Source organism: Euphorbia lathyris, chromosome 4, assembly GCF_963576675.1.
Source record: "Euphorbia lathyris chromosome 4, ddEupLath1.1, whole genome shotgun sequence".
NCBI classification, from domain to species: Eukaryota; Viridiplantae; Streptophyta; class Magnoliopsida; order Malpighiales; family Euphorbiaceae; genus Euphorbia; species Euphorbia lathyris.
The window spans coordinates 42064497-42134975 of NC_088913.1; the positions used below are offsets into that span (position 1 = coordinate 42064497).

Below are 70479 nucleotides of genomic sequence, written 5' to 3' on the forward strand. Positions count from 1 at the left end.
TTTCTAAGGAAGCATTGAAATTAGCCAAATCCCAAATTGAATATTAAATAATATGTTTTTTTTTAATAATTTTTAAACAAAGAAACTAAGGATCTTTCTTGATTTACCTTGATGTTGCCTTTGCAGTTAGCTATACTTTTTCAAAAAAATCAGATATTCCTTCTTTTATATAAAAAAAACTACTTTTAAACATTAAACACTTAAAATTTTCCATTTTAAATATGCAAACAAAAGGTGCAAAGTAGGTAAACAAACACCCCTCAATTATTGACGAGCATAAAATTCAAGAATATTATAATTTTTGCTAATAAGAGAAGTTGACAAATAAATTATTATCCTTATTTGTTAAAAGTTGTTTTGGACTAAGTTTAGATAAAGACTTAATTAGCTTTCTAAAGCCCATCCAATGGTGAGGTGGCAATTTCTGACACGAAAACACGATTACATAGCCAACCTGACTGACACGACACGATTGACACGAAAATCATTTTTCTAGCATTTATAACATATAAAACCATATGGAATATAAATATGAGATAACACGATTTTGACACGAAACACGATAATTGCCAGGTCTCCATTGACGAAGGAGAAGCCTACATTAAGAGCCACCCCACAACAATGACAAAGGGTGAAAATTCACACTAATGAAAACTTATAAATAGGCAACATGTACTTTCCTTCCCTTCGTTACGTAAGATTTGCTCTCTTTAATCTCAACTGTTACTTTGAGTTCTTTAATTCAAAATATCGGAATGAAAGGGTTCATTTTGATCATTAAAAGTAGGTTAGTCGTTATCCCTATCTTTCTTTCTATTGCATGTTGAAAATAGAAGACTAACTTGAATAAACTTTATTTTTATTACTAAGCTATTTTTACAACTCACACGCACAAAATATTTCATCTCAACTCTTAAATGTTGTGTTTCTTACACACAAAAATCTAATGACGAAAGACATATTTATACTACTCCTAAATGAAAAAATCATGTATAGATTTTTTCATATTATTCACTCTTAACCACACATTTAAACAACTAGATAATAACCATACATTTTACCTAAGAATCTAGATTCTAAATATTAATCATACATTACATATACAAATCTAAGGTACTTTCCTCACTTGAATTATCTAGCTTTTTCTTCTCTAGAATAAACTCTTTCAAATTTTAGAAATATTCAAAGTTGGTGCTATTATTAATTTCTCTGGTCTGAAGCTTGCTAAAAATCTGGGGATCAAGAAGCTTCTTGTTGAGTCAGATAACCTTGAGGCGGTTAATATGATCTCTGGTAATAATGTTATTTGCCTAAATAACCAGAACTTAATTAAAGGCATTAGAAGGCTTGGCGACTCCTTTGAGTCTAGTTTTGCTCATATTTATAGGGAGTAAAATCGTGTTGCGGACCGTCTTGCGGTTGAAGGTCATTCAAGAGTGTTGGGGCTTTCTGTTTTTGCTTCTTCTCCGGGCTTCATCTCTTCTTTGATATTAGAGGATGCGGTGGGGGTCAGTTTTCCTAGGCTGATCCCGGGTTGAGCGGTCTTTTGTTTGTTTTTTTTCCTTTCCTTTCCTACCAAAAAAAAATTAATTAATACTCTCCCACAATACCGACTTTGAATATTGCGTAGGCTCTTTTGCAACTTCTTTTATCAATGTTGCATTCGCATACTTAGGATTTGGTTGCTTTTTTCTTGTTGACTTCTTTTGGCGACTATTTAAAAATCCTAATTCACTATGCTCTTTGGTTTTTAAGCATAAATATTACCTACGTCAGGGTCTAATGGAAGCTAAGGTGGGTTATTGTGCTAGTCATGTTTGGTGTAGCCTACTGAAAGCAAGAGATGTCATTATTAATGGAAGTTGTTGGAGAATTGGGAGGGTCGATCAATTAATATTATGCAATCCCGTTGGGTTCCTGATATTCCTTGTAATCGACCATTAATTCTTCTCAATGATCTTCATTTGGAATGAGTTTCTGGTTTGATTGATTTTGACTCTTTCTGTTGGAAAAGGGAGTTAATCAATTTTTGCTTCACTTATGATGTGGCAGAGGCTATTTTATGTGCCCCTTTTAAGTAGAATGAATATAAAAGACTCTTTATTCTGATTACATTCTCGAATGGGTGATTATTTGGTAAAATCAGGTTATGAGATTGTTGTTCGTTCGTTACAATTATCTCAATCTGTAGGTTTCTCTTCAATTGTTCACCAATTGTTCTAGAAATTTCTATGGAATGTAAAATCATTGATAAAAAATTTACATACTGTTTAGTCTGTGTCGATTTTTTTTTACCAAGTCTTCATAATCTTTCAAAAAAGGTATTGATTTATGTGCTAGATGTATATTTTGTGGTTGGAATGATAAGTCTCTAATTCATCTGTTTAAAAATTGTCCAATTACTAAGATGTACTAAAAAAACTACTAATCTATCTATAAAGGGTTATAAAGTATCTGAGACTGATTGCCATAATTGATTTTCTATGGCTTTTAGTATATTATCATGGTCGGGATTGACGTATTTTTGTGGTTTGATCTGGATGAGATGGTATGAGCGGAACCAGGTTTGTCATGGTCGACTTCGGAAAGGTCCACAACAGGTTGTGGCGTCTATGTTGTCAGCTCTGAATAGGTCTGTTGCTGTTATCTTGTGTACGGTATCGATTTTTTTTCCTAGACAAGGCGTGGCTGGGTCAATCCACTGGTCTCCATCGCTGATTCACCGGTATAAACTTAATTGAGATACAACTTACTCTTGTAGGTCTAATAAGGCACTTTTGGTTTAGTTGTTCGTGATTCTGTATGTTATGTAGCACTATCGGATGGAGGACCTTTGGGCGTGGTTATGTTTGCCTTGCATGCAGAATTATTAGCAATGTTATCATCAATTCGTATTGTTCGGGAAGCTGAGTTTAATTCAGTTCAGATTGCATCAGATTCTCTATCGGCTATCTGTCTTCTTTGTAAACAAGAAATTATTCATAACTGGATAGGTGTACTTATTAATGATATTCTTGAAGAGATACATTCATTTTCACATGTTGATTTTATTCATGAAATACGCCAATCGAATATGGTTGCATATAATCCGGGAGCATGAGCCATTTCTATTTCACATATAGAAATTTTTAATGAACATTTTCCTTTATTTATTTTATCCTGTATTCAAAATGATGAAGATTTTTTTTTGTGTTAATGCAAGTGTTTTTATATATAAAAAATATAATTTTGGACGAGGTGATCGATTATTTCTTAACTAGTGTAATATGTAAATTAATAAATTATTTATCTTATTTGTAATGATAAATAATAATTTACGAGATATAAAGTATTCTTCTGTTTCATATTACATGTCGTTTCAGAGAATTGTATAGAAATTAAGGATATTAAGGAAAAAACATTCTTGTCTCTTATTTATTCCACTATTTATTTATTCTATAACAAGTCAATTATTCTAATAGTCTTGATCACATTCATTTTATAACAGGAAAAAAAAAGACTTAACGTGTATAAAATGATATGTATAATGAAACAAAAAAAGAGGTCAAGAAAGACAGGTAATACGAAACATAGATAGTAATTATTTGAAAATCTGTAATTATTAAAAGGTGATTCTTAAATTTCACTATAAACGCTCATTTGGAAATGTGGTTTGCCCCAACCTTAGAAGTGGATAACTAATCTTTTGATTAAAAAAAAAAAACATTATTTGAAAATCTTAAAAAAACCAATATCCATTATCCAATAAACAGGACAGTCGACTGAATTTCAGAGTGTCCACTTTAACGAACAGTAGGATAAGCAGCAACACTTAAGCATTCACTCTCTGCCTTTCCCATTCTCATCTTCTTTTGCAACTTCTTCACCATTAATTCCATATGGGAAGAGACGTTATGCTTGAGAAGTGGAGCCTTTACGAAGCTTACAATGAACTCCATGGCTTGGCTCAGGAGCTTCACACTCCATTCGATGCACCCGCTTTGTTAGTCATCGGCCACCAAACCGACGGTAAGAGCGCTCTTGTTGAGGCTCTTATGGGTTTCCAGTTCAACCATGTCGGCGGCGGTACCAAGACTCGCCGCCCTATAACTCTCCACATGAAGTATGATCCTCAATGCGAATCCCCTATATGCCTTCTTGTCTCTGATGACGATCCCACCTTCGTCCAAGAGAAGTCTCTTCCCGAAATTCAGGTTCTTAATTTTGTTATTTCTCAGAATTCTGCTTGAAATTCCATGAAATTGGAAGTGTGGTTGTTGTTGTTGCTGTCTTCAAACTTAGTTTTAAACATGATCTTTGGGGATTTTTTTTAATAGGCATTCATTGAATCGGAGAATATGAGGTTGGAGCGTGAGCCATATCAATTCTCCGCTAAGGAAATTATTATACGTGTGGAGTATAAATACTGTCCTAATCTTACTATTATTGATACTCCTGGACTTATTGCTCCAGCCCCTGGTCGAAAAAATCAAGCATTACAGGTTCGAAGTTGATTTTGATGTGTTGTAAATTTATTCCAGCTTAACTCTATGGCCTGGAAATTTGTGCAGAGTCAAGCTCGTGCAGTGGAGTCCCTTGTAAGGGCCAAAATGCAGCATAAAGAGTTCATTATTCTATGTCTTGAAGATTGTAGTGACTGGAGTAATGCTACAACTCGAAGGGTAGTAATGCAAGTATGTATCTCTCTCTCTCTCTCTCTCTCTACATATATATATATATATATTTTTTTTTAATGGCACAATCCATATGATATTCTAAAGAATTTTATATTTGGATTTCTGGGATTTAAATAAGAAAGTGAGGCATATTGTTTGTTTTAACTCCTTACAGAGCTGACACTTTAAAGGGGATCATTTGCTTTTCCACTGAGGGCTGTGAGATTTGTATATGGGCTAAATAATAGATCTGAGAAATAATGTTACAGCAACCATTAATTACGGAATATTTTTCATGAAAACCTGAACTTGCATGTGCAGCAGGTGATATTAAAAACATTCTGACAAAAGGAGCTGTAAGTTGCATTAATCATACTGATAGAAACGTTACATTAGGAAAGATGTGATGCTTTAACATCTTCCAAAATTTCCAAAGCTTTATTTTTACTGTTTGTTGGACGCTGTATACAGATTGATCCAGAGCTTTCGAGGACTGTTATCATCTCAACCAAACTTGATACTAAAATACCCCAGTTTGCTCGGTCACCAGATGTTGAAGTCTTCCTTTCACCTCCCAAGCATGCACTAGATGGATTCATATTGGGAGACTCTCCCTTTTTCACATCGGTGCCTTCTGGAAGAGTTGGCGCTGGTCATGATTCTGTTTACCGTTCAAACGACGAGTTTAAGCTGGTTTGTACTTCCAACCATCTAAACTATTGTTATTGCATTTTGTTTACACAGAGAGTTATACCATCAAAATTTTCTATTACATCAACTATTTTTCCAATTTATAATCATTGGTAAGACAGCTCTGTAGTAAATCTGAAAAAGTTATTAACGATCTTCAACTGTGTTGCACCTAGTAATTAGAAACGAAGAAAACAAATATTTCAATAACAGAGATTTAATTAAGAGCACAGGAGGTCTGATGCCAGAGAAAACAGGGTCTCTCTGAAGAACCAAATCTAGTTTATAGAACCTCACAATTTGCTTTTTTTTAAGGATCTAAGGCGCAAGTGAGGTGCACAAGGCGAGAGCCTTTTGTACAGCGCCTCGCTTTCTGCATTCAAGGCTCAAGACCTTGAACCTTGAGTGAGGTGCGCCCTTAACAACTATGAGTTAAGGATCCATTTGAACCAAAAGCTTAAGCTAATAGTTAAGCACCAATAATAGCTTTTATTATAATCTGTATCAAACAGTTCAATCCCCAGGTAAAAGAAAAGGGTGAACACGGGTTTATGCCTTATAAATATGTAATTTTCTCGTCTTGTAATCTTTTTATCATCTATTAAAATCAAATTTAAGATACTTTTGTGGGTTTTTTGTTATTTCTTATTCTTGGGTATTCTTAGAATCAACAAGCTTGATTGGTCTTTGGCTAGGGGTTGTTCACATAATCGACATTGACAATTGATATTGTATCATTTTGACTTCAACCTTGGGTAAATTTTGAGAATCAACAAGGTTGGAAAGTGCTTGGGTTTGGGTATTCTTAGAATCAACCACCCTTAACAAGTTGTAACGTTTGTCTTATCAAATCTGCTGCATCACTCTGCAACCAATGTCATTACAATTTCTAATCTAATTTATCTTATTCTTGATATTCATGTCAACTATGATTCACATCATAGTTTAATGTTAAAGCGATCAAGTCAAGTGCTGACAAATAAACTTATGCATATACAAAAATTCTGCTAAACATTGTAAAGCATAATCTGAAATGCAGGTAATTGGTGAATTAGTCTAAATTTACATTTAATAGTCAAAGTTCTTTATGCAGGCCATATCCTCTAGAGAAATGGAAGATGTTGCAGCTTTGGAGGAAAAGCTAGGTCGTCGGTTATCAAATCAGGAAAGGAGTAGAATAGGTGTCAGCAAACTAAGATCCTTCTTGGAGGAATTGCTACAGAGAAGGTGAACTCTTTGCTCAGTACTCTTGGTTATCGTTTTCTCTCATTATATGTTTTCAATCATTATTCAATTGCAATGTAAGACCAAAATTGGTTGTCATGGGCATGTCAGGTATATGGACAGTGTTCCTTTGATTATTCCACTTCTTGAAAAGGAGTCCCGCAGTGCCACGAGAAAGCTTAATGAAATAATTAAGGAACTCAGGTTTGTCGTTTAAAATATGCTGTACACTACAACTTGAGGCAATAAAATGAAAACCCTATTTAGAAAAAAAGAGAAATGTTTATGAAAAGATTTCCTCAAAATCTGACCACTTGGTGGTCTAAATGACCTCATTAGGCTTCAAAATCCAACAATAATAAGTGATCTCATATCCATTCAAAATTTGGTTTGGATATGTTAGGACTAGGTGGCCTGAAAATCCTCAATCGTATTGGATATACTTTTTAGAAAAGTACAACAAAAACCATGTGGTTTTGCCGATTTACAAACACAGTCCCGTGGTTCAAAATTTTACAAACAGATACCTTGTGTTAGGCTTTAGTAGGGTATTTTCGTCTTTTCCAATTTATTCTATTTTTTATTTTTTAATTCTCTTGTATATTTAATCTCCTCCCTCCATGTGTCATTTACTCCTCTACCTTTTGTGTTTCACTTTCTCTGTCTGCATCTTTCACTTTCCTCTCCTCTCACTCTCAATCCTCTAATATCCAGTCATTAATTTTTTTAGGCTTGAGTGATTATAAGATTCCTAAATTGTTAATTCCTTTATCCATAATTCATCAGAAAAAAAAGAAAGAAATGTTGACCCTCTCTGTCCAAGAGTTCTTCCCCTTGTCATGTCATCTTACCCAATGCATTATAAAGGTCTTTTTGACTAATTGGCTTTATCTTGAATAAAATGGTGAACCAGTTTCGAAGCCTTCAAATCGTTGTCTGATATTGATTTCCTTCGGTTCCAATTTCCTAGACTGATTGTTAATTGCATTTGCAATCATTGCACTCGTAATGATATGACAGCCTTTATTCTTAAGCTTTTTCTACAGAGTTTGTCCATCTATGCAAGAACTTTCTGAAAATCTCTGCTTTCAAACCGTGGTATCTTCTTTCTCAATAATTTTGCCAATCTCATATTTCAATCAAACTGTGTTTAAGCATCAAAAAGCACAAGTCCCTCTCCGATAGGACTTATTCACCAAGTTGTTGTAAACATATCCTTTGAACTTTGAAGGCTTCGAAAACATCGGAATTCCCAAAGGAATCTGAATTTTTATCAGACATTTAATATTCTCCCATCTCTCCACCATAAGCTCACTCCCAAAATTCTTTCCAAAATTAAGAGAGCACATATTCTGTTAGCGTGGACAAACCTCTGGAAACAATTTGGAATTGTTAGTTTACCCCATGCACAGAGATGCGTGAGAATTAATAGAGAGGAAAAAGAAAATATGACAGAAAATTATAGCTACTTCCATAGAGTCTTATGTATTTTCTGTCATGTAGGAAGAAATGTTCATGTTTCACCTATCTATCTATTACCTTAATCGTCCTGTACCCTACACCCCCTACACATGTCTTTTGTGGGAGTTTGAATGAAACCTTGGATTTGCTGTGCTGTGCCCATGGGTTCTGGATTGTAAAGGGGCAAGCTGTACACTTCTTCCCTCCACATGATCGTTCCTCCTTAAAACTTTTAAGTATATGATATCTCCCCTTAGTGTAATCCCATACTCAACAGGTCAAGACATCCTCTAACAGTCTGGTAAAGCAAAATCCTCTCTGTAGTGAAACAAAGCTGCTTCCCAGAAATTTGACTAAGTAATTCAAAAATATAAAAGTAAATATAATTTTTTTATCTTCTTAATTTCTAGGAATTCAGGGAAGCTTTTCTTTTCTTCTTCTTCTTCTTCTTCTTATTATTATTATTAATTTCATTCATATTTATGTGTCAATTTGTTATTTTATTGTCTGTGACTTCATGATGTTCTTTCCCAAGTATACAGCACTTTGGATGAAGTTAAATTGAAGGAAAAGGGGAGACAATTTCATGACCTGTTCCTAACCAAGGTGCCACTCATCTTCTGCAATTTCCCCTCTTTTTTTTGTTTCATGTGATCTTTTCAATTTTTATTTGCTACAAACATCTGATTTTCTTCTATCGCTTGGTGTAACTGCTGGGCTGAAAAAGAGATCATGACATGTAGTTAGGAAATTGTTTAGTAACTCTGGGCTTAAAAAATATAGTGATACTGAATGAGGTATATTCCTATAGGATGTGAACATCTTTATCTTTGATTTGTTTTTGTTCTCTTGTTTATTTTAGTGCTGACTAAAATATGTTTTACATACTCAGTTGTCATTGCTGTTGAAAGGCACAGTTGTTGCACCTCCAGATAAATTTGGTAAATCATTTGATAATGCTTTTATATAGTGATCTTAATATATGGTAAAAGTTGTTATATTGTGATGTCACTATTTACAGAAGTGAACTTAATCTATTAAAACTTTCATTTTGTCTTTCTTTCATCTGTTATGTGCCCGCGAATAGGATCTCGTCACAGGTCTGTTCACCGAAAAATTCCTTCGAATTCCCTTATTGCTCCTGTTCTTCGTAGAACCTATTTTGAAAACTCAATAGCGATTTATGAGAGATCGCTAAAACTCCCTGTATCAATTTCTGATTTAAAATTCTCGATATCTTTATTCGATGAAAATCCCCCTTTTTTATAGAGGTACAATGATTCCTGATCAATAAGGTATCCTATCCCAACTAGGATTCTACCCAAAGTAGGATTCTAACCGATAAATACTAAAGACATTCCTAAATAATAAAACTCCTAAATAACAAAAGACTTTTAAATAATAATAAAAACAAGTAAATCTGCCTAATTAATAAAAGACTCCTAAATAATAAAGACTCTTAAGTAATAAAAATCACTAAGTAATAGAAAATAAAACCAACGATCACAACATTTCTTCCCTCTTCGAATAGAGCTTGTCCGCAAGCTCGAATTTAGGAAGGAATTCATATTTGTCATCCTCTGGTTCGTCCATCAAAAGGCAGAAGAGTTTCTTACACTTATGTCTTGGTGAGTAAAGTTCATCGCAATTAAAACACAGCCCTCGAGCCCTACGGTCTGCCATTTCAGTTTGGGACAGCCTTTTGATTGGAGGCAGAGTGTTGTTACTCATGTTTGATGTTGTTGAGGTGTTACTCGCACAAGTCTTTTGATCATTGACGTCGGTTTGAATCGAGGGTGACTTGAGCCCCTTTGGGACTACCCATGAAGAATTGGCTTGCCCCATGCTTAATCCTTGGCTGATTAACAACTTCCTCTCAAAAGCCCCGGCGAAATTCATGGCAGTAACTAGATTTGGAGGATTTTGCATCTCCACATCCATCCTTAAGGTTTCAGATAACCCAGCAGTAAAGAAGTCAACTTGTTGTTCAGCCCTCACAGACACAGCCCTCGCCAGAAGGGTTTGAAATTGTTCCTGGTACTCTTCCACGGTTCCGGTTTGTCGAAGGTTAGTTAATTCACCCAATGGATTACTGCTCAATGGTGGCCCAAAACGCAGCAAACAATAGGACTTGAACTGGGCCCAAGTGAGTCCGGACTCCTCTTGTTCGAGTCGGTAGTACCATAATTGTGCTTCTCCTGTCATGTGAAAAGCAACTAACCCTACCTTCTCTCTTTCGTCTGTATTTTGATTGCTGAAAAATTGCTCACAGCGGTACAACCAGCCTAAAGGATCCTCCTTTCCGTTGTAAGAGGGAAACTGAAGTCGGGTATATTTTGGAACTGTGTTTGAATTTCGGTGACCTGTTGTCTCTGATTCCTTGCTTCCAGTTGCAGCTCCACCCTCAGGTTCCTTTCCTTTTCCCAAAAGGTGTAACTCCAGCATACGTTGGATTCCTTTCATGCCTTCTTTTAACTCCCGCAACTCGTGGCTAAATTTTTTATCAGATTCGGTTAGCCGGCGATCCAGATCCTGAACCTTGGCCGTCCATTGCTCAAAATCACCCATGACGATAGGCTCTGATACCAATTTGTTATGTGCCCGCGAATAGGATCTCGTCACAGGTCTGTTCACCGGAAAATTCCTTCGAATTCCCTTGTTGCTCCTGTTCTTCGTAGAACCTATTTTGAAAACTCAATAGCAATTTGTAAGAGATCGCTAAAACACCCTGTATCAATTTCTGATTTAAAATTCTTGATATCTTTATTCGATGAAAATCCCCCTTTTATAGAGGTACAATGATTCCTGATCAATAAGGTATCCTATCCCAACTAGGATTCTACCCAAAGTAGGATTCTAACCGATAAATACTAAAGACATTCCTAAATAATAAAACTCCTAAATAACAAAAGACTTTTAAATAATAATAAAAACAAGTAAATCTGCCTAATTAATAAAAGACTCCTAAATAATAAAGACTCTTAAGTAATAAAAATCACTAAGTAATAGAAAATAAAACCAACGATCACAACATCATCATTGTTGGCATTGTTTAAGGTTTATCTACATGGTCAATTCGCAGAACTGTTATGTCTGTTGCAGGTGAAACTCTACTTGATGAGAGAACTAATGGAGGGGCATTTATTAGTACAGATGGTCTTCAATTTCCACCTAAGCTAATTCCTGTAAGTTACTTTGTGAATTTGGTTCTTTCTTTATTTGCATAAATTGCATTATCTGAAGCTTTCTAAGTAGTGTCTGTAGGCCGCAAAATCCTATACGGTTTCTTTGCCTCTTTTAGTAACATATGCAGAATGGATCTTATGAAAAGCAAGTTCAAAGATTTCAGAAATTTGAGTTTAAGATCTATATTTCATGCACGGGTTATTTGGGCATCATAGAGACATTTTAGTCCTTGTGGATTTGGATACATGTTTTTACTACTCAGATCTATTTCTCTACAATTTTAGGACTTTGGGCTGCATGCATATTTTGTAGTTTTGCTGGAATGGGCAAGGTTGCAGTATTTTTTCAGACCTGATTTCAGGTTATCTATTTTTGAGTTGAACTGTATTTGTAGTTTGTGAGAAAGCATTTAGTCCTTTCACTTTTTGAGTATAGATGCTAGTTAGGTTTGGAATAACACAAGTTCCTATATCTTCTATTGATCTATGACTTTGATATATGTAAACCTCTTTTAACTGTCAATGAATTGTGTAACTAACTATGTAATACACTAGGAATACATGGGATACCATGTAGATTAAGAGACTACATTGATATATTTTACTTAGGAGCAATACACATATATATACGAGTAGCTCCTGATATTACTCCTACAATCAAGGAGACATATTGACCCTACCAGCAGCCTTAGGCAGGCTATTCATTAATTACATTGACTTATTATGTAACACTCCCCCTCAAGCTGAAGCACAGATTTTAATCATGCTAAGGTTGCTACAGATACAGATAACCTAGTCTTAAAGAAACTACCTTCAAGATATTTTAGAATATAAAATATAATCTGGGAAACGCATCCCAGGAGAAATCTAACAGGAGAGACTACAGCTGAATATCAAGCTTCGTCAAACGGACAAGTAAAACTCAATTGAAGCAACATGCAAGAGACTGCCAGCAATGCCAATGCACAAAAGGATATTCACCGGAAAACTAACCGGACAGACAGGTCAGAAAGAGAGAGGTGACGGCGGCAGAAGAAGCACTGAGACTTGGAACCCTAGGTCCAAACAGTCTGCTCACAAGGGCAGACAGTGAAGCTGAAAGAAACAACCCAAAAATTCTGCACACAAGGGCAGAAATTGAAGCCAAACTAGTCTCTGATACCATGTAACAAACCATGTAATATACTAGGAATACATGAGATACCATATAGATTAAGACTACATCGATATATTTACTTAGGAGCAATACACATATATATATACAAGTAGCTTGCGAGTCGCGATATTACTCTTACAATCAAGGAGACATATTGATCCTACCAGCAGCCTTAGGCATGCTATTCATTAATTACATTGACTTATTATGTAACAAAGTGCTTGAAGCCTATCTTTTAATCTAGTTTAGGCATGTGTGATTCCGTAAAAGCGTAGACATAAAAAATCCTGGAAATAGAGTATGGTTATTTTCATTAATTCTTCATTAGGAAAAATTATTCTTTCTTGTGTACTTTGTTATGGATTAGGCTTGTTAATTTCATACGAGTATCTGGTGGCAGTAAACACAAATTATGCTTATTGGCATAAAGTTCAACCTTTTAGAAACTAACTTTTTGTATAGAATGCAGGCATGCGTCTTTATGGTGGAGCACAATATCATCGAGCCATGGCAGAATTTCGTTTTGTTGCAGGAGGAGCGAAGTGCCCTCAAATTACTCGTGAAGAAATTGTAAATGCTTGTGGGGTTGAAGATATCCATGACGGTACTAATTACTCAAGGTATTTATGAACTTTTTTGACTGAACCATGCATGTTTGATTCTAATTATTTCTAGGTTGGAAAACTTCTCTTTTCAACTTATCTAAATTCCAATCTTTTTTTGTTCTCCTGTCTTATGGATCTCAGGACGGCATGTGTTATAGCTGTTGCAAAGGCTCGAGATACATTTGAACCTTTTCTTCATCAGGTGATGTTCAACAATTTCTCTTAACTAGTAATATTATGTTACGTGGATTTTTTTAGATGCTTCACTATATAGAGGATATCTCATATCCAAATTGCAACATGCTTTCTTCCTTATTTTTTGTCATGCTTTCTTCCTTATTTTGTAAAATTTCTCTTATTTAAAAGAGGGAGATTGCATCAGTAGCATGGTTCTGCAACAAAAATTATGAAGGAAATTGGAAATTAAATATGTTATGCCTGTAGGAACTACTGTAAAATGTTGTTGATTTTCTCAGTATTATTGCATAATAAATTATTTTTTGTCACAAAAGGAATTACTTTCACAATTAAGATTTGACAGGTTCATAGTTTCAATTGATTTTCTTCATTTTGCTTTCTTACCAGAAGCTGTTAATTATTGAGTTTACATCTTATCTTTAGTGAATATTTTTTTTCCTTTTGTTTTGTAGTCCCTATGAAAATCTTGATCTGGTTTGAAAATCCTATATGCTTGGCTTCGGTTTTTTTTTCTTTGCCTCTCTTCGGATTATCTTTATGTTACGGTTGTCTTATTTTAGGTTATATTATTTAGGGTTTTTTATTATTTAAGAGTCTTTAATATTTAGGAGTCTTTCTTATTTAATTAGGTTAGTTTTCGTTTTCTTTCTGCTGGTAGTATTTGTTAGACTTTTTAATTTTGGTAGAATCCTAGTTGTGGTAGAATCCTAATTGTGGTAGGATCCTTTTGGCTAAGGATACCTTAGGTGTTTAGGAATCATTGTACCTCTTTATAAAAGGGGATTTTCTATCGATTAATTTGATCCAGAATTTTAAATTAAAAACCAATATAGGGAGTTAAGCGATCTCTTACAAATGCTACTGAGTTTCAAAATAGGTTCTATGAAGAACATGAGCAACAAGGAAAATCGAGGGAATTTTCCGGTAAAAAGACCTGTGACGAGATCCTATTCGCGGACACATAACACTTTATTAGCTATCCTGAAGCCTGTCCTTGCATTTTTCTAAATATTGTTTCCTTCATTAATATGATAAATACAAGAATTATATGTGTCGAGACAAAATATAATCATTGGGCCACAGTTTTCTAGAAATCAAGTCTATAGTAACCACATTTTGAATATTTATATACTCTTTTCATTTGGTTGAATCAACATGCTCTTTAGCCCTTAGTGTGGAAATTAGCTTGTAAACGGATTTCAAATTTAAAATCTATATGATATAAGTAACGTTGCATATATACTAATTTTTGTTAGGAATAAAATACGATTACAACAAACGAAAAAACAAAAGCAATCACACAAGAATTGTTCACCCAGTTCGCCACTCAATATGAATGATTACGTCTGGGGCACTACCAAGCCAGAATATTTCACTATAATGAAAGAGATACGGATTACAGAGAAAGAGGTTACATTTATACTGCTAAAGAAACCCTAACCGTCCGAAACCCTAATCGCCCAAAAAAAATTTTGGCCCGATGGCCCAACAGGGGCTACCGCCGCCGTACCTCCGTCCAACTCAGCAGCGAGTTGGATCGCTGCAGTTGGGCCCATCGCTTCAGTTGGGCCTATATATATTAGTCTCCAAAAAGCCCAACAATTTTATTGTTACATTCATGATGTTGTAGAATGAAGTTGCCCAACAGAGACTTATTCTGAGGGGAACATCTTATTCATTCTAGTTTTATGTAACTTGTATGCTCTATCTATGGATCGAGGCTTCTGTCAAATGAAATTTTTATGCATATACATTAAGCTTCCACAACTGCAGATTTCTTCATATTTGCTCTGTTTCAAATTTTTGGTCTTTCATCATATAAGCAGCATTGACTACAGACCTGAGAAGCTTTTCTCTTATTGGCACAGTTAGGCAATAGGCTCTTGCACATTTTGAAGAGATTACTCCCTATCTCTGTTTATCTTCTTCAGGTATGGATGTTGTCCGAAGGTTTTTGATCTTGTCTTCTGAACTGTGTGATTATATTCATGTTTAACTGATTTGTGACAGAAAGATGGTGAGTATCTGAGTGGTCATGATATGTTCCTTAGACGGGTTGGTTCTGCCTTCAACAATTTTGCAGAATCTACTGAAAGAGCATGCCGTGAGAAGTAATTGCTTGTCTCTAATCCAGTAGCTTCCTTTTTTCTTTTTTCAATCTTCTTTTCTTAAGTCAACTAACCTACAGTTCTCTCAATTTTTTTAATATGTGAAGTTGCTTTTTCTCTTTGACTCCCATTAATATATATCCATCTTAAATGTCCTGAGTGGTCTCTGTTGTTATTGATTGCATTTTTGTTATTACAGATTTTCAGACTTGAACTAATCCATGATTTAGAGGTTTCTGAACCTTCTGTATTTATGTGATTGTATATGGTGAAAATAGACTTCCACAATTAAAATTCTGTTTTCTGCAGTTATGTCTATCTTCCCTTTATTTGTCATGCTCCTTTAGGCTATTATCATATTTTCAGCTTGTGGGTCTAACAATCCTTTTTGAGGTTGTCATGACAAATTTGTCTCAATGGTCAAACTATAAAGAAACATCTGCTGTTTTTGTTTGGATTAGGAAAGCCTTAAGATCGTGTTCTCTCTTTAGAAGAACGTCAGTGCATTTTGTTTTTGATCCTGCGTGCATGCTTTGATATTCAACAAAGAATGCACAACTCTCTTATTTTCATCCTGAGACGTGTCTATTTTCTGTAGAATGAGATTGTGCCTTATCATAATTTTATTTACAACTCTCATGGATAAAAATGATTTTCTTTTTCAAATTCTCTTTGATTTCTACTGCAGATGTTTGGAGGATTTGATGAGCACCACACGTTATGTGACTTGGTCCCTCCACAATAAGGTTAGAAAGATATGGGATAGAAGGAATAATCCTTAGATTGACACTTAAGAAGCAACACAATATGGGGAAAGGACATGGGGTTTAACACTAACATGCATTCCACATAACAAAATAAACACACACACATACCAAGTGAAAGGTTCTTTGCAAATGAAGAGCAGCAGTTTTCTATGATTCCTTATTAAATTGGTCCATGTATTATTTTTCGAATATATAATTTATATGGCACCATGAGATTTCTGGTAGCTACTTCGGCTCATGAAACTGGATTTTCCGTGTCTACATAATATCTTCACACATTAATTTTAATCTATTCTTTTGGTAAATGATCAAGAAAACTGTTGCCTTTTGAACTGTTGTGGAACTTAAAACGCTGAGTTTGTAGACATTAAGTTTCATGTGGCTCTTAATATTCAAAAAAAATTCTTTGGTGTTTAGTTTGTAAGAAACTATCATCTTTCTTTGATTTCTTACTTGCAGAAAGAGTACACAATCTTGTCCAATTTTACATAGGGATGAGGTTCACATTAGGCTATACATCCTATGTGGATCATTGATTACTAGTTTTTTTTAGCATTAACATGTTTTTTTCTTGTTTTGTTTTATCGAAAATACACCATGCTTCAGCTGCTGGAATAAAAGCTTACAATTCCAGCTGTTTTTGTCTGTATAAACTTCCAATACATTCATCCGCAAACCTGTGCATGCAATCTCATTTTGGTTGGTCAATTTGACTTGCTTTCCCTCTTTTCATGTCAATCTACAGAATCGGGCTGGGTTACGCCAGTTCTTAGACTCCTTTGGTGGAGCAGAGCAGTCTGCTCTGGCAGGTAGTTCTGTATCAGCTGGTCTCAGCCAAGAGTCATCATTGGGATCTGTTGTCAGTGATAAGCATGAAAATAAGCCAAGAGCAGAAGTCAAGCTTAGTCATGTGGCCTCAGGCATCGACTCGGGCTCTTCTATTCAGACAACAGATACAAGACTTGCCGATCTTCTAGATAACACACTCTGGAACCGGAGACTTGCACCTTCATCTGAAAGGATTGTTTATGGTCTAGTGCAACAGATATTTAACGGCATAAGGGAATATTTCTTGGCCTCTGCTGAATTGAAGGTTTGAGTATCTTCCATGTTTACTTTAATTGTAAAGAATACTTGCCACTTGATATTCCCTATTAACAGTTTGCACTTGTCTTATGCAGTTCAACTGTTTTCTTTTAATGCCGGTTATAGACAAGTTGCCTGCACTTCTCCGGCAGGACCTAGAATCTGCATTTGAAGATGATTTGGATAATGTTTTTGACATTACCAATCTACGTCATGCACTAGACCAACAGAAGCGAGCAACAGAAATCGAGCTCAAAAGGGTATTTGTTTTTCTTAAATTTTTGATTCCCTGCTTTCTGTTCAATGCAAAACCATTAGTTTCTAAATAAAAGTGGTGATTGTTACGCAGATTAAGAGGCTGAAAGATAAATTTAGGTTAATATATGAACAGCTGAATATGCATCAAGTTAAGGCTCTTCCTGGTAGCGGATAATGAACTAAAAGCCAGACTGAAGAAAGGTAGGCATATGAAGTAATTCAGCATTGCCGTCTTTGGTTGTTTATTTCCTTTATTTTCATTTCAGAATCAGAATCTTGAGTGGCTATATTATAATGTATGTATGTAGTATGTATGTATGTTAATTGGCAAGGATATTGTAATATATTAGAAGCCTTATTAGTGATAGGCATGTAGTTGCATATGTTCAAACAATGTGTTGTGTTTTTGTAAGAAGCTGTGTGGATTCATCATCAGCATTCAAGGCTGTAAGAATTATTAGACATGATTCTGATGTTTCCTTCTTGTCTCCATTTGAGGCATTTCTTTTGATGGAAACGTCTGCATTCTTATTTTCACATTTTTATGTATGCTTGCTTTCTATTAAGTTTGAATCAAGTAAAGCCCTCCAACCAAAAATATGGGATGCCTCGTCATGTATTTACTTTTACAAAGCGAGCCTTTGCAAGAGGTAAAAAAATTGATACTCTTAGGCATGAATTTAGACCACGAGAATTAGAAGTAGTGCTAGACGAACTATTTGTTCAACCCGGTATGAAAGATTTCTTAGAATGGTCTTTATTTAGATGCTGGGTCAAACAGTGGTTAAACTACTATAGTGTAGGTGGTATTATGTTAAAACACTTTACAACGAGGTTACAATAGAGGAGTTCTTTTCCCCACAGTCATTGGCTTACTATGGTGTGCTGGTAAAAGCCATTCCTGTCTTAGATAAGAGTAAAAGAATTTGGCTTGTTCTAGCAAATAAAGAATTGATACTCTTTATTCCCTTTCAACTTCTTCTATTTCTTCTATTAAAAGAAATTTTACACTCTTTGCTCTTACAAAGTCTTGAATGTACGTAGTCGCTTTAAAGAAGCTTATAGCTGGCTGCTGATCTATAGGCAGGGGAAAGGTTTGGTGATTGACCCTCCTCGTGGAACACTTTCTATATCGTCAAGAAGGTGAAGAGCTTAGAGTCAGAAGGAAAGATCCCATCCTGTCTTTTAAGCAATGGTCTACATTTTTTTTATTACTCTTTCATTGCGCCTTTCACCTCCCTCGAAGTAAAAACTATTCGGTGAGACTAGATCCGCCAGAAGCCTGGGTATGACTAAGACATCCAACATTCAAGGTAAGGAGAAAACCAAATCCTGGCCAAGATCGAGAATCTTGGACTTGCTCCTCGTACCACTTACTATATTATCTTTAGAGAAAAGAGATACTCAACTCCATTCCTATTCCATCCACCTTGAGTTGAGCCCAAACTCTTCTTTTCAATCGAGCTAACCAAATATCTTCTCGGTTATTGAGCATTTGAGACAACCGGCTATACAAGAGACTCTAAGCTAGTTGCTCCGGTCTTTTGAAACAGAAAAAAAGGAGAGTTGCGACCAAGAGGATTTATATGAACTCCCATTCATCTTATGTTGATACTAACGCGAACAAGGGGATGCAGTCAAGCTCTTCTGCCTTTGAACTCGAGGGCTAATTTCCGTCCGACTTGAGGAAATCTTTGCACGTCTCTGTTACCTTTTGGGAGGTCTACGCCCCATAGAAACTGTCTACCTGAGACTGTCCATTGGCTCGTAGGTCCTGACACAATGTTAGAATTCTAGCTCTTCCATAGTGGTATCTCACTGATGGCTCGGACCCCCTGGAAGAGGGTCTTCTTCGCTTTCCACCTAAGATGCGCAGGAAAGGCCCAAAGCCAATCCCAGGAAACAGTGAAGCTTCATAGGGTCTTTCTGTCCAGGTGCAGGTAGTCCATATCTTCCCAGACATGTCTATTTCACCGAGCGGGGACGAGACGACGTGATATACTACGATCACGTATAAAAGTGATGCCCTTCGGCTCGGTAGAACCTCCTAACAGCGCCGGTTCCTTTATAAGGTCCTATCGGGATAGGTAGGCCCAAGCCTTCCCCTTCCCCTCGACCGAGTTGTAGTTCCCCGCGGTTGACAAATAGGAGTTTAGGCGGAAACTAATTTGTGCATTTTAAAATTTGTGCATTTTAACGTATATTGCCAATAAAATGAGTCTTTTGTTGGAGTAAATAATTTAACATTCTAAAATTTGATTAAATATATTATCTCACTATAAACCCTCCTGGTACTTTATATATATATACTCTAAAAGCATTTATTTTATTTGTTAAATGTGGGTGATAACACCCAAATATATAAAGTTAGACACATGTTCCATCAGATGGAAGAACACATGTCACAAGGAGAACCTTCAGATCAAGTTGAATGATGGTATATAACTAGGGTGTTGCTATTTAATATAAATTTTTTCCTTTTCATATAAATTTTTCAAAACCTCTCATTCTCACTTTCGTAATCTCTCAACTCTCTAATATCTCTCAAAATCACCTTTCGGGATGAAAATCATGTCGGGAATGAGGCCGGGCAAAGGAAAAGGACTGATTAGTGGCAAGGTACGTTTTTTTTCAAACTTCTTCTTCAAAAACACAAAAAAGTCTCCCAAATGGGAGACAAAACTTGAAATCAATTTGCCCGGAAGGCAGGCAGAAAACATAAAGCGATCAGCAAAAATGCCTCCCCAATAGGGATGCGTTTTTTCTGTCTGCCCCTTTTTAGGAGGGCCGAAATTGAAAAAAAACGCATCTACCGAGTTGGTGAAGCGTCCGATTGTTGTTTTTGCGTTAAATCTGTATTTATTTTTCATTAATTGATGTCAATTAGTGTGTAGAAATAGAATATTAGAGTAAATGATAATCGGATTAGAGTAAATAATAACGAAATTGCTTAGGGTTTAGAAACAGATTTCAATGAGAGTAAATAACAACAAACGTTATTTGATTGGTTTGTCATTTTTCAGAGTTTTGAGATAGGCGGGAGTTCCGGACAGCGGCACATGACCAGGCGTGGTGTCACTTCCTCTGTTTGGAGGGACAGAGAGGCACAGAGGCAGCAGGAGGCACATATGCAGTAGAAGCAGCCGAGGCCTATTGAGCAACCGAGACAGCACATTACAGCTGTTGAGGAGGAGCACGCAGCTCATGAGGAGCATGTGGACGATGTCGGCATTCATATGGACATGGATGAGACCGATATGCATGACTTGGGTCATGAGGAGATGGATAGGATCCCACTTCGTCAGGTGACGATGGGGTGAGGCGGCCATTTTGTTACTGGAGAGTCATGAGCTAGTAAATAATTTACATTCTTATTTTATTTTGTTATTAGTTTACCTTAGTTATTATTATAACGTTGTAATTGTTTATATGTTAGATGTGTAATATAATTTCAGGGAGCAGCAAACGCTCTAGGGATGCCGAGGACGATGCATGGCTCGTGACGGAGTAGGTGCCTAGCGGTCCGGTAGATGGTAGTATGATTCCCAGCTTTTATGGGCACGTTTCCGCTGGGATATGGAGAGGGCTCATGAGGAGCCTCCTTAAGTGCCATATTAGATTAGCCGGTTGTAAAAAATTGGCCAGCTAGTACAGGAAGTCGACCCGACAGGTCCAGCAGATGATAGACGCATCTAGATTATCACACCTCCCATCGATGATGTTCTCCCACATCGATATGCCCCTCAAGTCCAGCAGATGATAGACGCATCTGGATTATCACACCTGAGGCGTATACTCTTATATTCTCTCGGTACACATGTCTGAGTTTCCGAAAGCATGTGGTGATGCTTACACGGCGTGGTACACTCGCTTTTCACATCCACGTCTCTTGAACTCACATCAACCATGTCCACCGGTGGTTCTTTCTTGTTCCAACAGTAAAGTTGTAAGTTATTTTTAATTATTATATAAGTTCACAAATATGTTTTGAAAATTAATGTCATACATATTGTACTTAACTGTTTTCGTTTGGTTTTTGCAGTGGGTTAGTCGTATGACTAACTTTCACGAAGATTTTATCGACGTGATTAAACGGTTCGATGAGGAGGAGGCAACTCCTTGCCCGGATTGGTTGGCATGAATGAATGACATTTGGCCAAATGATTTGTGATTGTGTTATGAATACTTTAGATTTTATTATGTATGGATTATGGATTTTATTATATATTTTTGAGTTTTATGCCTTTTTTTTATGAATTATAATGTGAATTTAAGTATGTTAAATATGTAATTGTTAGAATCTTCTTCAGTTCAATCACAATCACGATATGAATAAAAACGGCGATAATAACAATCAAAATATTAATAAAAATAAATACAATTTTTTTTAAAAAAGTTGTGCGCAATGCACTTACATTAAACAAAGGAAAATTACATCAAAAATGAAGAAAAACCCTTAACCCACCCCACCCGGATGTGATTCGAACCCATGGCCTCTAGTGTCATAGGTAAGCTCTCAACCAACAGGCTAAGAGCTTCACCACAATAAAAATAAATACAATAACAATTATAATATTACTAAAATCACCCGATGCTAGCCAACCTATCCCATTGTGCTCTCCTAGTAACATACAAGCAGTCCCATCCTGAAACACTATGATGCAAAATCTCGACCAATGAGACAATATAGGAGGTACCGGAAAATTCGTAGATAAATCGAGCCGAATATAGTGTCGGTATGTATCACCTAAATGAGCAATGACAATCTCCCGTTCTGGTCGTGTAGCATGCAACGGTAGCACAGTACCACATGACATTAAACTCATTCCACTATCATACCCAAAGAAAAATACAACAACATTATATAACGTAGCAATCAGATACAAGTCATCTCAAATAAGCATCCAACGTGCAACAGTACAAGACGTACCGTCCCACCTAATCCGTTGGACTTCCAAATCAATCTCATCATAGTAAATTGGCTCGTATATTGTACAGTTAGCAAGAAATTCATTTGCAATGTACGCTCTTACTAACCGCCAATTATTTTCATCGCCAAATATACGATCCACCACAACACGGAACCCGCAGTTACCATCGCCTACCATATCGAGATATCCTTCAACAAACGACGTAATTAATCCCAGGATTTTATCGGCATGGTAGTATTATAAAATATCAGCTGCGCTTCCATCTATAACATTAATAATATATTAAAGTTAATATTGTTAAACCATTAGTAAATGTGCATTAGTGAATTAATATTACCAGTTGTAGCAGCATTATGGGCGGACGATGAAGAGCTACACCCATGACTCTGGGATGAACTAGACGATCGAGCACATCCACAATCTCTTTCATGGTACTCCCATGCACTCAGTAGACGTTTGGTTGATGTACTCCCCTTCGGTCATCCTCGTACTGTGGTTTTCACCTCCGGTTCACTGTAATTTGCTTGGTCCGGGTGAAGTTGATCGTGAATGAAAAGAGATATGTTACGCACAAATGTTTTGTCGCTTTTGTTGACCTCCTCAACTAGAGAGTGAAAGTACCGGTGATCCTCCAACCTATCATCATATCCGACCTTATCATAAGTGTTAACATGAACAATGACAAGTGTCTTCCAAAATGTGTGGATACGTTCAACACTGATCGGGGTTGCCAAATTTACTACTTTTCTAATCTCGCATGCATAAGGAAGCTGGTGAGTGGTTCTCAACATACAATCACAATGTTCATACACTTCCACACTCAAACGTCTCATGTGCTTATACTCTTCACTAAGTAACTTCATACAGTAGTGGGAAACTTTACTCGTCAATTAGTTGAATGGAAAACCGGAGGAAAAGACTCCTCTACGGTGTCTTGACTCCTCAAGATGATACCTGATAAGAATAAATAATAACAATCAAAATATATACTAAAATGCAAAATATATACTAATAAACGTATACCTGACCGTAGTTAACTGAGACCCAATTTCCTTGTGAACCCTTATCCAAACTGTATCGAGGGCTGCGGTGAAGGAGTTAAGTCATTGCTTTAATTGGGCGTGTTCGCTCTCCATTCTACGAGTAGTTCTATTGCTAAAGTGTAGGACATTCTTCATCCGCGTAACAACGAACTTCTCCTTGTGAACTAACCACATCTCCTCAACATAAGAGACAACCTGAGGATACCATCTCATTGTATCCCTCATCCGCATCACATTTTTCTCGTATTCCTCTTCAATATAGAGCAAGTGAGGTGATTGTGGGAAAATCTCTCTAATCGGCCTCATCAAACACAACTCCTGATCAGTGACAATAGCTGTCAGGTACACATCAAACCCAATCAAATTTCTCAGTCTCTCCATCACCCAACAATAGCTCGACTCAGTCTCATTTTTTATAATTGCATAACCTATCTTAAAGTTGTTGTTATATGAAGTCATCCCAACAATTTCAAAAAAAGATATCTGGTACTAATGTTGATTGATTGAATGAATAAAAAAATAAATAAATACTACGGAAAAAAAGAAATAAATAAATAAAGTATATATAGAAAACAGCATTAAGAAAATATTATTGATTGATAAAAGGTGATTTGAGTATAATAACTAACACTTCACTAATTCTACCTATTATTTCAATGGCCTTTTATGGATAGTAACCTCTCTTCCTATTATTCACTCTTCGAAATTTAGAATCAAATTTTGATGGCTAGCAATGTCTGCCCTTAGTTTCGCGACTGGATATATGAGTAAATTAAATTTTACATTAAAAATGATGGAAAAGAGAATCACAGTAAAATGTACTTCTAAATCTAATACATATAAAAACAACAACAACAAAGCCTTAGTCTTGAAATGATTCGGAGTCAGCTAACATGAACCATCATATAAAACCGTGAAATCAAGTCGTGTTGGCGATATAAATTCTCTCACTCCACTCCCTCCTATCCACTATCATATTTTTCTCAATCCCCAAAAAACTCATATCACTATCGATCACTCTCTTCCAAGTTTACTTAGGTCTTCCCCTACCCCTCACCATTACATCCATTTGCCACTCTTCATTTCTCCTAACCGGCGCATCAAGCGCTATTCGTCTTAGATGGTCAAACCACCTTAGTCGGTTTTTTCTCATTTTATTCTCAATACATGTAACCCCTACTTTTGTCCTAATTATTTTATTGCTCACCCGATCCTTTCTCGTATGACCACGCATCCATCTAACATACGTATCTCCGTCACCGACATCTTATGAATGTGACTGTGTTTCACTGCCCAACACTCCGTACCATATAACAATGCTGGTCTAATTTTCGTGCGGTAGAATTTTCCCTTCAATCTATTAGGCATGTCGGGGTCACAAAGGAAACATGTATCACTCTTCCACTTCGTTCAACCAGATTTAATCCTATGAGCAATATCTCCATCTACTTCCCCATCCGTTTGGATAATAGATTCTAAATACCGGAAGCAATCCGAGGCATGGACAACTCTCTCATCCAAGGTGATTGTCCCTACCTCCCTACTCCTATCGCCGCTAAACTTACACTCCAAATATTCTGTCTTACTTCGGCTCAACTTAAAGCCTCTAGATTTCAAAGTTTGTCTCCATAGTTCCAACTTCCTATCCACGCTTTCTTTCGTCTCATCAACCAACACAATATCATCTGTAAACAACATGCACCATAATATACCATCTTGAAGTGAACATGTTAGTTCATCCATAACGATGGCAAAAAGAAATGGGCTAAGTGCGGAACTTAGATGCACTCCAATCGTAATAGAGAACTCTTCAGTCTTCCCAACATTAGTACGTACACTCGTGCACGCTCCCTCATACATGTCCTTTATGATGTCAATATATTTTCGCGAAATGCCTTTCCTTATTAAAGCCCACCAAAGTACTTCCCTTGGTACCTTATCATATGCCTTCTCCAAGTCAATGGAAACCATATGCAAGTCTTTCTTTTTATTTCGATAGTGCTCAATTAATTGTCTCATTAGATGGATGGCTTCCATAGTTGATCTTTCCGGCATAAAGCCAAACTGGTTTTCTGAGATCTTCACCGTCCTCTTTAGCCTTTGTTCGATCACTCGCTCCCAAAGTTTCATAGTGTGACTCATTAATTTGATTCCTCGATAGTTGGCACAATCTTGGACATCGCCTTTGTTCTTATACAAAGGAATTAGGATACTTTTCCGAGATCTCACGTCTTCCTATCTCTCTTCCGAGCAATTCTATATATGTCTCTTTCCCCTTCCTTCGTATCCAATCTTGTATACAGATCCCGATTCACCTGCTCTAGCATCTCGTATGACCTTCTTTGCTTCCCTTTTAGCCTCTTTGTACTTTTCGTAGTTCCCATCACTCCTGCATTTCCCCAATATTTTATAGGATTCTCGCTTACTGTTTACTGCTTGTCGTATCTTCCGTCCACCAAGATGTGTCCTTACCCGGTGACATGCTATCTTTAGATTCCCCTAAAACTTCCTTCGCTACTTCGCTTATACTATACTCCATCTTAGTCCATATCGAATCTATATCTAAGTCCATATAGAAAGAATAAAAATTAAACCAAAATAGATAATATTGAGATGGTATTAAAATAGGATAAACAAGGAATTAAAGTAAGGATTGAATAAAATGGATTAGAAAGAAAAGGAGCGGAGGAGGAAGGTATCAAATTGGTTGGAGATGTAAGTAAGCAAAGAACAAAGAAGAAAGAAGAAAGACTCTTCTTGTATTGTGTTGTACAAGTATTCTTCCCATTCCCATTTTATAAACAGATAACACTCAAATTAAAATTAAAATTAAAATTAAAATTAGAGAATTGAATTAGAGATGCCTCAAAACCTCACTACTCTTGCTTTCTTCTGCATCTTCATTGCTCTTGCCACAGGTAACACTTGTGCCACTCCATTTATCAACCACTCTTTTATTTATTAACTTAATACAAAATTGCATAATGTGGCACATTTTTTAAGTGTTTTTAGTTTCTCACTAATAGTAAGGTAAAAAAATATGCCTTATAAGTTGCATATAGAAGGAAACCTCACTTGATGTTTGAACATGTTGGATAGGCCAAAATTCCTCCTCAAGTGGAAAAACTTTCACCTTATACAATAACTGCAAAGACACAATATGGCCTGCAATATTAACAAAAGGTAATGACACCGATGGTTATGGCTTTCCCCTAAAGCCAGGCCAATCCGCCTTCTACAACGCCACCACCAGCTGGAGTGGCCGGATATGGGCTCGAACCGGCTGCAACTTCAACAAAGACGGCACTGGATCATGCGAAACAGGCAGTTGTGGAGCCTCTCTAAATTGTTCAGAGCCAAGTAGTCCACCAAATACAATAGCTGAATTCACACTTGGTGACATTGACTTTTTTGATGTTAGCCTTGTGGATGGATTTAATGTACCTATAGCTGTTTCACCTCTCAACACCAAGGGAAAAAATTGTAGTATTGCGGGTTGCGACGGAGATTTAAGGCAAAATTGCCCGTCAGAACTCTCTGTTACGTCCAATAACACTGGAAAAGTGATAGCTTGTCGGAGCACGTGCGATGTGTTCAACACGGATGAATTGTGTTGCAGAGGAACATATGGAGATCCAGTGGCCTGTGTAGCTTCAAATTATTCAAGAAGTTTTAAGCAAGTATGCCCTGCTGCATCAAGCTATGCATATGATACAGATGCAACAAGTATTATAACATGTGCTGCATCAGATTATATTGTCAGTTTCTGTGCATCAAGGTATGTATTTTGGACAAAAATATGATCATCTAATCAAAGTTCAAAACTTTGTTCTGATAATTACAGATATTTGTGTTTCAGGAATCAAACTTTCTGCTCCTACCATGACAACAAGATTGTATGCAATACATCATATAGTGGGTCTGAAGCAGTAATACCTCAAGGATGGTGGATTTTGATGGTGACATTGCCTTTGGCACTTTTCTTACATATCAACATTTAGCAATTGCTATAAATCTGTATAGTATTTTTGAAATGACAAATTCCGGTTTTTCCATTTCTTGTATTTGTTATTTCACATGTAAACTTGTTGCTTAACCTCAACTTCTTCTTTCCTCAAACTATGCTAAATGTTTGTTGCTTGTGCACAAATATGATTTTATTATATTAAATTCACAGGAAAATGACCTTCAAAAAAATGATTTTGATTAATAGGTAGCTTTGAACATAAACATGCTCAAGTCCAGAAAAGCAAGATCTGAACATGAACATTGCTAACCAAGCATATATTTTACAAGGAAAAAGAGATGAAAAATACCATCTCACCACAATCTGAATCCAAACAAAATGTCCAATATACAAGAAATTCTTCCGTCAATTTAGATACAAGAATCTTTTCGTCAAGTGACTAAAGAAAACATTAAAAAGGGCAAGAGTCCTCCATATCAAATACAAGGTTACTAGTCAACAAAAAGCTATAATTTAAAGAAATTACAAGAACCACTTACCTATTCAGTCAAATGCAACTGAAATATTGATGGGTTCCATTACCATATTTGTATCCTTCAATGTAAATGCTTACTAAAAGTTATCACATTTGAGCGGCAGCAACTCTACTGGTGGTACAACCACACATGGAAACTTACATGTAAAGTGTCAAACTGAAAAAAAAAAAAAAAAAAAAAAAAAAAAAAAAAAAAACAAGAATGCAAGTCATACGACAAGATCTCCAACATGAAAATGTAGCATAAATAAGTTTCTGTATGGATTTACCTTGGCTCTTGATTAGGCGGTATTCACTTGACAATCATCGGATTCAGGAGGAAATTGACTTGATGGACAGTATGTTGTTTTACGCTCAGAATAAATATACTTCTACTCCTGTTCAAGCATATTTACAACAGATCCTGCTCCGAATATCGCCTTGCCCCAATTAAAGCAGACTGGAGTTTAAAGTATAGTTGTGTCTTCATATACAGACAATAGACAAAGAAAACTAATACTCACCTTATCACAGTAGGTTTGTGTGTGGGCTAAATAATCCAAGGTTTGCTTCTACCCTAACTTTCTTCTGATTGTTTACTATCAATTTTTCTTTTTTGATTTTCTGATGTTAACTCGTCGCTTTCAAAAGGTAACACAACTACAGGGGCAGCAGGCACTGTTTCCCACCGCTCTTTCAATAAGGTCATGAATTTCTTAACCATTTTCTTGCGGAACTCAAGCTCCCGAGTGAAGAGATCAAAAAGAAAAAAGGCAGAAACATACTTGAAAGGGACAATGAGAAGAATGGAGGCAGAAGCTAACAGCACCATTGCAATTTCAGTCGTTATCTGATAAAGAATTCAAAATTGTAGAGTCAGGTACATAACCTGAAGATATACACAGTTTTAGGAAATCCTTCAATTCTACCAAACTGCGAAATAAACAATAAAACACACAGGCAACTTCAATATCAAACATTCTTATGTAGCACACGGAATACTTGTTACTAATTTTCTTGGTGAATAAGGTGCACTTAAGTTTCATAGACGGTATCTTAGCATGGAATATCAGAAAACTGACCGGGAAACAATCAAAGAAATTGGGGGAAATAAAGGCGAGGAGTCTGATGCAGACAAGCTGAATAAGAATATATATCAAAAGGTAACTGATACTGTTCACATATGGAGGTCCATAGTTCATAAGTGCACCTTTCGAGCAAAACAAGTTCAGCAGATGAACTAGCTATCTAAGCCTTGCAGCATGACCTTTGATGAGGAACTTCCATCCCAAATTATTGCTTGTTTGTTGTGGACTTTTCCATGATTGGGTATTCAAACTTGGCAAAGTATTAGCTGAGGCTAAAACTATGATATGGAATCAAGCTGCATTTCTTCTCACATGAAAATTTTATTGCACAAAGACATTGATATTTCTTTAGTGTTCAAATGAAGACAAACTTATCACACAAATAATGGGATTTAAAAGGAAACGAAGTGACCAACAACTCTTACTGTTCGCTTATTTTAAAAGTTCTTCTCAAAGAGGCATGGAAAAATACCTGAGGCTGACCAGAAAGTACAATTGTACGGATCTTTAAAAGGGCGACATTCAGATTCTGGAGATAGTTTTCTACATCACGCATAGCATCTTTTAGAGCTATGATCTTTTGAATAGTATTTGAAGGTGGTTGGTCACGGATGGTGACTTTTCCAAAAGATCGTCCCAAGCGGCCTTGCTCTTTAAGCCCCTTTATTGTCAACATTCCAGTAGCCAAAACCATCAACATCATTGGAAATACATATGACAGCAAATTTCTGGAAAACAAAGTCATGCTGCAAGCTTAGATTCTGTAACATCATAGATAGATATATAAAGCAAAGGAGCAAGAACAATTAAAGTACCTAATATCAGCTTTAAATGAAAATAATTTTCTAATATTACTATCCCGGTGCAAATACACATCCAGTTATATGAATTAAGACAACAAGTGTAAGGTTCAGAGATGTAATTAATTGACAGCAATTTGAAAAGAGGCAGAAAACAGAAAGCAGAAGAAATAAGCACTCTATCTAGCACACGAGGCGTGCAACAGCAAAGGACAAAATTAACAAGTTCTCAAAATACAAGACCATTCTGTGTAATATATGAGGCCTTCACAGAAACAGGAAAGAGATCCAGAGGAATTGATTAAAATAGCCAAACAGATATATAGAAGAGGACTATTATGAAACAAATAAGAATGATAGAATGGACTGAGCATAAACCAACCCCCAGAGGAAGATCTCTTCCCTCTATACTCAATGACCAGAGAAACACTAAAGGAGCCAAACAGACCTATGTAGTTTCCAATACAATTTCCTTCTAACACTACACCTATACATACTAGCTAAAGCCCTCTCTCTCTAGGCCCCAAATCACGTGTCCTTAATTCCACTGTTAAGTTCTATGTATGAAACATAAATAATGCCAGAAAGAACCAGTTGTATTATGCCAGAATAAGATTTCATATCGATATCACTTATTACTGAGTTTTTTTTTTCTAAAAATTAAAATGATAATTTAGAGAGAATTATATGATATCAAGGTGGCTGCTACATATTTTTAAGATCAAAAAGTCCTCAAAAGTATCCAAACTAATTATTAGAATTTACCAACAATCGAAAAATAATTCCTTAATGGAAATGGAACTTCACAAGATACAAGAAGAGTGCAAGTGCTGTGTGAGTGATCCACATGCAAAGTATTCATATATTAGCCATCGTCTAATAAACAAGGTTAATTACTTGCTTGATGACTTATGTTAGACTTTGCTGTTTGTACGAATTAATTACATTGTTCCCACTAATAATTCTTTCAAGCAAGAACCTACCTCAAAATAATTGAGTATGCAAATGCAAGAAAAGAGATGGTTAGATGTGGCTCCTCCCAATGTCTCAATCTTTCAAAATTCCTTGCAGTAATAGCCAGGGGAAGCATCAGTTCCTGCGTCAATGCATAATTCAGTTCTGTTACACATGAAAAAAAGATATAAACAATAAAAGTCATATAAATCTCTAACAACCAATCCACCAGTTCAGTTCAATGAAGTTACGGACTTCCAAATTCTCAAATTCAAGTTAAAATTATCAAAAACAGATTGCTTGTTGGAATCAATAAATAGATGGGAAAAATATTCAGAAGAAGAAAAGCTAATAGGAAAAATAATAAATAAACAACAGTCGAACCTTAAAAAGATCAATGTTACTTGGTATCCCTTTTATCATTGCAGCATCAATGGTTGCTTGAGTGTTCTCCACAACCTGAAATTTTTCTTTGCATATCATTGCTGCCCTCTCTACAAGAGTCATATCTGCCACAACAAGATCTTTACTCAGCACGATTCCTTGCTTTATTGAAGGACTCTTCCAGAAGTTAATGGAAGCATTGGAAGCCCAAGATGGAGATCTCATCCACTTCTGTAAGTAAACACTGCCATCTATGTCAAATACATGATTACTAACTTCTAATAATTCATCAGGTGGTTTTGCTACTTTCAATTGTTGATACTCGGCCTCAGTAGATTTTTTTACTAAAGGCCCACCCCAGTAATTTACAGCAAGAGTTTGGTAAACAATGTTCCCATGGGGTGACTTTTGCAAATACGAGAACTGAACAAGTTTTATAGGATCGTCAAGTAGCTTCTGCATAAATTGAAGGGTCTGAAGTCTAGCAAGGCTATTAACGGCACTGGTTGTAGCCCTTTTCTTTCCTTTTTGGGCACCATAGACTTGAAATATTGACTGGTCACCATCTTCAGGTCCAAACTGTTCTACAAACTTGTGTAAGGATACAACTTCAGTTATAAATGCATGCCAAACATCTCTTCGTGAGTCAGATCCCATGTTAACAAACTCTAGCACCCATGTCTCAGATCTGATAAAAAAAAAAATAGAATTTTCACATGTAAATGCATAAGCAAGAAATTAGAATATTTTTTATAACAGTTCAAAGAGACAGGATCTACCCAACTCAAGCAAAAACCGGAAGCCATGAGAAGCATAAAGAGTAGGTACGCTAAAACATAAATAGAGGTCAGATAAATGAATTTCATCTAGAGGTGTATACTAGCATAAACAAGCCAATCGTTATCCATCTTGTTACTTTATGTTTGGTGTCATTATTAAGAACCTTCACAAGCAATAATAAAGAAAACAACTAAACAAACTTCTCAAATTTTCATTCATCACCCTCATCTGTGTTAATATACCTAGGAGAAAATATGAGTTAAAACTTGCATGCACTTAGGTAATACAATCTAAACAAATACTAGATATCTTTCCCCTCAAAACAATAAAAGAATTCCATGCGATAGTTTAGTTCAATTTACTCTTCCAATAAATTAACTAACTAGAAAATTTATTCTACATTTGTGTCCTCTCAAATACTAAAAAACATGCTAATATCTTAGCCTTTTTCTCGAAACCTCTTTGTACTCTTTTGGACAATTTCATCCAAGGGTTACTGATAAACTTTTCAAGCAAGAATATAGCAACAATGGTTGAAATCATCAGCATGCATCATAAGTTCTATTAGTCAAAATACCAGCCTCACCTTACTCTAGCAAATCAAATATGTTAACTCTGATTTCCGTGGCAGATTGTTTTTAAAAACCTGCATATAGGATCTCGTCACAGGTCTATTCACCGGAAAATCTACTTGATTTCCTTGTTACTCATGTTCTTTGATAAACCTATTTCGGAAAACTTAATGGTGATTTGTAAGAGATCACCCAAACTTGCTTAATTCTTATTTGACTAAAAATTCATAATTTCTTTCATTGAATATGATCCTCCTCTATGAATAGACAAGGATCCTAAATATATATTTCGAGAAACTCCTAAGTAGTAAAGCCCCTACATAATAAACTCTTAAATAATAAGACTCCTAAAATAATGAAAGTCCCCAACTAATACAAATCCTAAATAAAAAAAATCTTAAACAATAGAATATTAAATAATAAAACTTCCCAAATATTTAAAACATTAAATAGAATAAATCCTTAAATTTTAGCTAAAAGATCTAAAGACTTATTGCAGTGTCGTAACATTATGCAATATAATACAAAAGTAACAAATCCCATTTAACAAGGTTAGAAGCAAAATAACCAACTGATATAGAAGCAACATCAAAGATAACTCGTGTATGTATGTATGTAATGTATATATGCATGTAAGTCCCCAATCAAATAATTCTCAAGAGAATGGGACAGCTTGTGAAGTATGCTCACTTGTGACCAGATGAAATAGAAACTGCAGAATCAAAAAGCCCGGAGCCAAAAGGTCCAACTTTTGTTTTCTCCACCTGTAAACCCTTCCTAGTAAGATCGAACCTTTTAGGTTTAGCATCATTTTGTCTGAGCAAATCTACCGCCTGCAAGCCAAACATGATACGCTATGTAAGAGAAATAACTTCAATTAAACAAGTTGAGCTATAAATTTTGCTACAAATATACACATTTAATGAGTTTGCTCGTATTATTTCTCAGTCACTTGAAGAATTTTGCATTGAGAGAAACAAGCCTTCAAATGAATTTACAATCAGGTGAAATTTGTTTGTCAGGTCTGAGATCATCTTCTCCCAATTTCAAGGTACAGTAGGCAAAAAGTGGCAAAGCATATAAAGAAGGATGCAACTATGTGCTAAACAGAAATGGCTAGATTTCAAATTTTCAACAGCTTCATAACAAGGTAGTTAAGCAATTAAGCTAAAAAGTGAGCATACTACTTACAATCATGCATATGAAATCACATACTTTTTGGAGGAAAGAAGAACAAAAGTACATAATGATAAAAACAATTCAGATGTACATAACACTGTAATTCACATTCATAAACAATAATAAAAAAAAAACCCTTAGATTCCAGATTATATTATGAGATGCTTTAGCAATGGAAAACAGTAACATATGCTTACAAGTGCAATCAAATTAATGATAAAAATCTGCCAACAAAATAAGTCTTTTAGTCCCATCATGCATACAAGACTTGAAAACCCAGTATATGTGGACTAAGGCTCTAGGAGTTTGAGCCAGAGAAAGAACCATCAAATTATTGTTAGAAAATATGAAATTTGACAAATTTATGTCAAACTGTCAATCCAGGTCTGAGCTTTGATATTGAGATGAACTCTCATCTTCACAAGTGAAGAGCCAATATGCAATATTTTGAAGAAACAAACATCATATATTCACAAACCAAAGGGCATTAAGAACTGAAAGCAAGGACAACTTATTTCAAGCCCTAAGAGCCTAACTATCTTGCAGAACACGATATGCATATAGCATCACATAGATGTGTAATGAGTTAGACAATCTAGATTCTTAAACAGTTTAATATCTTTCAAAATGGTAAACTGCAGTTATACCAATCCATTCATTGCTTCATTAGTTAACATCTCATAAGAAATATTATTATATAATTATGTTGACTCAATGGAGGGAAAAAAATGCCTCCTACATTGTTTAAATAAATCCTTCTAAAGTAAACCAGTTATACAAGGAGATTCATATATGGAGGAGGGGGGTGAAGGGATTTAACATGAAATTTTGAAGAGTCGAAACAACTTTTGAAGGAATGAATACCTCAAAATAAAGTGCTCTGTCAGTTAAAATGACCTTTCCTGGCCATGCCATGTTATTCTCCCATTTGAGAACAGGACGCTTCCTGCTGGAGCCAATGCATAAAATTTGCTCCTCCAAAATATCAGGATATTCACGAGTCTGGTAGGATCTCCGTCCTTCATGCACTCTACACTAAAATCAATATGACTGACCCAAAATATACGAGGAAGATAATATGTTTACTAACTATGCCTATCAATTATGTTAAGAGAGCAGAGGGAGTTAAATGAACATAACAAATAAGAGAGAGGACCAGTAACCTTCCAAAAGTAATTACTGTTCGCCCAGAAAGTTTAACATAAAGCAAACTCAAAGACTTAATATATCATAGAAACAGCACAATGAACTTGTAAATCATCCAAAATGCAAAATTGTAGTCTACCTAAAGCCAAAGTACCCAACAGAAAAATATTCAGAATAGTTTATTCACATCTAATCAACAATCTCCATCACCTCCTCTATCTTTTGATTCCTCTTTCATACCATTGTTACTATAAAGTAAAGTTGTTTCTTAGCAATTCAAAAGCCAAAAATGTCCGAACAATCTGTACCGCCATCCATATTTGTTGTGGCAATAAAAATATAATTTTTATATTATATTTCATTTCAAAACATCAAAAGTGTACAAGTCAAAAAATATAAATGATTACAGAGGGCATCAGGAAGCTCACTTGAGAAGTTCACCAATATAAGTTAACCACAAGCCCAAAGAGATTCCTTGTTCATCACCAGTGAGAGCCCTGAAAAGATTATGTGCTGTAGAGTGATCAGCCACACCCGAAATCGTTGGAGCAATGCGTACAAAAGCCTCTTCTCCTACAAGCTTTCCCTTCAATTGAAAAAGAAGATGAAGAAGTTCATATTTTTTTCCATCCATTACTCTAACAACTTTTATGAAATACGTTAAAGAGGCGAGTGGGCCTTCCAGTATGTCAAAACTACAAGCAATATCAACAAAGAAACACAATTGGGACAAAGAGGTAGCACCCACTGATCTTTATTCCATCCCTCTCTCTCACTAACTTAAATACAAATGACATGAAGAAATAAACCAAATTTGGATACAGACGTACAACCACTAATCATTATCCATGCGCTCTTTCTCTTGAACTCCGTCTTGTAAACAAAGACCTAACTCACCCCAAATGGTTAGGATTGTCTCACATATTTAAGGAGCCATATAGCTTCCCAATGGGATGGGGGGGGGGGGGGGGGGGGGGGGGGGGGGAGATACCATGTAAACAAAAACTCACCCCCAATTGGTACCTCAAAGGGTTAGGATTGTCTCACATATTTAAGGAGCCATATAGCTTCCCAATTTAGCAATATGGGATGTTTAAAAAGGAGAGATGACTAGGACACTATCAAATTAAGTTTAGTTGGTTGCGTTGACTCCAAATTAGCCACGAAACAGATATAGAGGAGAAACATTTCCTGCATTAGTTTTCCATTCTCTTATTAATTTTGAAGGAACTTTGACAAAAAAGTTGACCATTATCTTGCAATATCAGATTGAGCATACGGAAGGCTAAGCAGACATTTTTACCTTGTCCTTTCCATGACTTAATGAAGATATAAAGCTTCTTTAAACTGTCACCCTTTAGAACTCCTGAGCAATATGTTCATTGCAAGAAATAATTTGACCAAAAAGCTTAAGTTGATACGCCCAAGAATAGCTTTTATTAATATCTCTGACATTCATCAAAATATAATTCACTAGTACTCACTATGAGAGCGGTAATAAAGTTAGGTTTAGTTTAGACCATTAATTATCATTAAAGATTTGTTAGAACCACTCTTGTGCCATCCCAAAGAATCCAATAGAAGAATATATACCTTGTAGTTGCACTGTTGCAGTTTCTAGTAATAAAAAAGCTAATACTATAAATCCTTAATTATTTTCAATAATGTCGGATCGAAGCCATCCAGGCCACCCAATGATACCATCTACTTCTTCTCGAAAAGGCAATATTCTTTAATGAAATTAAGAAAGTTTAATAATCATCATTCTATGAACAATGTCCTAAAAAACGGTGAACATGAGAAAACAAACCTGAAGAGAAGCCTTTTCAGAACCATTTTCCTTGCCGTAAGGATTCTCCCATGCAAGCATTGTTATGAAAATTAGTTGCTGGAATGCTGGTTCCTGGAATGAATCATTCTTGTTTCATTATGGAGTAAACAAATATTGTGTATGTTTAAAGACCAAGAAAAATTCAAATAAACTGATCAACTTTAAGGTGACCAAGCTATCAGATTGATATACAAGGCTAAAGATTTCAAGAACATGATATACAAGGGCAAAAATTACTCAGATAATAAAATCATCGGACCTTTAGGCAGGGATGGATTACAGAGCTATCCCTTGACAAGAATCTAAAGCAGCAGTACTCCACCAAATTGCGGGCATCATTATAAACAGGTTCAGCAACAATTGTTTTAAAAATCTTCTGCATTTTAGAGCCAGTCAATCCATTCATCCTGCAGATCTTATTCCATGAGTCAAATCAAAATTCTGCAATCAGTTTTAAAGGCGGGAATCACACAGCACAGTAGAAGGAAAAATTGGCATGGTAGATATATATAGAGAACTATCATCAGTTTTCAGTATTTACATAACAATAATTTCATCCTACATGGTAGAATAAAAAATTCAAACAAAAATGACCATACAGATGCTTTTACCTGCTAAATTGCTCAATGGATACTATTGCAGCAAATGAGAGAACTCCATTGGGAGTACTACTATGAATAGTTTGTTCTCCCATGAATATTTCCTCCAGCTCTGGAGCATCAAATGAATTAACAGGATCGGGTTTTCCAGCATAGCCAGATTTTACCAGTGGCATAGTGACTTCATTGAAAAGATCCTGGGTCTTAGACAACCATAGACTGAATCTTTCTTGAACCACCTCTATCAATATATAAAAGTTTCACAGGCATTGAGAAAATCAGAATTTTGAATAAGAAAAGTTATAAAGCATACAAAAGATCCACCTATAAACATATAAACAAAGGTCAGTGTGTTCCGATTCAAAACCCTCACTATTTCATGGGGAAGTATCACTTATATTTGAAATCCATTTCCTAGAGAACTGAAAGGCTGTATTTGACAAAATTATACAACAAAGCATCACGTATCTTTGTTCATCATTTGCAGGCATAACATAATAGCTACTTTTTACAAAAGATGGAAAAATCTTACTAGCATCAATATCTTTAAGCTTCCATCTGTTGTCAGGAGACTGAGCCACAACCTTAAACCTCAACCTGCGGCGAGAGAAGTTGAATGTTGAGTAGCCAAACTTGCAAAAGTCCCTTTGAAACAAAACCAAAGAAGTGGGTGTAGCTGGTGATGCATTCAAGTGGAATTTTGAGAGCATCTTGATTCACTATTTCCCCTTTCCCGATACCCAAGATCAGAACTTTGAGCACATAACTAACCGTTTGAAAGAAAACGAAAAGAAGAAGCAAGCAATAGGAACTGGAAGTGGGTTTTTTTAGTCTTATACGGCTGTCAAAGTGCCAATCATGTGAAGCTAGCAGAACCAAAGTTGAATGCTTTGAATTGGATTTTTTTGGTACTCAATTAAAATGCGAGTCCAAATGAAATGAGAAACTCAAAATGGTTAAGAAAGAGTAGATGTAGATACCTTCGGCAGTGATAATGGTCCACCATCCTCTTACTAATAATTGAGCACTTATTTTACCAATAATACTAATCTAGAGATGACTAAAACGTACTATTTAACTAATCACTTGAAATTCTTTTTAAAAAAACTAATCACTTAAACATTATTTTGATAAGTTAACACTTATTAACTAATATTTTTTGTTCACTCTTTACTTTAAGGCATAACACCCATTTGGGTCCCTAAAATATGGTTTCAAAGTCAATTAGAATCCTAAACTATCAGAATCATCAATTAGGTCCCCGAACTAGTTAAAAATCATCATGAGTCCTCATTCTAAACAAAAATCTTCAATTTAGGCCTCATCGAAAATCATTCGGTTGAACAATTTCATACCTTCTTTCTCAAATTCATTTTGAATCAACACAGATATTATTACAGTCTATATCAAATAGTCACAGTTTCCGATTTTATGATAGGATAAGAGCTTAATTGATGATTTTTGCTTAGTTAAGGGACCTAATTGATGATTTTGACAGTTTATGGTCCTAATTGATTTTGAAGTTTTAGTTTAAGGACCCAAATGGGTATAATGCCTTACTTTAATTATTAACTAATATTTTTATATTCAATATTTTATCTTATATTTATAATATTTAACACTTCAAATTGAATATTTATTTTTCCACTATTTAATAGCTATGCAATAAAAACAAATATATAATTTAAATTTTTTAATAATTTTAAAAATATAAAATTATTTTTCCGTTTCAAAAAAAATATAAAAATATTTTTATGAGTAAATAAATATAATTGCTTTTTTTTAACTAATAAATATAATTACTTTTAAAAATTATATAAAATTTACATATAATTTTTATTTTATTTATGAACTACGTGTTTTTGAATCTTATTCATATTTCCAACTTAATAACACTTTTGGTCATTTCATTTCTTGGTATGCAAGTTTTACCCTTCTTCTCTCATTCACAAGCTTTGCTTTGTCTTATTTCATTGATAAGTTTTTTTTTTGTTATCTTCGTATAGCTGCTTCGAGTCCATCATCATAAGCATTTTGGCCCGGAACAGTCGTGTGATTGGAAATCCACGAGCAGTCGACATTCTTAGAGATCTTGTCCGGCATCATAAACCTAATCTTGTGTTTCTGTGCTAAACAAAAATTGGACTTTCTAGATTATATGCCTTAAGGAGAAGTTTGGGCCTTTTTAGATCTTCAATATATATAAACACTTTCGTATTCATCCATGTAATTGCCTAGACATTTACATATCTACAACTTGTAAGATCAACTTCCTATTCAGGAATAGAAAATATTGTTACATACAAGTCTCAACGATATTATATTAATTATTTTATATAATGCTTGACTTGAGATCATTTGATATTAGTATCAATGTGTTTTCTATGGTTATTTTGTTTTTGACATCTCACTTTATCTTGTATTAACACTCTATGTGCTAATCATAATCTATGGACCTTAGTTTAAGTTATATGATGAAAGATAAATGTCTTTTAATAGTAAATCAACACTATGTGATAAATCAAACAGATATAAAATGAAAACTTCATTAATAAAATATCTTAAAACATATTGTCTTGAGCATGGTTGTCAAAACCGAACCGGTTAAAGAACCGAAAAATAAAAGGGTCAAGGGTTTGAGGTTTAACCGAGATCTAACCGGTATTCAAAAGTCATGTGCAAATTATATTTTGTTTATATTTAATCTTATAACATAGTATAATATTCATAAAAGTTATACTAATATAAATATTTATTTATTTATTATCAAAACATGATATCAAATTAATAAATTTGATACGAAATAAATACAAAAATTAAAGAAACGATATACTTTTAAAATTAATAGTGATTATTTTTCCTGCGCTGCTTCAATGAAACAATGGGGCAAAACTTATAGGCAGCAATTCTCTGCAAAATTGGCAATGATGAAGCGTCAAATGGAGGTTCTGTGTGATATGGTGGATACAAACTCGGTAAACAAGTTCCTTGAGGTCAGAAGTAAATTGAATGAATTATTAGCACAGGAAGAGACTTACTGGCATCAAAGGGCAAAAATTTACTGGTTAAAGGATGGCGATCGAAACACTCGATACTTCCATTCTTGCGCACAGGCCCGTCAAAAGAAGAATCGTATTAGCCAATTAATTAATGAAAATGGTAGCAGCATAACAGTACAGCATGAATTATGCGATCACATCCAATTACACTTTCAGAACATTTATTCTCCTTCAAACATTACAGATTCGGTGGATTTAAATGTGTTGGATGTTGTAGTGACGGAGGAGATGAATCAGAATTTGGCTAGACCATTCCTTGAAGCAGAGTTCAAGGAGGCGGTGTTTCAGATGTTTCCTGATAAATCCCCGGGTCCCGATGGCCTCAACTCGGGGTTCTATCAACACTTCTGGTCTACAATTGGCGAGGATGTGGTCAAAGCGTGTAAGAGCTGGCTCGACAAATGTGAATTTCCGGATGGTTTAAACACTACAACCATAGTTTTAATTCCAAAAGGCGATAATCCATTGAAAATCGGGGATTTCAGACCGATTTCATTATGCAACGTTATTTACAAGGTGTTAGCAAAAGTATTGGCAAACAGACTAAAGAAGATCATCCCTTATATAATCAGTGAGAGTCAGGCGGCTTTTGTCCCTGGGCGATCTATTACTGATTGTGTACAGATGGCTTTTGAATCTTTACACCACATGAAGAGGAATCAGAGAGGGCAGAAACGTAATGTGGCTCTTAAAATTGACATTAGCAAAGCCTATGATAGAGTTGATTGGAGATTCCTCGAAGCTGTTTTAATTAGAATGGGCTTTCAACCCACATGGGTTGAATGGATTAAACTCTATGTTACATCGATAAAATACCACATTGCTGTAAATGGGGACCTGGTTAGGGGTGAGCAAAAAAACCGGTAACCGATTACCGAATCGATAATCGAACCGAAATCTTAGTTTGGTTCGGTTATTTTAATATTCTGGTTCGGTTCGGTTTTAATTTTAGCTTAATTTGGTAATCGGTTATCGGTTCGATTATTGAAAAAAAAAATATCGGTGTAACCGATAACCGACCGAACTTAATATATAAATATAAAAAATATAATTTTATCTTTATATATATATAAATAAAAAGTTCAACCCTAAAAAATACATTTTTATCTTTGTATATACATATTTTGGTTTGATAGCCTTCAATTTATTCAATTGTAACTTTTGTACAAGAAAACTAATTAAATAAAAATGTACAAAAATTTAAATATTTCGAGTTTTCGGTTATTCGGTCGGTAACCGAACCGAACCAAAAAATTTCGGTTAAATCAAATTCGGTTACCAAACTTATTTGGTTCGGTTCGGTTATGAAAATAGAGCCAATTTCGGTTCGGTTCGGTTATTAACCGAACCGAATCGATGCTCACCCCTAGACCTGGTGGGTCCTATCTCCCCGGGTAGAGGTTTGAGGCAAGGGGACCCATTGTCACCTTACCTATTCATCTTGTGTGCAGAAGTTTTATCGAAACTCTTATCTAGAGCCGAAGCCGATAATTTGATCACGGGCTGTAAAATTCATCGCAGAGCACCATCGGTATCACATTTGTTCTTCGCTGATGACAACTTTTTATTTTTTGGGGCCACTGTAGATGAAGCAGAGGTGATTGCAAACATTCTTGCCCGGTATGAAGAAGCTTCTGGTCAAGCTATCAATTTTCACAAATCGGGTATTTTCTTTAGCCCTAATGTGCATAATGATGTCAGTCAACACATAAAGTTGATGATTGGTGTTTCGAATCCTCTGGATACTAGAAGGTATCTGGGCCTCCCCTCTCTTATTGGGAGGTCCAAAAGGAATGTTTTTAGTTTTCTGCTTGATAGGTTAAGGAAAAGATTAAGTAGTTGGGGATTCAGGTTCTTTTCAGAAGTGGGGAAGGAAGTCCTTATCAAAGCTATTGCTCAAGCCCTTCCAACCTTCTGCATGAGTACTTTCCTGCTACCATTATCTATATGTGATGAATTGTAGAAAATGATGAACTCATTCTGATGGGGTATGAAACTGAACGGCAAACGGAATATCCATTGGTTTGATTAGTCAAAAATGTGCCTTAACAAAGGTCAAGGGGGAATGGGTTTCCGTGATCTACACTTATTCAATTTAGCCCTTTTAGGAAAACAAGGTTGGAAACTGGTTTCAGCGCCAAAATCATTGGTAAGTAAGATTTTCAAAGTAATATATTTTCAGAACAGTACTTTCCTTTCTTCAAATTTGGGTAATAATCCTAGTATGATTTGGAGGGGTGTTTGGAGCTCGATCCCGGTTTTAAAACTCGGGTTAAAATGGAGGGTGGGGAATGGCGAGACAATTCGAATTTTAGAAGATCCTTGGATTGAGGTTGACGGCCAGCTGAGAGGCATTATGAGTGCTGATTGTTTAGAGATGAACGCTAGAGTGAAGGACTTATTCATGGATGGCTTTAAAATCTGGGATAGGGGTAAAGTGGAATCTCAATTCCAGGAAGTGGAAGCTGCTGCAATTCTAAAGGTGATATTACCGTATAGGAAGATGGAGGATAGAATGATATGAATGCATACTAAAAATGGAATTTACACCCCAAAATCAGGATATAAGGCACTCGAATCTTCTCGTGCAAATGTCGTTGAATCTATGGGATGGAGGAGAGTCTGGCAGTTACATTTACCTCCGAATGTGAAGCACTTTTTATGGAAGTTCTGCGCGGGTTGTTTACCTATAAGACATACGCTTCAGGCAAGAAGAATGGCTATTCAAACGGAGTGTTGTCTATGTCTGACCAATATCGAACACAGATGGCACTTATTTGCAGATTACCCCTTTGCAGTTAGCTGCTGGAATGAGGCTCGTGTTACTGCTCCGATTGGTCTTCATGACACTGCTGCAGATTGGTTCTTCGAACAATGTGATCTTATTAAAACTGTGCTAGTTTTTTATACGATCTGGTAGCAACGTAACACACTGATGTGGAAGGGAGTGGTGCAGCAGCCTGTTGTATGCTGGACGCGCTGTCTGGGATTTTATGAGGAGTGAAAATCGCACAATCTGTAGGTCCAATCAACTATCGATACATCAGTTCGTCCCCAAATTTGGGGATCCCGCCGCCTGCTGGTCATCTGAAATGCAACACGGATGGTGCTGTTTTCCACGAGCAGCAGTCGGGTGGCCTGGGATGTGTAGTTCGGAGCCAGGGTAAGGTAATTATTGTCTGCAGCTCGAAGGTTATTGGTGTAACGGAACCTCGTGTTGTTGAAATTTTGGCAATCCGGAAAGCACTGGTTTTAGCAGCAAACGAGGGTTGGGAACGAGTTATATTCGAGTCGGATGCGCAAGGAGTGGTCTCTAGTATTCTAAACAACAGTGAAGATCTTTCTGATTATGGTTGCATATTACATGATTGTAGGGATATTTTGATTTCAAGACCGGGTTACTCCGTCTTATTTATACCGCGGTTAGCGAACACAGATGCTCATGCGATGGCAAGACAGACTAGTTCCTTAGCTAACGATTACATTTCTTTTTCTGAACCGAGTTGGATCGGTGATGCCATTGTAAGAGACATGTTTTGTGATGTTTAATAAAGTTTATCTCTGTTTCAAAAAAAAATAGTGATTATTTTTATTAATAACTAAAATATAAATATGCTAATAGAATATATATTTTATAATTCAATTTAAATTTATTAGATTTTTAAAATTTATTTGTATATATTTAAAATTTAAATGCTAATTAAATTTTTATTAATATTGAAAAAATATAATATTTTTTTTGAATCAAAGAAAATATAATAATTTTTTAATAATATTTATCTAAATAAAAAAATAATAATAAATCATATTTTTATTATTTAACTTATAATATTATTATTTATTCTTAAATAGTTAATGATAGACATAAGTGAAATGGTAGTGTAGTGGTGAGTATTAGAGTCTATAATCTAAAGGTCCAAGGTTTGAATCTTGTCTTTGTTAAAATTTATATTTTTTTTTACAATGTCTTTATTTGTCATTTTATACAAACAACTATTAGCAATCAGCTAAGTAAGTTTGCACAATCAGCTAATAGCTAATATAATGAGCTATAACAGCTAACCGAAGACATTTGTCATTTTATACAAACAACTATTAGCAATCAGCTAAGTTTTACCAAACAAGTTTGCACAATCAGCTAATAGCTAATATAATGAGCTATAACAGCTAACCGCTATTTGCCAAACAAGGTCATAATATATATACTAAGGTATTTTGGGAAAGATAAGATTGAAAGTTTCTAGTTTGGTAAGAGCATTTCCAAGTGGGTCTTAGTTTACTCTCTAAAAATAATTTAAATAATTGACTTTTAGTGATTTAAGAGTGACTTGACAAATAGTTGTTAGTTGTTAGCTGATTACATTAACTGTTAGTTGATTACCTTTTCTGTTAGCTGATTTGACTAAAATTATTGTGTAAACTTATTTGGCAAAATTTAGCTGATTGTTAATAGCTATTTGTGTAAAATAACAGATAAATACAAAGTAAAGTCTTTATTTGGGGTTAAAGGGTAATTAGGGTAAAATTGTTCTTCAAAAGAGATGCAGCAATAAGTTAATGGAAAAAGCTCCTAAAACCAGTTTTTTCAAAATTAATGTTTTGGACTTAATAAACTCTTTCAAACATCTTTTCATCAACGTTTGATTAGTCAAAACTTTCAAAGTAGTTCAAGCCTCTAATTTTATCCAAAAAGATCTTTACCGAGTAAGGTCATTATCGCAAACAATATTTTTTATATTCACTAATTATTTATTATTTTATTATTAAAATTATTAATTATTATATTTACTAATAAATTATTAATACAAAAGTGTATTGCTATTGACCGCCCTTTTATTTACTCTTCACCGCCCCTCGTTGATCCTTTCGCCCTTCTCATTTTTTTCCTACTAAAACTCAAAGTCCTTTCCATCTCTTTCTCTCCCAAGCCAAAAAACCCGACTTTGACGAAAATGGATCCGAGCATTTCCGAAGACCATGATTTCGAACACGATGTATTGAATTTGTTTTTTTTTTTGTTGAATTTGGCCTGAACGAGCGGCGCATGCTGCCCGTTCCATAGATCGAACAGATGAACCACCCGTTCGGCCTACGGAACGGGCAGCATGCGCCGCCCATTCCTCCTACGAAATGGGTAGCACGCGGCGCCCATTCCAGCCGTAGGACGGACAGTGTAAGCTGCCCGTTCCTACCTACGGTGGAACGGGCAGGCTGCCCATTTAGCCTAAAAAAGGCTCGAAGAAGCCCCGAATTTTAATTTTTTAATTTTTGCACGTATTGTTAATACCTATTATGCATTTTTTATATATTCAAGAACCGTTAGAAGATTGAAAACCCGACGGCATTGATTACAGTTCCCGTTTCATAACGGACACCGTTTTCCCTTCATGTCAAGATGTTGTTGATTGGGCAAAACAGGTAGCTATTCAAAATGGGTTTGAGATTATAACATCTTCGCATAAACATGGGGAAAAATAGTGTTGAGATGTTCACGGGGTGAACGCTACAGAGGGAGAACGGATGGAAATACTTTAATAAGAAAAAGTAAAACTAAAGCGTGCAGATGTAAATTTCAGCTTAAAGTCTATTAACATTCAGACCTTTCTGGTTGGGGGATACAGACTAAGGCTGGGTTAACTGGTCAGCACAATTATACGTTACGTGTGTATCTAGAGGGAAGTCGGTAGATGAGCGGACTCAGTACCACATCTAAAATAATTGTGCGTGATATGAGTTCGGCTCAAGCAAAGCCCTGTGCTATTTTAGCAGCCGTTAAAGAAAAGCATCCCGAAGACAACCCAACAATTAAACACGTCTACAATTATAGGGATAAGATGAGGAATGATAGGTTCGAAGGTAGAGACCTGGCTAGTCAGTTCTATCATATTGCTCTCGAGAACAAGTATGTTCATTATACGCAAGCTGATCCTCATTCTGGCGTGATAACGCATGTGTTTATGGCACATCCAGAATCAATAGATTTATTTAGGACCTATTACTGGTACATCGACATTGATTCAACATACAAAACCAACAAGTACAAAATGCCATGTGTTGAAATGGTTAGGATGACGCCATGCAATAACAACTTTAAGATTGTGTATGCCATCATTAAAGATGGGACTGAAGGGAGCTATCGTTGGGTCCTGCAGCGGCTAAGGGTTTTGATGGGGTTCGATCTCAACCCGACTGTTATTGTTAGTGATAGGGAGTTGGGGTTGTTGAAGCCGCTCCTAGAGGTTTTTCCACATTCAACACACTTGCTATGCACCTGACATATAAATAAGGATGTAGAAGATCGAGTGTACAGAATTATGGGTGATAAATCATTTGCCGCTAAATTCAAGAATGGAAAATGGAGAACAATAATACAATCCTTAACCATTGCGGAGTACGAGATAAATCTGAGCAAGATGAAGGATTCGATGAATAGGTACCAAAATCTTATCTCGTACGTTGAGGAGACATGGTTGGTGCATAAGGAGAAGTTTGTTGTTACTTGGATGAAAGATTTCCTACATTTTGACAACACAACTTCTTGTCATGTGGAGAGTGAACATGTGAGTCTAAAGCAATGGCTCAATACAGCCACTGGCTTCCTCGATACGGTATGGCAGAAGGTCCACAAGCAGATAGAATATCAGGCAACTAATATTAGGTATTTGCAATATGTTCTAATACAGTATGTTTATCTTCTTATCAGGTATTTGTAATCTCGGGCAACTGATAGTATGTTTATCTTCTTATCAGGTACATGCTTGAACAGTCTAGGCTTCGTTAAGGAGTCATGTACTCCGAATTCCCACTTAACTACCTAGTCTGCAATGTCTCCCACCACTACATACAGTTGCTCAGTGAAGAGTTAGAGTGCATGAGAGATGTGAGCCATGAAGTGAACGTGCTTTGTGGTTGTGTATTGAGAACCTCTCATTAGATACTATATGCATGCAAGCTCAAACAAGCTTATGATCTTAACCGTATGATCAGTATTGAAAGGGTTCATGTGTTCTAGAGAACACTTTTAATTAATTATGGCCAGACTGATGAAAATGCAGGGTGTAATGATCAGACGGAGGATCGGAGATATTTTCAATGTTTAGTCGACCAGGTCTCTAAAAGTGACCCAACCCTGCTGCGAAACATTTCAATACTTATCCATGATCAACTGCACCCTGATGAAGCACATTACACCGAACCCGATGTAAAAATTCACGTTCGAGGATGACCTAAGGAGAGTAAATCCACAAAACATACGCCGAGTGCCTGGGAGTACAATAACACTCGTCATGGATGTGCTCGTTCTATTAGTTCGTCTATGAGTCGTGGTAGAAGTGGTACTCTTCATCATCTGTCCATAATGTTGCATCATCAGGTAATGTGTATTTGATCAACACAACTTGTTTTTGTAATACAAATTTGCAATATCTAATTCATTTACACTTAACATAAGTGCCACGAGGGTTATAATATCTTATTTCACTCAATGCAGATGGAAATACGTTTGACGTTTGTGATTTCGTACATTCTGACAAAATAGTCAGGATCATTAAGCCCTACATCGAATCATATTATGATGTCATCGATGATGGAAATTATGGCTTCCATGTTATTTCTACCTATATTTTTGGCACCAAAGATTCGTGGCAAGCAGTTAGGCATAACCTTAGAAATGAAGTAATTGCTAACCGTTTCCTGTATGAAAATGTGTTTATTGACGGTGTTGATGCAACAATTAGTAGGATAGGTTGGGATTGTGGAGGTTGTTCGCAGGACCATTGGATGCTCGGTTGGGATGACTTGTATCCGATTGCTACATTGTATAATGCTGCTGTCATGTTTTTCGGCTTCGCGGGTGGGCAGACATTGCAGTTTTGTGGTACTGTGTTACCATTGTATGTCGCATCCAGTGCTACAAGACCAGAACGAGAGATATGTATAGCTCATTTGGGTAATCACTGCCGACACTATATCCGTTTAAATTTATCTCCTAATTTTTTGGTACCCCCTATACTGGCATGGTGGTTTCAACACCATGATCGAAGCGTTGAAGGGTGGGAGCGCTTCTATGATGATATGAGAGCACAGTGGAGAAGATTGGTTAACATTAGGGGCAATTAGTTGTTATTGTGTATTTTTTTAGACTTTGAGTATTATATGTTATTTTTATTTTGTGAGAGTTGATTGTGAAATAGTTCTTGAATGATCCGGTTCTGTTTCAGTTATTTGTATATATGTTACAGGTAGTTTGTGAAAGAGTTTTGTAATGTTCTGGAATGATCCAGTTAAGTTTCAATTAGTTATATATATGTAACATGTTGATTGTGAAATACTTCTGTCATGTTCTGGAATGATCCAGTTATGTTACAATTAGTTGTAGTTATGTTACAGGTTGATTGTGAAATACTTCTGTATTGTTCTGGAATGATCCAGTTATGTTAAAGTTAGTTGTAGTTATGTTACAGTTATGTTATAGGTGGTTTGTGTATGAGTTCTGTAATATTCTGGATGTATTCAGTTATGTTACAGTTATGTCCAGTTGTGTTATAGGTTGATTGTGTATGAGTTCTATAATGTTCTAGATGTATTCATTTATGTTTCAATTATGTCCAGTTGTGTTACATGTGGTTTGTGTATGAGTTCTGTAATGTTCTGGATGTATTCAGTTATGTTACAGTTATGTCCAGTTGTGTTAAAGGTTGATTGTGTATGAGTTCTGTAATGTTCTAGATGTTTTCAGTTACAGTTTGTTGCAGTCATGTCCAGTTATGTTACAGGTTGATTGTGTATGAGTTTTGTAATATTCTAGATGTATTCAGTTATGTTACAGTTATGTCTAGTTGTGTTACATGTTGATTGGGTATGAGTTCTGTAATGTTCTGGATGTTTTCAGTTACAGTTGTGTCTAGTTATGTTACATGTTGATTGTGTATGAGTTCTGTAATGTTCTGGATATATTCAGTCATATTATAGTTATGTCCAGTTGTGTTACAGGTTGATTGTGTATGAGTTCTGTAATGTTCTGAATGTATTCAGTTATGTTTCAGTTATGTCCAGTTGTGTTATAGGTGGTTTGTGTATGAGTTCTGTACTCGCCTCAACAGTCACCATAGCCCCATTTATGGGGATGCGCAAAATCTGCCACACGTCATGCAACATAATGCTCATCTCACCGAACGACATGTGGAATGATGACGTGTCTGGCTGCCACCGCTCCGCAAAAGCCATAATTAGAGGTGCATCGATGTGGGCGTACATGATACCTGGTAGATGGGACAGCCCAGATGACTCTATACGCGACTGGATCTCCCTAGAAGCACCACTGTACCATAACCCCAACTTCCTGCAATAGACTGAGCATGTATGACACCTGAGGATGCCCATATCCTGCCCACTCCAGATAGCATAGGCAATGTGACCCAGAAAGCTCGGGATCACAACACCATCAGCTGGACCCCCGGGTACCGGGGCCCTCACGACCCAGTCATCATCTCCAGCACTCCTCGAGCGCTTGCTGCTACCTGAAATTACAGTAAACGAATTTCAGAATATTCGTATATTTCCTACTAATCACGAGTAAAAAACCCTAAACCCTAAATTTAAAATTCTCACCAGAAGACGACCCTGCTGCAGCAGAAAAACGTCAGTCTCGACCCCTCGTCACTATGCCAGGAGGGACTGGGACAGAATCAGCACTCTGAGGAGGCATAGAGTCATCTCCATCCATCTCATAATCATCTGCCACCTCCTGACGGCCAACACGCTCGGCCTGTGCAGCATGTGCCCTCTGGGCGTCCGCCATCATCCTCTGCTCCGTCCGCATCCTCCAAGCAGAGGCAGTAACCGCACGTGAAGTTGTATGCTTGTGCCCAAAACGCGCCTCAACAATATCATCCTGTAAATTAACCAAACAAGCAAGTAAATACATTTGTTATACTCAATTTTTATTTTTTTTGGTTTTTTTACTAGTTTGGGCCTGCCAACGTGCGACCGGAATAAATTTTTTTTGAAATTTTTTTCAAAACGGCCCGTTTTTAGCCTGGACGGGTGACTCACACCACCCGGCCCAAGCCAAAACGATTGCGGCGCACCAGTCGGCCCCAGGGCTGACTGGTTCGCTGCAATTGTTTGGCCCTATGGCCAAACGGACGTGGCATCCGTTTGGCCGTAGAGTCAAACGGGTGAAGATCCCGTTCCACCTAATGGTGGGACGCATGGCGATCCTTTTGCCGCCATGGGCGGAATGCACAGTTCGTGCATTCCGCCTACGGCAGCAACGAGAGGTGCACCCGTTTAGGCAAAAAAAAAAAAGGTTCCGCGTCCGAAATCGGAGGCGGAACTCGTGATTTCGTTCAATTTTTGTAAAAAAAACTTAACGGAACATTCATCAAGCCTTTTCCCATTCCTTGTCGTTTTACGTCGGGTTTTTGAAAATCTTAAAAAGATAGAGAAGATTTGAGAGGTTTTGTATTTTTAGTTTGAAATTGTGAGAAGGGCAAAAATATCAAAAAGAGGCGGTGAAAAGTATTTTAGGGACGGTAAATAGCAATTCACTAAAAAAATGAAACAATAAGCCCTAAAAGTAAAGATGATGGAGAGGTAGTGGAATGAGTCTGAATATGTAAATATGGGTCAGTTTTGTAATTAGTTTATTGGCTTAATACATCATTTACTCCCTGAACTTATCCGAAAAGGTTGATTGACCCCTGAACTTGCATAAAATGTTTAGTTAGCTCTCTGAATTTGCGTAAAATTTAATCAATTTACCACTCGGTCGTAAAAAAGTAAGTTAAATGCGGAAGATGTATTGCACGAGTCTTAGAAAAAGTAAAACTACTAAAATCGAAGTATACAGATCTAATACTAGAGAAGACAAGTTGTATAGTTGAACAAACAATAACTTTATTTTTAATCTATTTTTTTAATTATGTAATAACATTTTAAGATGTGTGTAATACATTTTTCGCATTTAACTTACTTTTTTTACGATCGAGTGATTAATTGATTATATTTTATATAAACTTAAAGGGCTAATTGAATATTTTATATAAATTTAGAGAACTATTGAGACATTCTAAAAGTTGAAGGGCAAATCAACCTTTTTGAAGAAGTTGAGGCCTAGTTTATTTCAATTCTTTTTTAAGGAAAAACGTAAGTATATATGGAAATGTGCAGCAGTAACGGCTGGGAGTGAAGGACAGAAAGCCACATCTTCATCTTCTGCAAAAGTAAACCATAATCATGGCCTTATCTTCTTCTTCTTCAAACTCTCTTACAATCCTCACCGCGTCTCATTTTTCAAGTAACGCCCCAACCTCCAGGCTCACCGCCACAACCATTGTATCTGTGTCCTACTCTTCTTCCAGCAACAACAAACCCAACTCCTTCAACCTTTCAACATCTAATAACTCAAGCTCTGATAAATGGAGAGCTAAAGTTTCATTCTTTCCTGCTTTCCTGAAAAAGGGAAAGGATGCTAATCTCCTCAAGGAAGACCTTCTTGACGCCATTGCTCCTCTTGATCGCGGGGCTCAGGCCACTCCTCAAGATCAGCAGACAGTTGATCAGGTTTGTTTCTCTTTTTCCTCTCTTGCTTCGCTTTTTCTTTGAAAATTGTTTCGCCATTTCTACCGCTTCCGCTTGGGGATTTGTTAAATTCCTAATTTTTGACAGTTTTCAGTGTTTGCCTTTTAATAATAGATAGCCCGCAAACTTGAAGCAGTTAACCCTACAAAGGAGCCACTCAAATCCAATTTGATTAATGGAAAGTGGGAACTTATTTACACTACTTCACTGTCAATTTTGCAGACTAATGTAAGCCCAAACTTCTCAATGTTTCTATTTTCAATGTCTGCTTTTTGAGAGGGCCTTGCATTTTCTCACCATTGGGTTGGGGCTTTATTACTCCAAATTGGAACTATGTTTGAAATGTACTGCGAATCAGAAGGCCAATTAGATCAGATTTTGGGGAAGAAAGCTGCAAGTGCAGAATCATTTATGAGCATGATTTAGTTTTGAGGATTAAATTGGCAAGTTTGATTAGACTAGGATGATTGGATCTTTTCATATACTCTAATTGCTCACTGATATTGTCATATAGTTTGCAGTGGCACGCAGTTTTTTTTTTTTAACTTTGTTTTCTTGCAGCATTGTCCAGTTTTCTTCGAAATAAGAGATTGTAGAAGTGATTATTGTTCTGATTTGTTTTTACCACTTACTTTTTGCTATATGAACATGATGTTAAGCAGAGACCCAAACTATTAAGATCCAGAACAAACTATCAAGCAATTAATGTGGACAAATTGAGGGCTCAGAATATGGAATCCTGGCCGTTCTTCAATCAGGTAATTTTTCTAATTCCATATTCTTTTGGATTCTAGGTAGAAGTAGAAGCAATAACAGTGGTTGTTTGAGTCAAGTTATAGTTGCTTATTAATGAATTTCTTTTTGCAGCCTTCTACCCCTCCCTGTTAATTTCTAAGCCAATCATCAGTTCTGTCATGAATATATGCTTCTCAATTTGATGTTTTTATGTTTTTTTAGGTAACTGCAGATTTAACACCTTTAAATTCCAGAAAGGTGGCTGTAAAGTTCGACTTCTTCAAAATTGCTGGTCTGGCAAGTATTCTTCTTCTTACTCATTCTAAAGGCCTAAATATAGTGAGCCAGTTTGTAATTTTGTATTCTTCTTCTTCTTATGCTTGGACCTCATCCGATTTTTATTTTATTTTGAGCATATAAGTGGCATCTTAAAAATTTAAGTTTCTAAGAGTAATAAATTAATCCTTGAGTGTATTTTTTCTAGAAAATTAGCTTCTTGTAGGCTCATGTGTATAATTGATTGATTCCTGAATCCAACTTTTTATCGCTCTGATGTCCAATTAGAGCACGGTTTCAAATAAAACGTTCTCGTCTCCCCACAACCCCTTAGATGACATTTGTTGTTCTGACTTTTTATATTCAGTTGAAGATTTCATTGTCATCTAAGTTGGTAGGATCTTTGTATGAAACTGTTTTCCCTGAATGAATTTTCTGCACAAGTGGAACAACCTTGAAAATGTAAAGAAAATACTAATGAATTGGCATTGGTTAAGACGTATAGAGCAACAAGTTATAGCATGTCTTTATATGTGTTAGGAATTCCCTTCAAGTTTACATTTGAGTGAATAAATTATTCTATTATGTCTTACATTACAGATACCAGTAAAGGCACCTGATACAGCTGTTGGTGAGTTGGAAATTACGTATTTGGATGACGAACTAAGGTCAGTCTGAGATTTTTATTCATGTTCACTTCAAATTTAGCAATTATAAACTTTTCCATTTTTTCTTGCGTAACTTTCTGAGGGTGAAGTAGTGATATTGTAGGCAACCTTGCTGAAACTAGCTGCTTCACATAATAGTTTACATGCTTGACAAGGGGCAAAACATATTTTTGAGTCCTTTTAACTTTCTAAATTTGTTCTATCAAGTCGATGTGAATTGATCTCTTGATTGAGTCCTTTTGAAGCATACAAGTTCACTTGTTTTTAAATGGGTGAGGTTCGGTTAAATAAAAAAAAATAAAATAAAATTCAGGCACTTAAAAAGGGGGCTCGTTGTAATTTTGTATAAATATGCATTTTGCCGCTTGACAAGATTAAAAAGGTCAACTATAACACAGTTTTTGTTTCTATTGAAGGCCATATTTTTAAGGTCGGCTGTAATTCTGTTGAAGTGTGTAAGATTTTTAAAGTGATGAATTGTTATATAAACAGGATATCCAGAGGTGACAAAGGCAACCTTTTCATCTTGAAAATGATTGATCCCTCTTACCGTATCCCAGTCTGAAGCAGCGTACTGCAGGTTTTTCTGATGTGCAGTGCCAGTGCATCCCTCGCTGCAGCTTGTATTTATTACAATTTCTTGAGGCATGTATGTACATATGTAAAATTTTGTTGAGAAAGTTACCATAACAAAATTTGTATTATTTATATGAGAAATAAAATGAGAATCCTAATGAATTTGTTGAGATATCTAACAATATATTTTGGCTTTTCTACTTTTGATTTTTGAAGTTTGATTTCGGTTTAAATATGCATCGAGAGTGTCGGGGGACGTGAAAGGAAATTAACCAAACCAAACCAAACTTAAATATCAAGAGACAGTAGCGTTCACCTGAGCCCTGAATGACCAAATGAATTTGGCCATTTACCGTTGGATCTATGTTCATTATAGGTTTATGGTGGATATCCAAAGCATCCTAAGGTGTAGATTTAATGGGCGTAGATCCAACGATAAATGACCAAATTCATTTGATCATTCAGGGTCCAGGGTGAACGCTACTGTTTAGAATTTCTTCTCACATAAACCCTCAAAGCTTAATCATCAAGGATATTAGCTCTTGCCTCTCACATTAAATATCCACAAAAATCCAAATATTCACTATAATTACACATGGACAACAACATAACTAATAAGATCTCAATCTCATAATCAAAGAGTTCTTTTTAAAGCATAATCAAAGAGTTAAATAACCAATCAAAAAATTTAATAGATCAATAAAATTCACTTAAATATAAACAAAATTATCAAATTCAACAATATTAAATCCTAATGAATGTTTATAAAATGCTAATGAGAATGAAACGCTTGTGCTGGTCAACTTGAATGTAAATAAAATTGAAAAAACTAACAAACATGAATCTTCTGAACCTGACTTGAAAATTTCAACGTGACAATGAGTGAGATGTCTACACAATAAACATAATTGCCTATATTTATATACATAAAATATTTCGGTTGAGTTTTTTTTTTCGGTTGTGTTTTTTTTTCCTTTTCTACCAAAAAAAAATATACATAAAATATTTATACGTATATACAAATAATTTCATGCATCTTATATTTAATTAATCAAACAATCAATCAATTAAAAATAAAATATAAACATAAAATCTCGTACATGACTCGATTTATTCAAACATCAAAAGTATAACTTATATTATGTTCGTTTTTTAAGGGCACAGCTGAAGAAGAAGAACAACTCTTCTCGATATGGTTAGGTTGATGATGGCTGAGACCAACTTACCCATTTCATTTTAGGGAAATGTGTTGCTCACGACAATCTACGTCCTAAACTGAGTGCCCTCCAAATCTGTAACTTCCACTCCATATGAGCTATGGACCTGTCGCAAGCCCATTTTTAAGAAATGTATCTTTATAAGATACCGAAAACTGTCAAAAGGATATATTCTAGTGGGAGAAAATGAAGATGGAAGAGTCGTAGAATTTGAATCATGAGATGTCATCTTTTTGGCAAACGAGTTTCCGAAATCAGGCGATGTCGATAAAGATAGCACTCTCTATGAGCAATTAGAGACTAACGGACCTCTCGATTCGAGTGGGAGAATTTCTGAAGAACCTGATAATGTTCAAATCTCTCAAGAATTCGAGGAACAAGATCATGTCAATGTACCCCAAAACGTGACGAATACTCTAGATCCGGGTGAAAGCGGGAACGTTATTCCCCACTATTATGACAACATGGAACATGGTCCAAGTGGGAGTATACTGAATTATGATGAATATATGAAGTTCGTCTATCAAGATTCGGAACTGCATCGTACTAAAAGATAAAAAGTTGATCGTTGACGATTCAGTGTTGAAGGGTTAACTCTTTTAACTTGTGATGATGCGGAATCGAAGAATATTCAACAAGCTCTCTCATGTCCCAAAAAGGACAAACTGATTAAGGCAATGAAAGAAGAAATGACTTTCATACAAGTCAACCATCTTTGCCAATTTGTTGACTTACCCAAGGTAGAAGGGAAATTGGGAACAAATGGGTTCTCAAGATTAAGCGAAAGGATGATGGCAGTATTGAAAGATACAAATTTCTTTTGGTCGCTAAGGGCTATGCACAATAGGAAGGAATAGACTTTGAGGAGACTTTTTTCCATGTCGTGAGATTAACTTCCATAAGGCCCATACTCACAATTATGTCAAGTTTGGACCTAGAACTACATCAAATGGATGTTATAAGAATGCAATTCTCAAAGGATAATTGGAAGAAGAAATTTACATGCAACAACTTGTAGATTTCGTTTAAGAAGGTTGCTAACAAAAGGTTTACAAATTGATCAAATCGATCTATGGCCTCAAACAGTCTTCAAGGCAATGGTACCTTCATTTTCATAATGAGATGACATCAAATGACTTCAATCAATTGAAGAAGACCAATGTGTCTATACCAAACGCTCTGAAAATAAGTTTATCATTCTATCATTATATATTGATGATATCCTAATTGCAGAAAATGAGTAAATCATGCCAAAGCTTGGCTTAGTTCAAGTTTTGAGATGAAATATATGAGAGAAGCAACGTATATCCTTAGGGTCAAGATAACAAGGGATCTCTCTAAGAAATGCCATTGTCTCAAGAGGCTGACATCAACAAAGTTCTTGAGAAATTCAATATGCGAGACTGCAAATGCATAGATAGACCGATGAGCAAAGATCATGTTCTAAGCTCAAAGATGTTCCCTAAAACATAACAAGAAATCCAGAAAATGGAAAATGTTCCTTATGCAAATCTGGTTAGTAGTCTTATATATGCAATGTTATGCACTAGGCCTGATATCTGCTATGATATCAGCATGGTAAGTAGATATCAATCCAACCTAGGTCAAGTTTGTTGGTCTGCTGTGAAGAGAATACTAAGGTATATCAAAGGAACAGTAGACTATTCTCTATGTTACGAAGGAAAGAACCTTCTACTTAGAGGATACACATATCCAGACTGGCAGGAGACTTGGATGAAAGAAAATCCACGTCTGGCTATGTCTTTTTACTCGGAAATTATGCATTTTTTTGGAGTAGTAAGAAACAAATATGTATAGCCATATCCACCATGGAAGCTGAGTATGTGTCTTACTCATCCGGAGCCCAGGAGGCCGTTTGGTTGAATAGATTTATGGATCACCTAAACATTGTTACTACAAGCTCTCTAGTAATAATTAGTAGTGATAGTCAATTTGTTACTGCTTTTTCTAAGGATCAAAGGTTTCTCATATTTGTGAAAAGTAACCTTGGCTGAAGTCCTGCCATGTGAGGTGCCATTGGGATCAGCGGTGGACACTCCGATGCCAAAGTCAGTATTGGGATTAAGAATAATAATAATTAACAAGAGCTCATTTAGTAAATCAGAAAAGCATACCTCGAATACTTTGGGATTGAGGTATTTATATAGAGTACTGTAACCTTTGAGCATTAATGGTGTTGTACATGAACCGTCACGCCATTAATGCTCTTTATCACATTCATTGCTTATTCCTGGAGTTTGTCCTTTCCTGCCTTTAATGTCATTAATGGCGACAACCCTTGGTTCCCCTTGAGACCATTTTAGAGAAGGTATTGGGGCGAATCCTTACCGACGAAGGATTGATGCTGAATCTTATCCTATCAACTCTGTTTGGCGTATGTCTATACCAGGTGTATCTTGTTCTAAACTACTGACTTTGATATTATGCTGGTGAATCATTCTTTACTCTCGTTATTACATTTTTGACCCTAAGGATAATATGCGGATGTTATCAGAAGCCCCCTAAAAGTACCAAAAAAGCCCTTTTTAAGGATGTTCGTCTTTGAGGTGTGTCCTGGGCATTCATTGCTCTGTCTGTCGCTGTTTTTCTTGCCATTAAGGTAGGGACGCATGACACGTTTAGCTCAGTTTCTGAAGCTCATGAGCGCCATTTCTTATAAAAGGGGTCGTTTCACATTTGAGTGACTTCCTCTTGGCACTTCTCTATTTTTCTCTTTGTATTTTCCAGTGATTGTCTGGGTTTGAAGCCATTTCCCTTCATTTTGAAGCTTTTCTCACGAATTCCAGTTATCACATGTAAGTTTTCTTATCTTCAGCTTTTCAAACTTCTTTTCTAAGAGCATCTCCAACAGCCTCTTAAGTTGGCTTTTAAGTTAAAATTTGAGGAGGGAGAATGAAAATTCATCTCCAACAGACTCTTAGTAGCTCCTCAAATCACTAAGAACCTCTCAATCCTCTCTATTAATAGAGAGCCTCTCTCCACCTCTTAGTGCCTCCTAACTTCATTTTTTATTAATAATTTATTATTGATGTGTCTCTCTCCTCACACTATTGGTAATGTAACAATAAAGAATAATCTTAATAATAAAATAATAAATAAGGAGTGAATATAAGGAGCATTGTTGGAGATGATATATCTTAGCCACTCTTAAATCACTAAGAGTCAATTTTTTATATTATTTTTAGAGAGCTCACTAAGAGTCTCTTGGAGATGCTCTAAGCATTTAGAACATGAGTCAAAGCAGTACTAGGGAGTTATCCGGGGAAGGCTCCGAAGAAACCCATTTGGAACCCCAAACCCATTTAGAACCCCGCCTTCCTCCACACGTACTTCCACCATTGAAACCCTTAATCTAGTTTCTAGGGAAGGGGAAGAAACCAGTTCTTCGACCCCTAAGAGGAAGGGGGTAAAAGTCTCAAGGATGGAGACCACAAGGTCTGTTGTTTCTAAGGGGGTTATATATGTCCTCAAGGGTTTGTATCCTTGGCTAAAGGACCTAGAGTGTGTGATACCGGGTCCTTAGCATCATCTGGCACAACCGCCTAGAGGATGTTTTACAGTCTATGTTATTCACATTGAGAGGGGATTCCAATATCTTATCCCTGAGGTGATAGGCAATATTCTAGATTCATTTGGGATCCCTATTGGCCAGCTCCACCCTAACAGATGGATGGATATACTGTGCGACTCTTATCTGGCGATGAATCTATGGATTCCTTTTGGTTCAAGTCTTTCGTTCACTACACTCAGTGACTAAGTGAAAGGTAGAGGATCATCTTTCGTTTCAATGGAAGACATGATATGGACCCTTCCATAGGAAGGAATCCAACATTCATGGTTGGGTAAGTAAGTATTTCTTCATTAAGGAACCAGATGACGTATCATTAGGATTCCCTAGGTCTTAGAACTGGAATCCAAAGTCACAGTAGAATTTGAAGTTTACACTCAACGCCGAGGAAGCAATGGCGGTGAAGTTGCTTAAGTCCATTGAACAATGTTTTTGGACTTTTGGCAAAGCTTTGGAGTTTATATCAACGGTTGCTCCTCTTGTGGTTAATTCGATTGGTGGCGATTCGAGTTCGGATGCAAACTGGCCTTCAAGAGAGGCTCGTCCTGACCGCACGAAAGGAGGAAAAACAACAGAGAGAGAGAGAGAAAGCGAGTTCCTCTCGAGTGCGCCTCGCACGACCTAGAATGAGACGCATTTACTATTTTTTTTTTGCTGAAAGAACGAAACATATTGACACAATATCATCTTGCTCGAGAAATTATGATTGAGGGACGCGAAGAAGATTCATATTTTTGAAAATCCAATTGATATGTTGGTTAAAAATGTACTACCATTTATCAAGTTGGAGTTATGTAACTATTTACAGGAGTTAGAGCATGAAATTTGTCGCCCTGTAAGAGGAGAGGAGTAAATAGTTCCCATTTTTAACTACATTCAATTCAAGTAGTGGGCGACTATATACCGCACTAAAATTCCGGTTCACCGCCCTGTATTGACCTTTTTGCCCTTCTCATTATTTCAAACATAAGTTTTGAAATTCCAAATCCTCTCAACATCTTTTCCATTCTAAAAAAACCGACCAAAAACGAGATGGCACGAAGAGGAGGCATCAGCAAAGGATACATGGGTATTACGGTAAGTATTTCCATAAAAAAAATTATCAAAATCGTGAGTAATCGAGCCGAAATTCGGGATTAAAATCCCAGAATTTCGCCTAGACGGGCGCCGGAATCCATCTCCGCCTACGGTGGAACGCATGAACTATGCGTTCCACCGTAGGTGGAGATGCATAGTGCCGAGCGATCCACCTTAGGGTGGATCGCACGGCGCACGCGCTCCACCGTAAGGCGGAGCGCGCGGCGCATGCGATCCACCTTAGGGTGGATCGCTCGACGTACGCGTTCCACTTAAGGTGGAACGCGTACAACGCATGCGCTCCACCTTATGGTGGGGCGCATGCGCCACCCGTTTGGCCTAAGGGCCAAACATTTGCGGCGCACTGGTCGGCCCTAAGGCCGACTGGTGCGCCGCACCCGTTTGGCCCTTAGGGCAGGTGGTGTAAACCACCCGCCCAGGCCAAAAAGGGGCAAATTTTGAATTTTTTTAAAAAAAAATTGCACGGACCGGGCGTAGGCAAACCCGAACGTATAGAAAAAAAAATTATGTTAAATTGAATATACCTTATAAATAAATAATATTACAGGATAAGGAGGGAGCTGACCCTAGACGCACGTCTTCACGTCCTGTTACTGCATCTGCTCGGCGGGACCGGGAGGAGCAGCAGCGGTTTATGGCGGACGCCCGGAGGGCACATGCTGCACAGGCGGAGCGTGCTGAGGGACGGGATAAGGCGGCTGGTATAGACATGGACGGGGATGCTTCTATGCATCGTCCTAGTGCTGATACTATCCCCATAGATCGTGGCGTTGTGACGAGGGGTCGAGACGGACGATTTTCTTCTACCGCAGCATCTTCTTCTGGTAAGAGAAATTAAAAAATGTGTTTATTTGTATTTGTGTTAATCGTGATTATTGAAAAATATACTAAAAAATTAATGTCTACCGTTTGCTGTAATTTCAGGTAGCAGCAAGCGATCGAGGAGTGTAGAGGATGACTGGGTTGTGAAGGACCCCGTCCCCGGGGGTCTATTTGATGGTGCTGTGATCCCGAGCTTTTTGGGACATATTGCATGTGCTATATGGGCCGGTCAGGACAGGGGCGTCCTTAGGTGTCATACCAGATCAGGGTATTGCACGAAGCTGAGATTATGGTACAGTGGTTCTTCCCGGACGATTCAGTCGCGTATCGAGTCATCTGGCTTGTTCCATTTACCTGGTATTATGCACAGTCACATAGATGCTGCACTGATCACAACATTTGTTGAGCGGTGGCAGCCAGACACGTCATCATTTCACATGCCATTTGGCGAGATGACCATTTTGATGCATGATGTGTGGGAGATATTGCGCATCCCCGTAGATGGTGCCATGGTGACTGCTGATGCGACTGTTGATGAGCTTAAGGAGTGCGTGATGGATTTGTTTGGGACGACTCGGGTTGAGTTAGATGCCCGTCATTATGCTTCTGGTGGTATACGAGCCGCTTCCGTCATGGAGCGCTGTGGAGGTGATCGGATTCCTGAGACCCAGGCTATAGCTTGGACGTGGCTGATGCTCGGTTCCACCTTGTTCGTAGACAAGAGTGGTGACCGCATCCGACCTTCTTGTCTGTTAGAGGTGCAGGACTCGGCGGCTGGAGCCGTTGGACTTTCTTGGGGATCAGCTGCACTAGCATATCTATACCGTCATCTTGGTATTGCTACCAGAGGAGATTGCGGGCAGATGATGGGTTGTATGACATTGCTCCAGTCCTGGATTTACGAGTATTTTCCTTGCTTCAGGCCACATCGAGAGGCAGTTACAGTTGACCCGGATCTTCCTAGGGCTTCGTTGTGGCCATCTATATCGATGGAGAAGAGCGATGAGCGGTTGAGAGCATTTCGTGCCCGGCTTGATGTGTTGACAGCAGATGAGGTATACTTGCTTTATAATTATAAATACTATTCAATTAAAACAAATTTGTGTATTACTTGTATGTGTTAATGTAATTTTATACATCTGTAGGTCATGTGGATGCCGTATGGCCCTGATGCCATTACTGAGACCCCGAGGACTCTATATTCTGGATGGATACGGTATCGGGATGTGATCGAGCCGTACATACCGGGGCGATGCCTTCGACAGCTTGGACATGTGCAGACCATTCCTAGACCGATATTGCAGCCTTCTAAGGCTGTTCGCCCGTGGACCAGTTTGAAGTATCGTGTAGAGGTGCCAGCTGTGATGGTGCAGGGTATTTGGGACTCTTTTCCCCAGTCGTCCGTCCTTATACTGTCTGTATTCACTCCAGCACATACTCCATCAGATTGTGAGGATCAGTACATGCATTGGTACACCCGTCACTCACACCCTCGTCTACTTCCGGAGATTGTTGCACCCGGACCGGCTGTTTATACTCGCTCGAACAGTGAGATTGTAAGTTATTTTTGGTTTTCTTGACTGGTCTAGTAATGTGAAATGATATTTACTGAAATGTGAAATGATATTAACCTTGTTTTTTGTTCCTTACTTTTTTACAGTGGGTTAGTCGATTATCTGGCTGGGGTGAAACTGTGCTGGATCACATGAGTCATCTGGACGAGGATGCTGCGATTGTATATAGGCAGTCGTTAGAGGAGATTATGGATGCTTGGCATTTGGCCAAGTGAGTTATGACTGTATTTTGTAGTATTTTAGTACTATTTTGACAGAATTTGGTGGATTGATATTTTAGTACTTTTTTGTGGTATGTTTTGTTATTATTGCAAATTTAAGAATACATTAGAACGACATAAACTGCATAAACTGTAAAAATACATTAGAACGACATAAACTGAAAAAAGACATTACAACGACATAAACCGAAAAAAAAGACATTAGTCACTATCTTCTTCGTACACCTGAATGTTTGGTGAAGATGTCGCTGGTACACCTGACTGTATTGCAAGGTATATCTCTTTCTCCTCTGCAATATTCGTCTCATATTCCACAGGAAAAATGTTCCATGGAGCATTTCCTCTATTTCTTGGCCAAGCTCGTCCTGGCAGGTAATCGTTCTTTGAAGCGCTGATACTCTGTAGTACTCGAACCTCTAATTTATAGCGATCCTAATTTTTCACGATCGAGTAAGGATAAGTTCGATGAACCTCATGAGAAATTTCAGACTCTGTCCATCTTAAAAAGATGATGGAGTTGAAATTTTTTTTAGGGATGATTCCCCTCTGATTATCACGCAATAGTCTGGCGAACATAGCTTTCCAGTCATCAATAGGCATAAACCACTTCAGAAATGTTTGAATATGACTAGGAATATTTCCTTCATTCAAATTGTTCAACCATTCCTCTAGAGCAAATTCAAAAGGCATGTAATACATATAACATAAGAACCACAGCATGTGTAGTGAGTATATTGGAAACTCACCAGCAGACGGAAGCTTGAAGCAAAACATAAATGGAAATTCAGGATAGAACATTGTTGGACTCACAAATGTCTCTCCATATACACGAATTGCGTAGTATTGATAATCAAGCATCTTCGTCGTGCAATCAGACTTATTCAAAGTTGAAACTATGCTTTTCTCGGGAGGAAAATTAGGGAACTCGTTGGTAAAATCAGATGAAGCCATTTATGTTTGAGAGTTTTCGTTGATCGTAATGTAAAGAGTAAATGTGGATAACTGAAGTAGCAACATTGTTTAATTTTATAGATGGAGAATATAGACGTTGGAATATAGACGTTGGAATATAGACGTTGGAATATAGCCGTTGGAATATAGACGTTGGAATATAGACGTTGGAATGTGGATAACTGAAGTAGCAAAATTCATCAATATTCACCTGGAACATTACAGAACCACACAAAATTCATCACAATTCACCTGTAACATTACAGAACCACACAAAATTCATCAATATTCACCTGGAACATTACAGAACCACACAAAATTCATCACAATTCACCTGTAACATTACAGAACCACACAAAATTCATCAATATTCACCTGGAACATTATAGAACCACACAAAATTCATCACAATTCACCTGTAACATTACAGAACCACACAAAATTCATCAATATTCACCTGTAACATTACAGAACCACACAAAATTCATCACAATTCACCTGTAACATTATAGAACCACACAAAATTCATCAATATTCACTTGTAACATTACAGAACCACACAAAATTCATCACAATTCACCTGTAACATTACAGAACCACACATAATTCATCAGAATTCACCTGTAACATTATAGAATATCAACCACTAATATCCCCTAAGTTGGGCCAATCTGGTCCACTGTGTCACCCTATCCTGATAGAAGCGCTCCCATCCTACAACGCTTTGGCCTCGGTGCACAAACCACCAGTGTGCTATAGGGGGCACTGGAAAGTTAGGCGATAAATTTAAACGTATGTAGTGCTGGCAGTGATTCCCTAAATGAGCTATACAAATCTCACGTGATGGTCTTGTAGCAGTCGATGCGGCATACAATGGTAAGATAGTACCACACAACGCTAATGTGTCCCCACCTGAGAAGCCAAATAACATGATAGCAGAATTGTACATGGTAGCAACCGGCCACAAGTCATCCCAAACGATCATCCAATAATCCGGCGTACAACCTGCACCGTCCCAACTTACTCTACGAAGAGCTGCATCAACAGTATCAACAAACACTCTTTGATACAAACAACGGTTAGCAATTACTTCATTTCGAATGTGATGCCTAACTGTCTGCCACGCTTCTTCGTCACCAAAAATGTAAGTTGCTACCGTACGGAAACCACAATTTCCATCACCTACAACGTCGTAGTATGATTCGACGTATGGTTTAATTATGCCAACTATTTTATCGGAATGTACGAATTCAGAACCATGATACGTTTTTCCATCTGCATTCATGTATATTAGTGTAAAACAACTCTATATTGCAAAACAGTTATAAAAAAAGTTAGGTTTATCAGATATAATTTACCTGATGAGGCAGCATTATGTACCGAGGATGACGAGCTAATTCTGCCACTTCTACCACGACTCCTAGATGAACTAGTAGAACGAGCCCGTCCACGACGAGTTTCATTATATTCCCAAGAACTCGGCATACGTTTTGTGGATTTGCTCACCTTAGGTCGCCCCCGCACGTTAATTTTGACATCGGGTTCGGTGTACTGAGCTTGATCAGGGTGTAGTTGATCATGGATAAACATTGAAATATTACGCATTACGGATGGGTCGGCTTTAGAGACTTGGTCCACTAAGGACTTAAAATATCGCTGCTCCTCGTTCAGATCATTACGCCCGTCATTTTCATCAGTGTGACCATGATTGATTAAAAGTGTTCTCCAAAACACGTGAACACTCTCAGAACTGATCATTTGTTCCAGATCACAAGCTCGTTTCAGTTCACATGCACATGGTATCTTATGCGATGTTCTCAATACACAACCACAACGCACGTACACTTCATGGCTCAACCCTCTCATACGCTCTAACTCTTGATTCAACAACTGCAGACAATAATGAGAGACTTTGAATACAAGTTGGCTTAATGGGCGTCCGGTGAAAGTGACTGATTGACGAAGCCGCGACTGTTCAAGCATGTACCTGATACGAAGACAAAATTATTATTAGTTAGTGAAATGATACAACCCTAAATGCAAATTCCAAAATCGCAGTAGAAGAAATTGCAAATACCTTATATTGGTTGCTTGTGATTCAATCTGCTTGTGAACCTTCTGCCATACCGTGTCAAGGGACCCAGTTGCCGTATTGAGCCATTGCTTTAGACTAGCATGTTCGCTCTCCACTCGACAAGTAGTTGTGTTACCAAAATGTAGGAACTCCTTTGTCCAAGCAACAACAAACTTCTCCTTATGCACCAACCACGTCTCCTCAACATACGAGATAACTCCTTTGAACCTGCTCATCTTTTCCTTCATCATCATAAGATTGGTCTCGTACTCCTCAATGGTTAATGATTCTAATATTGTTCTCCATTTGCCATTCTTGAATTTAGAGGCAAGGCCTTTATCTCCAATGATTCTATACACACGATCTTCCACATCCTTATTAATATGCCAAGTGCATAGCAAGTGCGCTGCTTGTGGAAAAACTTCTTGTATCGGCTTTAATAACCCAAGCTCCCTGTCACTAACAACAACGGTCGGGTTAAGATCATCCCCAAGCAAAATCTTCAGCCTTTGCAAAATCCAACGATAGCTCCCTTCGGTCTCGTCTTTAACAATAGCATACGCTATCTTGAAGTTATTATTGCATGGCGTCATCCCAACAATCTCAACAAACGGCATTTTGTACTTGTTTGTTTTGTACGTTGAATCAATGCCGATGTACCAGTGGTAAGTCCTGAACATATCAACTGACTCTGGATGTGCCATGAACACATGCGTTATCACACCTAAATCAGCCTGTGTGTAATTGACATATTTGTTCTCCACAGCAATATGGTAGAATTGACTAGCCAGGTCTCTACCTTCAAACGCGTCCCTCCTCATTTTGTCCCTGTAATTATATATGTGTTTAATTACTGAGTTGTCCTCTGGGTGTTTTTCTTTAACTGCTGCTAAAATAGCACAAGGCTTTGCTTGAGCTGAAGACATATCACGCACAATTTGTTTAGATGCGATACTGAGTCCGCTCATTTGCCGACTTCCCTCTGGATACATACGCATTGTATGGTTATGCATTCCAGTTAACCCAGCCTTAGCCTTTATCCCCCATCCCGAAAGGTCTGCATGTTGATAGGCTTTAATCTGAAATTTACATCGGCACGCTTTAGTTTTACTTTTTCTAATTGCAGGATCTTCATCATTTTTCACAACACCTCTATATCGTTCACCCCGTGAACAGCGCAACAACTTCTGTTTACCCCCATTTTTGTGCGAAGATATTACAAGCTCAAACCCATTCTGAATAGCTATCTTTTTTGCCCAATCAATAGCATCCTGACTGGAGGGGAAAACGGTATCCGTTATAAAACGCGAACTATAATCAATGTTATCGGGGTTCCAATCTTCTATCGGTACCTGAATATACGAAAAATTTACATTAAAATTACAAAAAAAAAATACTTCGGGCCTATTTCTCCCGTTCGAAATTAGTTCGGGGCAATTTCTGTCCACTTTTGCCTGAACGAGCAGGCTACCCGTTCCACCATAGGTGGAAACGGGCAGCGCGTACTGCCCGTTCCAAAGGTGGAACGGGTGGCGCGTACCACCCGTTCCATGGGTGGAGCGGGTGGCGATTACCACCCGTTCCTTAGGCCGATCGGATGACCCGATCGGCCTAAGGAACGGGTGGTAATCGCCACCCGCCCAGGCAAAATTCGAATAAAAAAAAAATAAAAAAATGATTAATAACGTTTTTAATTCTCGTAATATTACCTCGTGTTCGAACTCATTGTCTTCGGGAATGTTTTGATCCATTTTTTTCAAATCCGGGATTTGTGCTCGGGAGAGAAAACTAGAGAGAGTTTTTAAGGTTTTAGGGGGAAAAAAGTGGCAAGGGTAAAATGGTCAAAACAGTGCGGTGAAACGGACATTAAGGGCGGTATTTAGCAATACCCATTCAAGTATTAAGAAAGTATTTGTGTTGGCCTCAAATAGAAAGAAAACAGAAACGTCGGCCAGCACAGCAACCAATCGTTTCTCCCTCCAAAACCACATAATAAATTCAAGAACCCTAACACTCGCTGCGATAATGACAATTTAAATTTATATTATTTTTTATTATTTTCCCGGAAAAGGATTTTCGTTAATTTTCAATAATGTTTTTCATCAACAAAACAAACAGAGCCTCGCCTTCGTCCTCTTCTTCACCATTTTCCATGGCTCCTTCCCTCTCCTCTCTTCTATTTTCTCACTCTCAATCAATAGCCCCTACACATTTCTCTTCTCTTAATCCCAATTCTAATCCTAACCCATATCTCACCCACCGTTACTCTCTATTTCCTCAACGTCCCCAATCTCTATCTCAATTCATCAGAAATTCTTCTTCTTCTTCCAATAACACTAAAATCACGTACCCTCCACCGCCACAACCACCTCCGCCGGAGAAGAAATCATTTGCGCTGGTTACAGGGGAGCTTTTCTTGGGAATTGCATCCAGGCTGATCAAAACTGGTAGGCCAAATAAAAATGGGAGCTTATCTTCTTCGGGGATTTCGTTGTTTCAGAAATCGAATGGAAACGCCAACGGAAATGGCACTTTGGATTATGATGAGAGAATTGGGGCGGTTATAGAGGATGAGATAGAGCCTGATGTCATATGGGAACAAAGGGTTAAGGATGTCGAGGCTGAGAAGGAACGCCGTGTGATTACTAGTCCTGGATTTAGTTTTTCTGCTGCTGGATTGCTGTTTCCTTATCACCTTGGCGTTGCTCAATTACTCATTGAGAAGGGTTACATTAAGGTTGGTTTATTGGTTTTATGGTCACCCAGTTATCGTTAATGTCGTATCAATTTATTATCTTCATCCGTAAAAGGTGAAGGCTTTTAAACTGCTTTGTGTAGATAGTTCACCCAATTATGAAAGGTTATTTTGACCTTTTTTTTTTAAATATATATAGATGGTTCGCTGAGGTTTTTGACATTCTATGTTAATGGGTTTTTGTGTTGAAGTCTTTAGTTGTTTACCAGTTTGGCAATTTATTGGTTCTCTGAGATATTGATTTACAGAATTAGAGTAGAATTTACTTTTTATTTTTTTACAGATATTACCAGTGTCAACAAATTTCTTAATTTGTCAATTGTTGAGTGGTTAATTTATTAAAACTTCTTCCCAGCACTTATTGGTTTTGAGCATTTTCAGTTTTTTGTGTGTATATAATATAACAAGTATCCTTGCAAGTATTTGTGTTGTTGATTTTCTTTTATTGTAATGTGTTTCCGTGAATGTTATTTAACTTCATTTCGTTTAAGGAATATTGAATCTTATCTTGGAAAATTAGAAGTGACTACATAATTAAGTTGGTCATGCTTGTGCTTTCTACTCGATTAGCTATGACACTGAATTGTTTTACGGAATCATCTCCAAAGATGTGCTGAGTTTTTCAGTCATTCCATTCATGTATAAATCATAGATGAAAACTTGTGCTCTAGTTATGGAGCTGACCAAGTTCCAGTATTGGAAATTTGTTGTTCAGAACAGTATTTGAACAAAATATAGCTTTTCTTATGCTAAATGTTCATATTGCATCCTGCTATGAATTTTGATGGGGAACAAAATATTATTTTATTTTAAGTAAAAGTTTCTTATATATATATATATATAATTCTTTTACAGATTTCTGTTTATGTATTTTTTATACTTTGATATTTTTCTAGATAAATTCTCCTGCTACAAAGTGTCCATGATTGGTAAGACTTTGATGTTGTCTTATCAAGTTGTTCAACTGATTATTTTTTGTGTCTTAGTGTCAACTCAAACATATGGTCATATATGGATCCTTTCCCTCCAATTCCACCTATTTTGGAACTGCTACTTGTTCCTTTTGAATAACATGACAAATACTCACTGCAAACTGCCAAGTGTGAAAAGAAAAAGAAAACATAATTGGTTCTCATAAACAAATATTGAAAAATCTTCAGATACTTATATTTTTCTGTACCCTGCCTGACACAGGAAACCACACCATTGGCTGGTTCCTCTGCTGGTGCCATAGTCTGTGCAGTGATCGCCTCTGGAAATAGCATGCATGAAGCACTACAAGTTACTAAAGTACTGGCTGAAGATTGTCGGCAAAAAGGGACTGCATTTAGGCTTGGGGTAAATTTCTTAATATTACTGAATTTTATGTAGCCTGGTGATAGAACTTCTTTTAATGGCTAGTAATATTAGACACTTTTTACATGACCTTACTAAAATTAGCTTCTTAATCAGGACAAGGCTTTTAAATTATTGGCATGTGTGGCATGCAATGTTGAAAAAAATGGATTCATGGTATGCTTTTATGATAAAAAGAAGAATTCTAGTTCTTGCTTGGTCTGAGTTTTTATGACTCATGTACATTTTTATTGGCTGCAATTTTTAATAATTTCATAAAGAACATAAATTTTCATTTGATTCGTTCTTTCTTTTGAACAGAAAGAATAAACAAGGTTTTCTTGTATAATTCACAAACAGAAGATATTTCCCTTTGATTTTTTTCTTTCTTCTGGACAGGCTCTTCTTCGAGATGTTTTAGAAAAGTTCCTGCCAGATGATGTTCATATCAGGGCCAATGGGAGGGTTCGTGGTAAGGAAGATTGCCTTTGATTGTTCTGATAAAATCATTGCTTTGCTTTTGACATTGTTTGCTAGTATTGTCAAACATATGTTTTCTGCTTGAATGCTTATTAATATGGTTATAGTGTTTGATTAGATGAAGTTTGTTGTGAGGTACAGTTGATGGCAAAGTGGGTATACTCAAAAGCTGGAAGAAGTTAAATGAGTATGGGAAAACATGCACTAGGACATAGTGTAATTTTTTCTATTTTCATTATCTCCTTGATATGGAAACCTATGTTGCACGGAAACGCAAAGTGAAAT

The 70479-nt window shown here is 36.8% G+C and overlaps 7 protein-coding genes and 1 long non-coding RNA gene across 11 annotated transcripts in view; 6 read left to right on the forward strand and 2 right to left on the reverse strand.

Annotated features, from left to right (window-relative positions):
• Positions 1-3749: 3749 nt before the first annotated feature.
• Positions 3750-17930, forward strand: LOC136225934 (dynamin-like protein ARC5). Its single transcript, XM_066014109.1, has 17 exons — positions 3750-4193; positions 4317-4481; positions 4551-4673; positions 5127-5348; positions 6439-6572; positions 6681-6773; positions 8573-8636; positions 8923-8971; positions 11133-11215; positions 12834-12991; positions 13118-13178; positions 15043-15105; positions 15185-15285; positions 15971-16028; positions 16795-17142; positions 17231-17395; positions 17485-17930. The coding sequence occupies exons 1-17, from the start codon at positions 3879-3881 to the stop codon at positions 17566-17568; spliced, it is 2286 nt and encodes a 761-aa protein (XP_065870181.1). The 5' UTR covers positions 3750-3878; the 3' UTR covers positions 17569-17930.
• Positions 17931-20420: 2490 nt separating this feature from the next.
• On the forward strand, positions 20421-21594 carry LOC136227847 (uncharacterized). Its single transcript, XR_010688290.1, has 3 exons — positions 20421-20747; positions 20849-21339; positions 21436-21594. It is a non-coding gene; the product is annotated as an uncharacterized lncRNA (long non-coding RNA).
• Positions 21595-26216: 4622 nt separating this feature from the next.
• Positions 26217-27423, forward strand: LOC136225656 (pathogenesis-related thaumatin-like protein 3.5). Its single transcript, XM_066013762.1, has 3 exons — positions 26217-26285; positions 26467-27145; positions 27227-27423. Exons 1-3 carry the CDS (start codon positions 26228-26230, stop codon positions 27366-27368), a joined length of 879 nt encoding a protein of 292 aa, XP_065869834.1. The 5' UTR covers positions 26217-26227; the 3' UTR covers positions 27369-27423.
• A 275-nt stretch (positions 27424-27698) lies between these two features.
• Positions 27699-38154, reverse strand: LOC136225655 (uncharacterized). Of its 2 annotated transcripts, XM_066013760.1 has the most exons (12): positions 37714-38154; positions 37194-37422; positions 36842-36989; positions 36562-36654; positions 35180-35337; positions 34470-34635; positions 33117-33259; positions 31075-31762; positions 30720-30832; positions 29409-29664; positions 28139-28698; positions 27699-28026 (listed from the first exon to the last, which is right to left on the reverse strand). In XM_066013760.1, the coding sequence occupies exons 1-11, from the start codon at positions 37889-37891 to the stop codon at positions 28426-28428; spliced, it is 2445 nt and encodes an 814-aa protein (XP_065869832.1). In that variant the 5' UTR covers positions 37892-38154; the 3' UTR covers positions 27699-28026; positions 28139-28425. The 2 variants fall into 2 exon arrangements, with proteins under 2 accessions (XP_065869832.1, XP_065869833.1); XM_066013761.1 differs by lacking the exon at positions 37714-38154 and having other exon boundaries at positions 36842-36997; positions 37194-37333.
• A 13250-nt stretch (positions 38155-51404) lies between these two features.
• Positions 51405-54278, forward strand: LOC136225546 (probable plastid-lipid-associated protein 4, chloroplastic). Its single transcript, XM_066013608.1, has 6 exons — positions 51405-51805; positions 51938-52051; positions 52486-52581; positions 52781-52855; positions 53435-53502; positions 53995-54278. Exons 1-6 carry the CDS (start codon positions 51479-51481, stop codon positions 54065-54067), a joined length of 753 nt encoding a protein of 250 aa, XP_065869680.1. The 5' UTR covers positions 51405-51478; the 3' UTR covers positions 54068-54278.
• Positions 54279-59944: 5666 nt separating this feature from the next.
• On the forward strand, positions 59945-64973 carry LOC136225866 (protein MAINTENANCE OF MERISTEMS-like). Of its 2 annotated transcripts, none has more exons than XM_066014005.1 (5): positions 59945-59961; positions 60530-60806; positions 60907-61859; positions 61950-62374; positions 64845-64973. In XM_066014005.1, exons 1-5 carry the CDS (start codon positions 59950-59952, stop codon positions 64876-64878), a joined length of 1701 nt encoding a protein of 566 aa, XP_065870077.1. In that variant the 5' UTR covers positions 59945-59949; the 3' UTR covers positions 64879-64973. The 2 variants fall into 2 exon arrangements, with proteins under 2 accessions (XP_065870077.1, XP_065870075.1); XM_066014003.1 differs by lacking the exon at positions 64845-64973 and adding an exon at positions 62465-62704 and having other exon boundaries at positions 61950-62360.
• Positions 64974-65294: 321 nt separating this feature from the next.
• Positions 65295-66322, reverse strand: LOC136227154 (protein FAR-RED ELONGATED HYPOCOTYL 3-like). Its single transcript, XM_066015849.1, has 3 exons — positions 65628-66322; positions 65390-65537; positions 65295-65300 (listed from the first exon to the last, which is right to left on the reverse strand). Exons 1-3 carry the CDS (start codon positions 66302-66304, stop codon positions 65295-65297), a joined length of 831 nt encoding a protein of 276 aa, XP_065871921.1. The 5' UTR covers positions 66305-66322.
• Positions 66323-67651: 1329 nt separating this feature from the next.
• The window catches only part of LOC136227541 (uncharacterized), a 4695-nt gene continuing 1867 nt past the window's right edge, over positions 67652-70479 (forward strand). Inside the window, exons 1-3 of one of the 2 annotated variants that reach the window (XM_066016235.1) lie at positions 67652-68361; positions 69574-69717; positions 70114-70186. In XM_066016235.1, the coding sequence (XP_065872307.1) occupies positions 67717-68361; positions 69574-69717; positions 70114-70186 (862 nt within the window). In that variant the 5' untranslated portion in view covers positions 67652-67716. The remainder of the gene's footprint in view (positions 68362-69573; positions 69718-70113; positions 70187-70479) is intronic. The other variant, XM_066016236.1, reaches the window with a different exon arrangement.

Excerpts from the sequence above, each read along its gene's own strand:
- LOC136225934 (XM_066014109.1), top strand. The coding sequence starts at position 3,879 with ATGGGAAGAGACGTTATGCTTGAGAAGTGGAGCCTTTACGAAGCTTAC. Across the intron at positions 4,674-5,126 it reads CTCGAAGGGTAGTAATGCAA|ATTGATCCAGAGCTTTCGAG; the intron begins GTATGTATCTCT and ends CGCTGTATACAG. Across the intron at positions 17,143-17,230 it reads TGGCCTCTGCTGAATTGAAG|TTCAACTGTTTTCTTTTAAT; the intron begins GTTTGAGTATCT and ends TGTCTTATGCAG.
- LOC136225656 (XM_066013762.1), top strand. The coding sequence starts at position 26,228 with ATGCCTCAAAACCTCACTACTCTTGCTTTCTTCTGCATCTTCATTGCT. Across the intron at positions 26,286-26,466 it reads CTTCATTGCTCTTGCCACAG|GCCAAAATTCCTCCTCAAGT; the intron begins GTAACACTTGTG and ends CATGTTGGATAG. Across the intron at positions 27,146-27,226 it reads GTCAGTTTCTGTGCATCAAG|GAATCAAACTTTCTGCTCCT; the intron begins GTATGTATTTTG and ends TTTGTGTTTCAG.
- LOC136225655 (XM_066013760.1), bottom strand. The coding sequence starts at position 37,891 with ATGCTCTCAAAATTCCACTTGAATGCATCACCAGCTACACCCACTTCT. Across the intron at positions 36,655-36,841 it reads TAATCCATCCCTGCCTAAAG|GAACCAGCATTCCAGCAACT; the intron begins GTCCGATGATTT and ends GATTCATTCCAG. Across the intron at positions 33,260-34,469 it reads ACAGAGCACTTTATTTTGAG|GCGGTAGATTTGCTCAGACA; the intron begins GTATTCATTCCT and ends TTTGGCTTGCAG.
- LOC136225546 (XM_066013608.1), top strand. The coding sequence starts at position 51,479 with ATGGCCTTATCTTCTTCTTCTTCAAACTCTCTTACAATCCTCACCGCG. Across the intron at positions 51,806-51,937 it reads ATCAGCAGACAGTTGATCAG|ATAGCCCGCAAACTTGAAGC; the intron begins GTTTGTTTCTCT and ends TTTTAATAATAG. Across the intron at positions 52,856-53,434 it reads TCTTCAAAATTGCTGGTCTG|ATACCAGTAAAGGCACCTGA; the intron begins GCAAGTATTCTT and ends CTTACATTACAG.
- LOC136225866 (XM_066014003.1), top strand. Across the intron at positions 60,807-60,906 it reads TACCGCAGCATCTTCTTCTG|GTAGCAGCAAGCGATCGAGG; the intron begins GTAAGAGAAATT and ends CTGTAATTTCAG. Across the intron at positions 62,361-62,464 it reads CTCGCTCGAACAGTGAGATT|TGGGTTAGTCGATTATCTGG; the intron begins GTAAGTTATTTT and ends ACTTTTTTACAG.
- LOC136227154 (XM_066015849.1), bottom strand. The coding sequence starts at position 66,304 with ATGTTCAGGACTTACCACTGGTACATCGGCATTGATTCAACGTACAAA. Across the intron at positions 65,538-65,627 it reads TCACAAGCAACCAATATAAG|GTACATGCTTGAACAGTCGC; the intron begins GTATTTGCAATT and ends TCTTCGTATCAG.